The 72,089-nt window shown below is 41.6% G+C and overlaps 1 protein-coding gene across 2 annotated transcripts; it reads left to right on the top strand.

Moving 5' to 3' along the window:
* The first annotated feature begins 26,701 nt into the window (after positions 1 to 26,701).
* LOC110877314 (2-oxoglutarate dehydrogenase, mitochondrial) lies at positions 26,702 to 42,664 on the top strand. Of its 2 annotated transcripts, none has more exons than XM_022125464.2 (9): positions 26,702 to 26,859; positions 28,648 to 30,240; positions 30,948 to 31,174; positions 32,087 to 32,419; positions 39,276 to 39,522; positions 40,226 to 40,354; positions 41,226 to 41,441; positions 41,531 to 41,654; positions 42,189 to 42,664. In XM_022125464.2, the coding sequence occupies exons 2-9, from the start codon at positions 28,696 to 28,698 to the stop codon at positions 42,431 to 42,433; spliced, it is 3,066 nt and encodes a 1,021-aa protein (XP_021981156.1). In that variant the 5' UTR covers positions 26,702 to 26,859; positions 28,648 to 28,695; the 3' UTR covers positions 42,434 to 42,664. The 2 variants fall into 2 exon arrangements, with proteins under 2 accessions (XP_021981156.1, XP_021981157.1); XM_022125465.2 differs by having other exon boundaries at positions 26,729 to 26,864.
* The last annotated feature ends 29,425 nt before the right edge of the window (positions 42,665 to 72,089 follow it).

Genomic DNA, 72,089 nt, shown 5'->3' with positions numbered 1-72,089 from the left:
CCATCAGCTGTTAGATAACCACTGTCAAGGGGAGAGATTAGAGTAAACTGCTGCTTATTAAGTGTCCACTGATGGGATCCGGTTTTGGCTTTACATTATTTGTTCCTCTGTTAGGGTTCAATCCCAACAGAAACAGCCCCCCAATGTTCAGAAGGGCATATTCCAAGTATCCCGGATTTTTAGCATAATATCCCGGATTTTTAGCATAGTTAGTTATTTCCTTTTACTATATAAAGGAATGTACGAATCATAGGAAGACACAACTTTCACACACAATTTCTCAAACACTCTTGCTCTCTACTAGCTGCAATCACTCACAAACACTCACATTTGTACCGAAATCACATTGTAACACTTAGTTGATCCGCATCATATCCTGCACTGTATCCTGGTTATTCAAGCAATAAGAAGAACAAGGCAGCCGACGATTGTCAGCTCCTGAGGTTTTATGTCGGAGTTCTAGATTGATCAAGGGCTTTCCTCGTATATCTCGTGTCAACCTTTACATTTTTGCTCATTGTTTGATCGTAGATACAGCTCGATATCCTGAGCCGTATCCTGAAAACTGTTTTTGCAAACGACTTAATTATCATATTTTCAACACACATTCTTAACACACTACCTCACTAAACTGTTTTGATCACTTAATCCGATCGGACGGCAATCTGATCGGGTGGCCGGTCGATCGAGTGACAATCCGCTCGGACGGTCATTCGATCGGGTGACCTTTCGAGTGGATTGTTACTTCGTTTGGGAAGATGTGTTTGTGTATGATGGCTTGTCTTTTGAAGTTTCGTTGTAGCATTTTGAAAACAAAGAAGTATCTCTATCTTTCAGGTCGATCGATCGAACGACCGTTTGATCGGGCGACACTCCGATTGGTTGGACACTTTAGTGAAAACAAGTTCACAACAGTTTGTCACTCGATCGGATTGTAGTCCGATCGCGTGACATTCCGTACGGAACATGTTAAAAATTGTTTAAGTATTGAAGTTCCAATACATCACATAATCGGATGGTCGGTCGATCGGGTGGCAACCCGGTCGGGCGGCAATCCGTTCGATGTTCAAAACTCTTGAAATTTGAAATAAAGTTTAAGTGTGGGACCCAAGGTGCAAGCCGATCGGGTGGCAACCCAGTCGGGTGGAAATCCGATCGGACGGCAGTCCGTCCTGGTCAACCTGATCGTCTTCTTCACTTGGTTGTTTTGGTAGTTTTGTAGTTTTATCGACACGGTGTGACAACGTGCTAATCAACAGAACCCCATTTTGACCCAAGTGACCCGATCGAACAGGAATCACCCTAGTTCCACTGGTTAACCTGTTCAAGACGGTTGTTCATGCTTAGCCCGAAATCGGTGGTCTCGTGGACAGAATTTAGATCTTGATCTAACACAACACTAAGAACGAGTAGAGGTCAGAACGAGATCCGATTCCATCGGTTTTAAGTGCATTGAGTGTAAAAGAGTTGAAAGAAAGTTAGAAACCATCTTTCAATCCCTTTTCACCATGAATATGTTCAGATCTATGCAAGATCTTTGTTTATTCGTGTGGAAATCATTCAGATCTAAGTTGTTCTTGGTGGATTGAAGCCAAAACATGAAGTTCGTAAGAACACCATGATGACATCATCCTAGAACGCCTCAAATCTAGTGATTTCGCGGTTAAAAGTTAAGATTCAAAAGATAGAAAAGTGTAGGAGTGCGTGTAGATCAAGAAAGTACAAGATTTAGGTTGGAAACATACAAGAATCGCGAGAAGTCTGAAGAAAAGTGGGCAAGAAGCGTTGGTCGGATGAGAGAGTGCAAAGGTGAAGTTGTGATGTTGACAGGAGGTATTTATGGTGTTTCCATAAAAGTACTCCACATAATACAACTAACGTAAGCAGTTAAATAAACTAACTATAAGTCAAAGAAGTCAAAAAAGGATTAGAGCAAGGAGTGCCAGATCGCAATTAACAATCTTTTCTTTGACTTCAATATTGACTTTGACTTTGACTTTCGAAACACGGGGTGTTACAGCCTCCCCCAGTTAAGGGAATTTCGTCCCGAAATTAGGTTTCAGTTGTAACAAACAACTGAGGGTACTTCGCCTTCATGTCGCTTTCGAGTTCCCAAGTGAACTCTACGCCTCGCTTGCCTGCCCAGCGAACCTTCACAATGGGAATGCGTGAGCGCCTGAGCTGCTTGGTTTGTCGGTCCAAGATCTTGACAGGCTTCTCCACGAACTGTAGTGTTTCGTTTATTTGAAGATCCTCAAGAGGAACTTGGATATCATGCTCAGCAAGGCATTTTTGAGATTAGACACATGGAAAGTCGGGTGAACGTTGCTAAGTTCCTCCGGTAGTTCGAGTCTGTAGGCCACTTTTCCGATCCTTTACAGAATCTTAAAGGGTCCAACAAATTGAGGCGCGAGCTTTCCTTTCTTGCCGAATCTGACCACACCCTTCCAAGGTGATACCTTTAGGAGTACATGGTCGCCAACGTCAAATTCAAGGGGCTTGCGCCATCTATCGGCGTAACTTTTCTGACGACTTCGAGCTTTCAGCAAATTGTCTCTTATTTCGAGGATTTTGTCAGTTGTTTCTTGCAATAGCTCGGGAACGATTAATTGCGAGTGACCGATCTCATGCCATACAATTGGCGTTCGACATCTTCTTCCATATAAAGCCTCAAATGGTGCCATTTGAATGCTGGCATGATAACTGATATTATACGAGAATTCGACGAGGGGTAGGTATGCGTCCCAATTACCACTGAAGTCTATGACACAGGAGCGAAGCATGTCTTCCAAAGTACGGATCGTCCTTTCAGTCTGACCGTCGGTTTGTGGATGGAATGCGGTACTTAGATTAAGCTCAGTACCAAGTGCAGCTTGAAATGTTTCCCACGGACGCGAGGTAAACCGTCCATCGACAGATAACTTCGTTTTGCATACCGTGTCGACAGATAACTTCGTTTATGTAGATTCGGGCTAATCTTTCTACCTTGTAGTCTTCTCGTATTGGCGTGAAATGAGCAGATTTGGTCAAACGGTCGACGATACCCCAGATGCTATCGTGACCTGCGGTTGTACGTGGGAGTTTCGTTATGAAGTCCATGGCTATGCTTTCCCATTTCCACATCAGGATCACGGGTCGCTCAAGCAAGCTAGAGGTTCTTTGATGCTCGGCCTTAACTTTCGAGCAAGTCAGGCACTTTCCAACATAGAGGGCGATATCCCTCTTCATGCCCGGCCACCAGTACTTGTAGCGAAGGTCCTGGTACATCTTATCGGCACCGGGATGAATAGAATATCGGGACTTATGGGCTTCGTCCATCAAAATCTGTCGCACATCGTTCTGCTTAGGGATCCAAATTCGGTCCAGATAATGGAATATCCCATTCGATTTATTCACTAGCTGGGCTCCATCATGGTGAATCCTTTCCTTCTTCAAAGTACGCTCGGTAAAACATGCATGCTGGGCTTCGCAAATGAGAGACTCGAGATGATGCTGGGCTGGAATGTTACGAGCGCTATGCAAATAGCTTCGTCTGCTGAGGGCGTCGGCAACGAAATGCTTTGCCAGGATGATAACGAATCTCACAGTCATAATCGTTGAGAAGTTCTACCCATCGGCGTTGACGCATATTCAGTTCTTTCTGGTTGAAGATGTGTTGTAGGCTCCTATGGTCGGTGAAGATCGTACACTTTGTACCATAAAGGTAGTGTCGCCAAATTTTCAACGCAAAGACAACTGCGCCTAGCTTGAGGTCATGGGTTGTATAGTTCTTCTCGTGGATCTTGAGCTGATGAGACGCGTAAGCGATAACCTTGTCCCGTTGCATAAGAACACAACCAAGACCAAGGTTCGAGGCATCGCAATAGACAATGAAGTCATCGTTTCCATCAGGTAAAGCAAGAACAGGAGCATTGCAAACCATGTGCTTGAGAGTTCGAAAGGCAGTCTCTTGTTCAGTTCCCCAAACAAAAGGCTTTTCTTTATGCGTGAGAGAGGTAAGCGGCACGACGATCTTAGAGAATCCTTTGATAAATCGACGATAATAGCCCGCTAGTCCGAGAAAAGAACAGACTTCAGACGGGTTCTTAGGCGTAACCCAACTCTTAACTGCTTCAATATTCGGGGGATCGACATAAATACCTTGACTAGTGACAATGTGACCGAGGAATTGAACCTCCTCTAGCCAGAATTCACACTTGGATAACTTGGCGTAGAGTCGATTTCCTTGGAGTAGCTCGAGAACCAAACGTAGATGTTGCGCGTGTTCGGTTTTCGACTTGGAATAGATCAGGATATCATGGATGAACACAATGATGAAGCGATCAAGAAATGGTTTACACACGCGATTCATCAGATCCTTGAAAACCGCGGGTGCGTTGGTTAAACCAAAAGGCATAAGAACGAACTCATAATGGCCGTAACGGGTGCGAAAAGCGGTTTTGGGTATATCCTCCTCTTGGATGCGAAGTTGGTGATAGCCTGAGCGTAGATCGATCTTCGAGAAACATGAGGCACCTTGCAATTGATCAAATAAATCATCGATTCGAGGCAGGGGATAGTGATTCTTGATTGTTAGCTTATTCAATTCCTTGTAGTCGATGCACATCCTGAACGACCCATCCTTCTTCTTGACGAAAAGGACTGGCGCGCCCGACGGAGAGGTGCTAGGGCGAATGAAGCCTTTATCAAGTAATTCCTGGAGCTGACTTGAGAGTTCACGCATTTCAGAAGGAGCGAGCCGATAAGGCGCTTTAGCAAAAGGATTTGCTCTAGGAAAGAGGTCGATACGAAATTCGATATCATGACTCGGAGGAAGACCAGGAAGATCATCAGGGAATATATTCGGAAATTCACACAACGGGGACATCCTTAACTCCCGGATTACCTTTCTTTTCCTTCTCCGCTACTACAATGTTGGCAAAGAAAGCTCTGTATTCCTTGCGGAGATACTTGCTAGCTTGGACACGCGACATGAGCTTAAGACCTTTCGACGCAGTTTCACCATAAACACACAATAAATCACCATTAGCGAGCGAGAAGCGAATCATCTTATCGAAACACACAACTTCAGCACAATTTTCACGAAGAAAGTCCATGCCTACTATGATATCAAAACTTCCGAGTTGCATCGGAATAAGATCGGTTGGGAAGATGTGATTGTTGAGCTCGAGAGTACAATCACGGAGAACAGAATTGACGGCGACGGTTCTTCCGGTGGCGACTTCGACATCGAACGACGAGGGTAGGTAGGCGCGCTTACGATTAAGGAGCTTTTCGAATTCCAACGATACAAAACAGTTATCGACTCCAGTATCAAATAAACACGATGCATAAATACCATTCACAAGGAACGTACCATTGACCACATTGTTGTCAACTTGAGCTTGGCGGACATTGATGTTGAAGGTGCGTCCGCGTGGTGCTTGCCGTTGTTGTTGCTGTTGTTGCTGAGGCTGTTGTTGCTGCTGCTACTGCTCCTGCTTAACCACCCTGTTTGGGCACATGTTGGCGAAATGGTTAGGATCGCCACATGCGAAGCAGACTCGAGCATGGACCGCGGGTGTCGGAGCTTGCTGTTGATCCTGAGGGGTCGTAAGAAGAGCTTGTTGAGCAGTGGCAGGAGCTGCTGCGTTGCAGGGACCGGTTCGACAATTGGCGGTGAAATGGCCATACATGTTGCAGTGCACGCAATATCTGCAGGCAATACCCACCGGGTGATGATAAGTGCAGGTCCTGCAGGCAGGGTGAGGACCAGTATACGCGCGCTTTGCGGGCGGCGCATAGGTTACAGGTGCAGCTTGGCGGTGTTGTTGTTGGTGTTGCGGCGGTTGCTGAGTTGGGATCGCTTGGAGTGGAGCGGCGGTGGTGACAACACAGTTCTTGTTGGCATTCTTCCTCTTACGACGAGAGGACTTTGATGACTGAGGAGCAGTGGTGGCGGTTTCAACAGTGGTGGCAGTGGTAGCTTGGTGCAGAGATTTCGAGACTTTGTCCCAGACACAAGCCTTAACACGCTTGTCATTGATTTCAACGGCAAGCAGATAGGTCTCCTCGATTGTTGTCGGCTTTGCAGCTTGCAAAAAATCTGCAACACAATCTGGCAGAGCTCGGATATACTTATTGATTGTCATGTCTAGGGTCTTGACTTGAACAGGACAGATGATACTAGGCTGCTTGAAACGAGCAGTCAGAGATGCGTTCTCTCTGTCCTTCTGCTTGATATGCCAGAATTCGTCCTCCAGCTTTTGGCGTTCATGGGGAAGGCAGAATTCGTCCATCATAATGGCTTTCAACTCTTCCCACGTCAGCTCATAGGCTGCGTCATTTCCGCGTTTGTTCCTCTCGGCCGTCCACCAGTCTAATGCGCGGGACTGGAAGACGCCGGTAGCGTTCAGAGTACGGAGATTCTCAGGACATCCACTCTGGCGCAGAGTGACTTCAATAGAGTCAAACCGTTGGAACATAGCCGTAGGGCCATCTTCTCCAGTAAACTCTTTTGGGTCACAAGCCTTGAACTGCTTGAAGCTAAAAGCAGTCTTCGGTGCATCTGTTCGAGATTCTACAGACGATTTGCTGCCATTTTCGTTTAGCTTACTGACGATCTGGGGTATCATTTTAACGATTTGAGAGGCGACGAGAGAGGTGAGTCGCTTGTCAGCTAGCTTTCGTTTCATGGCGTGAGAGTGAAGGGATCCAGTAGACGACATTGTCTGCAACAAACATCGTCACAGGACTCAGACACAATAAAATCGAATCACACCTCACACGCCTAGTAGTACTAAAGCTCAGGAACACGATCACATAACACATAATCACGTAAGCACAGAAGCACATAAGCACATAACACGAAAGGCACATAGGGCACGTAGAACACATATAAGCACATAGAGGCAGTCAGAATACACAAACCTATCATTCAAAGTCGCGCGCATTCGAGAATAGCGATTGCGATTACATAGCGAGTCGTATAGCGAAAGCGAGCAGCGTGTCGAGATAGATGTGTATGCGGTTTGTGTGTGTCGATCGAAGCGAGAGGTGAAAAGCGAATGAAATACAAAAAATTGAAACATATAAGTAATAAAAAACGTAAAACACACATAAAATCGGCAAATATCAGAGTGAGCAGTTGCGGACTCAGAATCGAAATACGTAAAAATCGGCGAAAATGCGAGATCGAAATCGATTATAGATTGTCTAAGGCTAGATAGACGTCGACTGTCCAAAGCGATTTGACTATTCACAAGGTCTTTTGGTACATACTTTGTCTTTCGGGACTATGCTCTCGCCTCGAATTTGGGCGAATGGCACACATCCCTTTGAATATAGATAACGTATGTAACATCCAAAAGTGCGAAAGCAAAAAGGGTTCGAGTATACTCACAGCGATGATGGATTGAAGGGAGCACTAGAGTGAGATTAGCCTGATCAGAACGGTAGCATAACGATAAGCGATACGTAAATGGTGAGAGGTGTCAATGGATCGGGTGGCCGGTCGATTGAGTGACAATCCGCTCGGACGGTCATCCGATCGGGTGACCTTTCGAGTGGATTGTTACTTCATTTAGGAAGATGTGTTTGTGTATGATGGCTTGTCTTTTGAAGTTTTCGTTGTAGCATTTTGAAAACATAAAAGTATCTCTACCTTTCAGGTCGATCGATTAAACGACAGTTCGATCGGGCGACACTCCGATTGGTTGGACACTTTAGTGAGAACAAGTTCACAACAGTTTGTCACTCGATCGGATTGTAGTCCGATCGGGTGACCTTCCATACGGAACATGTTGAAAACTGTTTAAGTATTGAAGTTCCGAAACATCATATAATCGGATGGTCAGTCAATCGGGTGGCAACCCGGTCGGGCGGCAATCCGTTCGATGTTCAAAACTCTTGAAATTTGAAATAAAGTTTAAGTGTGGGACCCAAGGTGCAAGCCGATCGGGTGGCAACCCGGTCGGGTGGCAATCCGATCGGACGACAGTCCGATCGAACGGCAGTCCGTCCTGGTCAACCTGATAATCTTCTTCACTTGGTTGTTTTGGTAGTTTTGTAGTTTTATCGAGACGATGTGACAACATGCTAATAAACAAAACCCCATTTTGACCCAAGTGACCCGATCGAACAGGAATCACCCTAGTTCCACCGGTTAACCTGTTCAAGATGGTTTTCATGCTTAGCCCGAAATCGGTGGTCTCGTGGATAGAATTTAGATCTTGAGCTAACACAACACTAAGAACGAGTAGCGGTCAGAACGAGATCCGATTCCATCGGTTTTGAGTAAATTGAGTGTAAAAGAGTTGAAAGAAAGTTAGAAACCATCTTTCAATCCCTTTTCACCATGAATATGTTCAAATCTATGCAAGATCTTTGTTTATTCATGTGGAAATTGTTCAGATCTAAGTTGTTCTTGGTGGATTGAAGCCAAAACATGAAGTTCATAAGAACACCATGATGACATCATCCTAGAACACCTCAAATCTAGTGATTTCATGGTTAAAAGTTAAGATTCAAAAGATAGAAAAGTGTAGGAGTGCGTGTAGATCAAGAAAGTACAAGATTTAGGTTGGAAACTTACAAGAATCGCGAGAAATCTGAAGAAAAGTGGGCAAGAAGCGCTGATCAGACGAGAGAGTGCAAAAGGTGAAGTTGTGATGTTGACAGGAGGTATTTATAGTGTTTCCATAAAAGGAAAGTGAGAGACGGGGCTGGTCGATCGGGTGGCAGCCGCCCGATCGGCTGACCACTCGGGTGGAATGTTCGGCGCGACGAGTTTTGCAATTTCGATTCGCGTGTTGAGCGTTGCGATGCGATGGGATTTCCTATTCAAATTACTTTCAATCCCGACTATTATATCAACATGCAATCATCCTAACTTTACTTACGTTTAGCGTTTGCGATTCGATTGCGATAGCGTTTCGTTTGCGTTTTGATTAATCACCACATTATAAACATAAATAAACATGCACAAGTAACACATATAGAACGCACACACGTAAAACAATATCCGGAACACATAATTCGAGTTGCGAGTGCGATTGCGATAAGCGAATAAGTGATAAAACCGGCGATCAACATGCGATACATAGCGATAAAACCTCGATTATTAACAAGTACTCCACATAATACAACTAACGTAAGCAGTTAAATAGACTAACTATAAGTCAAAGAAGTCAAAACAGGATTAGAGCAAGGAGTGACAGATCGGAATTAGCAATCTTTTCTTCCTTTGACTTCAATCTTGACTTTGACTTTGACTTTCGAAACACGGGGTGTTACAAAAACCACTAATAAGCCAGAACAGCAGGCCCTCTCTCTGAAAACAGTGTTCACATCCTCTGACTTATCCACCCATGTCTTAGTTCAAAGAAAAATACAGAAGCAGATGGATGAGGAAGATGCAAAGAGAGAAGCTGATATCATGAAAGAGTCTATCAAGAACCTATTCATGTATGGCTTGGATGATGCCTCATTAAAGCTTCAAGCTCAACTTGTTGTAACAGTTCAAAGGCTGACAAGCAGGCCTCCTTCGCCAAACTCATCACAAATAAAGTATCTCCCCAGAAACCCATTGGACTCAAAAATACTAAAGTGGAAGTCTGATAGAAAGACCCATGTATTGACTTTGCTCAAGTCCAATGGTAGATTTGAACACATTTCAAAGGAGGATGCATTAGGCCAGGATGCAGTTGATCTCCTATATCTTTTAGAACTTCAACTTCACAGGGATGAGGATGATGAAGACTCCATGAACTTTGAATTACAATTCAGAGGGAAAATCAACGAGAGATTGTTGAGAGAATAAAGATCATGAATAAGGAAGTGTTTTGACATCATTTGTTCTAGGGGGTTTGTTGGCCCATGTAATCAAACCTAGAAGAACAGATGATACTGAAAGCCAAAATTGGATCTCAATAGTTGATCATCAATACGCAATGTATGTCCTAAGTTCCCTTCAATGGCAGTGCTTCTATCAGTTGATGACTCTAAGTACTGATCTCCTCAACAACTGCTTAACAACAACTGCTGATCATAAAGACTGAAGACCTAACAACTGCTGATTGTCAAAGGCCTGATCAACTATTAAAGAAAGCACTGATATGCAACATCAGTGCTTAGGCAACAACAGTGGAAAGCAACATCAGTGTTTATGTATCAGTTGTTTAATGTAACAGTGCTTTGTATAGATCAGTGTTTAGAGGTTGTTAGTCTATTAGATATCACTGTCTAGGTGACGTCAGCATTCGATGCTCAATGGTTAGGATTGTACTATAAATAGAATAGTACCTGTACTGTTTTATTAGCTCTTTTGCACACACTCATCTTGTACGAACTAACTGTGAGCTCAGGCTGAGGGGGAGTTTAGTATTGCATGCATGCATGCATCGTTATGAAGTCCATGGCTATGCTTTCCCATTTCCACATCAGGATCACGGGTTGCTCAAGCAAGCTAGAGGGTCTTTGATGCTCGGCCTTAACTTTCGAACAAGTCAAGCACTTTCCAACATAGAGGGCGATATCCCTCTTCATGCCCGGCCACCAGTACTTGTAGCGAAGGTCCTGGTACATCTTATCGGCACCGGGATGAATAGAATATCGGGACTTATGGGCTTCGTCCATCAAAATCTGTCGCACATCGTTCTGCTTAGGGATCCAAATTCGGTCCAGATAATGGAATATCCCATTCGATTTATTCACTAGCTGGGCTCCATCATGGTGAATCCTTTCCTTCCTCAAAGTACGCTCGGTAAAACATGCATGCTGGGCTTCGCAAATGAGAGACTCGAGATGATGCTGGGCTGAAATGTTACGAGCACTATGCAAATAGCTTCGTCTGCTGAGGGCGTCACCAACGACATGCTTTGCCAGGATGATAACGAATCTCACAGTCATAATCGTTGACAAGTTCCACCCATCGGCGTTGACGCATATTCAGTTCTTTCTGGTTGAAGATGTGTTGTAGGCTCTTATGGTCGGTGAAGATCGTACACTTTGTACCATAAAGGTAGTGTCGCCAAATTTTCAACGCAAAGACAACTGCGCCTAGCTTGAGGTCATGGGTTGTATAGTTCTTCTCGTGGATCTTGAGCTGATGAGACGCGTAAGCGATAACCTTGTCCCGTTGCATAAGAACACAACCAAGACCAAGGTTCGAGGCATCGCAATAGACAATGAAGTCATCGTTTCCATCGGGTAAAGCAAGAAAAGGAGCATTGCAAAGCATGTGCTTGAGAGTTCGAAAGGCAGTCTCTTGTTCAGTTCCCCAAACAAAAGGCCTGTCTTTATGCGTGAGAGAGGTAAGCGGCACGGCGATCTTAGAGAATCCTTCGATAAATCGACGATAATAGCCCACTAGTCCGAGAAAAGAACAGACTTCAGACGGGTTCATAGGCGTAACCCAACTCTTAACTGCTTCAATATTCGGGGGATCGATATAAATACTATGACTAGTGACAATGTGACCGAGGAATTGAACCTCCTCTAGCCAGAATTCACACTTGGATAACTTGGCGTAGAGTCGATTTCCTTGGAGTAGCTCGAGAACCAAACGTAGATGTTGCGCGTGTTCGGTTTTCGACTTGGAATAGATCAGGATATCATCGATGAACACAATGATGAAGCGATCAAGAAATGGTTTACACACGCGATTCATCAGATCCATGAAAACCGCGGGTGCGTTGGTTAAACCAAAAGGCATAAGAACGAACTCATAATGGCCGTAACGGGTGCGAAAAGCGGTTTTGGGTATATCCTCCTCTTAGATGCGAAGTTGGTGATAGCCTGAGCGTAGATCGATCTTCGAGAAACATGAGGCACCTTGCAATTGATCAAATAAATCATCGATTCGAGGCAGGGGATAGTGATTCTTGATTGTTAGCTTATTCAATTCCTTGTAGTCGATGCACATCCTGAACGACCCATCGTTCTTCTTGACGAAAAGGACTGGCGCGCCCGACGGAGAGGTGCTAGGGCGAATGAAGCCTTTATCAAGTAATTCCTGAAGCTGAATTGAGAGTTCACGCATTTCAGAAGGAGCGAGCCGATAAGGCGCTTTAGCAAAAGGATTTGCTCTAGGAAAGAGGTCGATACGAAATTCGATATCATGACTCGGAGGAAGACCAGGAAGATCATCAGGGAATATATTCGGAAATTCACACAACGGGGACATCCTTAACTCCCGGATTACCTTTCTTTTCCTTCTCCGCTACTACAATGTTGGCAAAGAAAGCTCTGTATTCCTTGCGAAGATACTTGCTAGCTTGGCACGCGACATGAGCTTAAGACCTTTCGACGCAGTTTCACCATAAACACATAATAAATCACCATTAGCGAGCGAGAAGCGAATCATCTTATCGAAACACACAACTTCAGCACAATTTTCACGAAGAAAGTCCATGCCTACTATGATATCAAAACTTCCGAGTTGCATCGAAATAAGATCGGTTGGGAAGATGTGATTGTTGAGCTCGAGAGTACAATCACGGAGAACAGAATTGACGGCGACGGTTCTTCCGGTGGTGACTTCGACATCGAACGACGAGGGTAGGTAGGCGCGCTTACGATTAAGGAGCTTTTCGAATTCCAACGATACAAAACAGTTATCGACTCCAGTATCAAATAAACACGATGCATAAATACCATTCACAAGGAACGTACCATTGACCACATTGTTGTCAACTTGAGCTTGGCGGACATTGATGTTGAAGGTGCGTCCGCGTGGTGCTTGCCGTTGTTGTTGCTGTTGTTGCTGAGGCTGTTGTTGCTGCTGCTACTGCTCCTGCTTAACCACCCTGTTTGGGCACATGTTGGCGAAATGGTTAGGATCGCCACATGCGAAGCAGACTCGAGCATGGACCGTGGGTGTCGGAGCTTGCTGTTGATCCTCAGGGGTCGTAAGAAGAGCTTGTTGAGCAGTGGCAGGAGCTGCTGCGTTGCAGGGACCGGTTCGAAAATTGGCGGTGAAATGGCAATACATGTTGAAGTGCACGCAATATCTGCAGGCAATACCCACCGGGTGATGATAAGTGCAGGTCCTGCAGGCAGGGTGAGGACCAGTATACGCGCGCTTTGCGGGCGGCGCGTAGGTTACAGGTGCAGCTTGGCGGTGTTGTTGCTGGTGTTGCGGCGGTTGCTGAGTTGGGATCGCTTGGAGTGGAGCGGCGGTGGTGACAACACAGTTCTTGTTGGCATTCTTCCTCTTACGACGAGAGGACTTTGATGACTGAGGAGCAGTGGTGGCGGTTTCAGCAGTGGTGGCAGTGGTAGCTTGGTGCAGAGATTTCGAGACTTTGTCCCAGACACAAGCCTTAACACGCTTGTCATTGATTTCAACGGCAAGCAGATAGGTCTCCTCGATTGTTGTCGGCTTTGCAGCTTGCACAAAATCTACAACACAATCTGGCAGAGCTCGGATATACTTATTGATTGTCATGTCTAGGGTTTTGACTTGATCAGGACAGATGATACTGGGCTGCTTGAAACGAGCAGTCAGAGATGCGTTCTCTCTGTCCTTCTGCTTGATATGCCAGAATTCGTCCTCCAGCTTTTGGCGTTCATGGGGAAGGCAGAATTCGTCCATCATAATGGCTTTCAACTCTTCCCACGTCAGCTCATAGGCTGCGTCATTTCCGCGTTTGTTCCTCTCGGCCGTCCACCAGTCTAATGCGCGGGACTGGAAGACGGCGGTAGCGTTCAGAGTACGGAGATTCTCAGGACATCCACTCTGGCGCAGAGTGACTTCAATAGAGTCAAACCGTTGGAACATAGCTGTAGGGCCATCTTCTCCAGTAAACTCTTTTGGGTCACAAGCCTTGAACTGCTTGAAGCTAAAAGCAGTCTTCGGTGCATCTGTTCGAGATTCTACAGACGATTTGCTGCCATTTTCGTTTAGCTTACTGACGATCTGGGGTATCATTTTAACGATTTGAGAGGCGACGAGAGAGGTGAGTCGCTTGTCAGCTAGCTTTCGTTTCATGGCGTGAGAGTGAAGGGATCCAGTAGACGACATTGTCTGCAACAAACATCGTCACAGGACTCAGACACAATAAAATCGAATCTCACCTCACACGCCTAGTAGTACTAAAGCTCAGGAACACGATCACATAACACATAATCACGTAAGCACAGAAGCACATAAGCACATAACACGAAAGGCACATAGGGCACGTAGAACACATATAAGCACATAGAGGCAGTCAGAATACACAAACCTATCATTCAAAGTCGCGCGCATTCGAGAATAGCGATTGCGATTACATAGCGAGTCGTATAGCAAAAGCGAGCAGCGTGTCGAGATAGATGTGTATGCGGTTTGTGTGTGTCGATCGAAGCGAGAGGTGAAAAGCGAATGAAATACAAAAAATTGAAACATATAAGTAATAAAAAACGTAAAACACACATAAAATCGGCAAATATCAGAGTGAGCAATTGCGGACTCAGAATCGAAATACGTAAAAATCGGCGAAAATGCGAGATCGAAATCGATTATAGATTGTCTAAGGCTAGATAGACGTCGACTGTCCAAAGCGATTTGACTATTCACAAGGTCTTTTGGTACATACTTTGTCTTTCGGGACTATGCTCTCGCCTCGAATTTGGGCGAATGGCACACATCCCTCGAGTTACAGTGGTACTTCGAGTCGTTGGAGTCCACCGAAACTTTGGTGAGAGTTTTGTAAAACCATAATAGAGGCGGAACAAGTCGTCAAGGTTCGGGTTTCAACCCTGACTTAACAACTTAATTCCTGTTTTGATAAAATAGAGAAGAAAACTCGCGTTTGAAGTACGGATTTCACTCCTGATTCAACGCAATTCTCATGCTTTATAGCTAAAATGAGGGTCGAACAAGCGATTTAGTCGAGAGTTTGCGGTTCTCACACCTAATCTCAACCCAAATCACTTGTTCATAATAGTGCAGTGCGACTGCCTTAGGAAAGACAGTTGTGATAGTGTAGCGTGAAAGGCGAGCGAGAAATAGCAGGTAAGCTCATGCAGAACCCCTCCAGGGTTTGCACAAGTTGGTCTGTTGGTACTTAAACTATAGACTAGGTCATTTCTAAGACATTGACCCGGAATAGGTCGAGTCTGTCCTAATTCCCTATAGTTATGGCTCTGATACCAATCTTTCACACCCCAACCAATGGCGGAATCATCGGGGTGCGACACTGAGCGAAACAGATTGTTCAAAGAAATTCCATAACGACTAAATTACCGAATAGTTTAAAATATCATGTCCCATACCATGACCCATAAGATAATCAAGTTATTACAGACAGAGATATTCTTCAAACAATAAAACATGTTTCGACAACTCAGATTTAAACAATTAAAAATAAATTGTCTTTGTTTCTACACTCTTTCCTAGCCTCGATTTCACAGCAATCCAAGGAAATAAACATCTTAAGCACCTGCCACATACGTTAAAGTAAAAGTCAATACACATGGTGTAAAGGTGAGCATACAAGTTTGATATAGCATAATAGAGTTTGAAATCGTTTACGCGTAACCATCACGTACACAGTGTGAAATGAAGCATGTAAGTTATCGACATGATCCTATCAATACCAATGACTGCGGGTTGACTGCCCAAGGCAGTTCGTAATGCATGATCACCACTGTGACTAATGTGATTAATTGTCCTTAACAACCCCTGAGTGAACGGGTGTTGAGTCCAAATTATAGTACTATCGTTGCTAAGGCAGGTAGACAACAATCCATGTGTAAACATAACAAACAAGCATTCATTGAGTCACATATAACATGTAGTAACGGTTAGCATGTAAATAGTGTTTGCGTTGTGTGATTGATGTGATTTGAATATAGATAACGTATGTAACATCCAAAAGTGCGAAAGCAAAAAGGGTTCGAGTATACTCACAGCGATGATGGATTGAAGGGAGCACTAGAGTGAGATTAGCCTGATCAGAACGGTAGCATAACGATAAGCGATACGTAAATGGTGAGAGGTGTCAATGGATCGGGTGGCCGGTCGATTGAGTGACAATCCGCTCGGACGGTCATCCGATCGGGTGACCTTTCGAGTGGATTGTTACTTCATTTAGGAAGATGTGTTTGTGTATGATGGCTTGTCTTTTGAAGTTTTCGTTGTAGCATTTTGAAAACATAAAAGTATCTCTACCTTTCAGGTCGATCGATTAAACGACCGTTCGATCGGGCGACACTCCGATTGGTTGGACACTTTAGTGAGAACAAGTTCACAACAGTTTGTCACTCGATCGGATTGTAGTCCGATCGGGTGACCTTCCATACGGAACATGTTGAAAACTGTTTAAGTATTGAAGTTCCGAAACATCATATAATCGGATGGTCAGTCAATCGGGTGGCAACCCGGTCGGGCGGCAATCCGTTCGATGTTCAAAACTCTTGAAATTTGAAATAAAGTTTAAGTGTGGGACCCAAGGTGCAAGCCGATCGGGTGGCAACCCGGTCGGGTGGCAATCCGATCGGACGACAGTCCGATCGAACGGCAGTCCGTCCTGGTCAACCTGATAATCTTCTTCACTTGGTTGTTTTGGTAGTTTTGTAGTTTTATCGAGACGATGTGACAACATGCTAATAAACAAAACCCCATTTTGACCCAAGTGACCCGATCGAACAGGAATCACCCTAGTTCCACCGGTTAACCTGTTCAAGATGGTTTTCATGCTTAGCCCGAAATCGGTGGTCTCGTGGATAGAATTTAGATCTTGAGCTAACACAACACTAAGAACGAGTAGCGGTCAGAACGAGATCCGATTCTATCGGTTTTGAGTAAATTGAGTGTAAAAGAGTTGAAAGAAAGTTAGAAACCATCTTTCAATCCCTTTTCACCATGAATATGTTCAAATCTATGCAAGATCTTTGTTTATTCATGTGGAAATTGTTCAGATCTAAGTTGTTCTTGGTGGATTGAAGCCAAAACATGAAGTTCATAAGAACACCATGATGACATCATCCTAGAACACCTCAAATCTAGTGATTTCACGGTTAAAAGTTAAGATTCAAAAGATAGAAAAGTGTAGGAGTGCGTGTAGATCAAGAAAGTACAAGATTTAGGTTGGAAACTTACAAGAATCGCGAGAAATCTGAAGAAAAGTGGGCAAGAAGCGCTGATCAGACGAGAGAGTGCAAAAGGTGAAGTTGTGATGTTGACAGGAGGTATTTATAGTGTTTCCATAAAAGGAAAGTGAGAGACGGGGCTGGTCGATCGGGTGGCAGCCGCCCGATCGGCTGACCACTCGTGTGGAATGTTCGGCGCGACGAGTTTTGCAATTTCAATTCGCGTGTTGAGCGTTGCGATGCGATGGGATTTCCTATTCAAATTACTTTCAATCCCGACTATTATATCAACATGCAATCATCCTAACTTTACTTACGTTTAGCGTTTGCGATTCGATTGCGATAGCGTTTCGTTTGCGTTTTGATTAATCACCACATTATAAACATAAATAAACATGCACAAGTAACACATATAGAACGCACACACGTAAAACAATATCCGGAACACATAATTCGAGTTGCGAGTGCGATTGCGATAAGCGAATAAGTGATAAAACCGGCGATCAACATGCGATACATAGCGATAAAACCTCGATTATTAACAAGTACTCCACATAATACAACTAACGTAAGCAGTTAAATAGACTAACTATAAGTCAAAGAAGTCAAAACAGGATTAGAGCAAGGAGTGACAGATCGGAATTAGCAATCTTTTCTTCCTTTGACTTCAATCTTGACTTTGACTTTGACTTTCGAAACACGGGGTGTTACAAAAACCACTAATAAGCCAGAACAGCAGGCCCTCTCTCTGAAAACACTGTTCACATCCTCTGACTTATCCACCCATGTCTTAGATCAAAGAAAAATACAGAAGCAGATGGATGAGGAAGATGCAAAGAGAGAAGCTGATATCATGAAAGAGTCTATCAAGAACCTATTCATGTATGGCTTGGATGATGCCTCATTAAAGCTTCAAGCTCAACTTGCTGTAACAGTTCAAAGGCTGACAAGCAGGCCTCCTTCGCCAAACTCATCACAAATAAAGTATCTCCCCAGAAACCCATTGGACTCAAAAATACTAAAGTGGAAGTCTGATAGAAAGACCCATGTATTGACTTTGCTCAAGTCCAATGGTAGAGTTGAACACATTTCTAGGGAGGATGCATTAGGCCAGGATGCAGTTGATCTCCTATATCTTTTAGAACTTCAACTTCACAGGGATGAGGATGATGAAGACTCCATGAACTTTGAATTACAATTCAGAGGGAAAATCAACGAGAGATTGTTGAGAGAATAAAGATCATGAATAAGGAAGTGTTTTGACATCATTTGTTCTAGGGGGTTTGTTGGCCCATGTAATCAAACCTAGAAGAACAGATGATACTGAAAGCCAAAATTGGATCTCAATAGTTGATCATCAATACGCAATGTATGTCCTAAGTTCCCTTCAATGGCAGTGCTTCTATCAGTTGATGACTCTAAGTACTGATCTCCTCAACAACTGCTTAACAACAACTGCTGATCATAAAGACTGAAGACCTAACAACTGCTGATTGTCAAAGGCCTGATCAACTATTAAAGAAAGCACTGATATGCAACATCAGTGCTTAGGCAACAACAGTGGAAAACAACATCAGTGTTTATGTATCAGTTGTTTAATGTAACAGTGCTTTGTATAGATCAGTGTTTAGAGGTTGTTAGTCTATTAGATATCACTGTCTAGGTGACGTCAGCATTCGATGCTCAATGGTTAGGATTGTACTATAAATAGAATAGTACCTGTACTGTTTTATTAGCTCTTTTGCACACACTCATCTTGTACAAACTAACTGTGAGCTCAGGCTGAGGGGGAGTTTAGTATTGCATGCATGCATGCATCGTTATGAAGTCCATGGCTATGCTTTCCCATTTCCACATCAGGATCACGGGTTGCTCAAGCAAGCTAGAGGGTCTTTGATGCTCGGCCTTAACTTTCGAGCAAGTCAAGCACTTTCCAACATAGAGGGCGATATCCCTCTTCATGCCCGGCCACCAGTACTTGTAGCGAAGGTCCTGGTACATCTTATCGGCACCGGGATGAATAGAATATCGGGACTTATGGGCTTCGTCCAACAAAATCTGTCGCACATCGTTCTGCTTAGGGATCCAAATTCGGTCCAGATAATGGAATATCCCATTCGATTTATTCACTAGCTGGGCTCCATCATGGTGAATCCTTTCCTTCTTCAAAGTACGCTCGGTAAAACATGCATGCTGGGCTTCGCAAATGAGAGACTCGAGATGATGCTGGGCTGAAATGTTACGAGCGCTATGCAAATAGCTTCGTCTGCTGAGGGCGTCGGCAACGACATGCTTTGCCAGGATGATAACGAATCTCACAGTCATAATCGTTGACAAGTTCCACCCATCGGCGTTGACGCATATTCAGTTCTTTCTGGTTGAAGATGTGTTGTAGGCTCTTATGGTCGGTGAAGATCGTACACTTTGTACCATAAAGGTAGTGTCGCCAAATTTTCAACGCAAAGACAACTGCGCCTAGCTTGAGGTCAAAGGTTGTATAGTTCTTCTCGTGGATCTTGAGCTGATGAGACGCGTAAGCGATAACCTTGTCCCGTTGCATAAGAACACAACCAAGACCAAGGTTCGAGGCATCGCAATAGACAATGAAGTCATCGTTTCCATCGGGTAAAGAAAGAACAGGAGCATTGCAAAGCATGTGCTTGAGAGTTTGAAAGGCAGTCTCTTGTTCAGTTCCCCAAACAAAAGGCCTGTCTTTATGCGTGAGAGAGGTAAGCGGCACGGCGATCTTAGAGAATCCTTCGATAAATCGACGATAATAGCCCGCTAGTCCAAGAAAAGAACAGACTTCAGACGGGTTCATAGGCGTAACCCAACTCTTAACTGCTTCAATCTTCGGGGGGATCGACATAAATACCTTGACTAGTGACAATGTGACCGAGGAATTGAACCTCCTCTAGCCAGAATTCACACTTGGATAACTTGGCGTAGAGTCGATTTCCTTGGAGTAGCTCGAGAACCAAACATAGATGTTGCGCGTGTTCGGTTTTCGACTTGGAATAGATCAGGATATCATCGATGAACACAATGATGAAGCGATCAAGAAATGGTTTACACACGCGATTCATCAGATCCATGAAAACCGCGGGTGCGTTGGTTAAACCAAAAGGCATAAGAACGAACTCACAATGGCCGTAACGGGTGCGAAAAGCGGTTTTGGGTATATCCTCCTCTTGGATGCGAAGTTGGTGATAGCCTGAGCGTAGATCGATCTTCGAGAAACATGAGGCACCTTGCAATTGATCAAATAAATCATCGATTCGAGGCAGGGGATAGTGATTCTTGATTGTTAGCTTATTCAATTCCTTGTAGTCGATGCACATCCTGAACGACCCATCCTTCTTTTTGACGAAAAGGACTGGCGCGCCCGACAGAGACGTGCTAGGGCGAATGAAGCCTTTATCAAGTAATTCCTGGAGCTGACTTGAGAGTTCACGCATTTCAGAAGGAGCAAGCCGATAAGGCGCTTTAGCAACAGGATTTGCTCCAGGAATGAGGTCGATACGAAAGTCGATATCACAACTCGGAGGAAGACCAGGAAGATCATCAGGGAATATATTCGGAAATTCACACAACGGGGACATCCTTAATTCCCGGATTACCTTTATTTTCCTTCTCCGCTACTACAATGTTGGCAAAGAAAGCTCTGTATTCCTTGCGGAGATACTTGCTAGCTTGGACACGCGACATGAGCTTAAGAGCTTTCGACGCAGTTTCACCATAAACACACAATAAATCACCATTAGCGAGCGAGAAGCGAATCATCTTATCGAAACACACAACTTCAGCACAATTTTCACGAAGAAAGTCCATGCCTACTATGATATCAAAACTTCCGAGTTGCATCGGAATAAGATCGGTTGGGAAGATGTGATTGTTGAGCTCGAGAGTACAATCACGGAGAACAAAATTGACGGCGACGGTTCTTCCGGTGGCGACTTCGACATCGAACGACGAGGGTAGGTAGGCGCGCTTACGATTAAGGAGCTTTTCGAATTCCAACGATATAAAACAGTTATCGACTCCAGTATCAAATAAACACGATGCATTAATACCATTCACAAGGAACGTACCATTGACCACATTGTTGTCAACTTGAGCTTGGCGGACATTGATGTTGAAGGTGCGTCCGCGTGGTGCTTGTTGTTGTTGTTGCTGTTGTTGCTGAGGCTGCTGTTGCTGCTGCTACTGCTCCTGCTTAACCACCCTGTTTGGGCACATGTTGGCGAAATGGTTAGGATCGCCACATGCGAAGCAGACTCGAGCATAGACCGCGGGTGTCGGAGCTTGCTGTTGATCCTGAGGGGTCGTAAGAAGAGCTTGTTGAGCAGTGGCAGGAGCTGCTGCGTTGCAGGGACCGGTTCGACAATTGGCGGTGAAATGGCCATACATGTTGAAGTGCACGCAATATCTGCAGGCAATACCCACCGGGTGATGATAAGTGCAGGTCCTGCAGGCAAGGTGAGGACCAGTATACGCGCGCTTTGCGGGCGGCGCATAGGTTACAGGTGCAGCTTGGCGGTGTTGTTGCTGGTGTTGCGGCGGTTGCTGAGTTGGGATCGCTTGGAGTGGAGCGGCGGTGGTGACAACACAGTTCTTGTTGGCATTCTTCCTCTTACGACGAGAGGACTTTGATGACTGAGGAGCAGTGGTGGCGGTTTCAGCAGTGGTGGCAGTGGTAGCTTGGTGCAGAGATTTCGAGACTTTGTCCCAGACACAAGCCTTAAAACGCTTGTCATTGATTTCAACGGCAAGCAGATAGGTCTCCTCGATTGTTGTCGGCTTTGCAGCTTGCACAAAATCTGCAACACAATCTGGCAGAGCTCGGATATACTTATTGATTGTCATGTCTAAGGTCTTGACTTGATCAGGACAGATGATACTGGGCTGCTTGAAACGAGCAGTCAGAGATGCGTTCTCTCTGTCCTTCTGCTTGATATGCCAGAATTCGTCCTCCAGCTTTTGGCGTTCATGGGGAAGGCAGAATTCGTCCATCATAATGGCTTTCAACTCTTCCCACGTCAGCTCATAGGCAATTTCAGAAATGATTAAAGTGTTGACCCACTATGAACGGGTCAAACTAATTTATGTTTTGTAAGGATGTACAAAAAGTATAATATGTAAATAAGATAATTAGATGATTATCATGTTTGATTGAAGTTAGTATATTATGTTTCATGGATTTGATAAATAATCTTCTCGTTGTGATTTAGATAAATCTTTACTTTAGGTGTACTCGCGAGCTTGGAACGAACACACACACGCTCTTCGCCCTCAATGCGCTTCTGGACTAAGTTATGCGAACGACTCAAAACTTTTGGTTGTAAATTTAGTTAAAAGTTGTGTTTTCCTTATTGTAAGTATGTTAGACTAGTGTTTTAAATTGTAAGTAATATTAGCTAGTCGAGACAACTATGTTTTAGACTTCGGTTTGCCAGCTTGGAAAACTTTCATGATTTTAAGTACGGTATAAAAATGAAAAATTATTAGTTGGTTTTCAAGTTGTTGTGTTTAAAATAATCATTTTTGCATTAGTATGAGTGGGGCGTTTCAAGTTGGTATCAGAGCCTAGGTTTGAGGGATTCAAGCACTAGTAGAAGTGCTTGGACTCAAACCAAAAGCTCGCGCAAAGGGTGTGTTCACTCCAAGATGCAAAAGAGGTAAAGATTTGATAAATTCAGTAATTATAAGTTGATGGGTAATGTTGCGGGGAAAGTGTTGGAAGTGGAGTAATATGGAAAATACGAATGGAAATATTTCAGGAAATTACGAGGCATGTTTTGGTCGAAACGGGGCTCGAAAACAGGTCGAAAAGGCTGAAATAAGCAAAGGAAGGGCCAGACAAGGCGTCGCCGACGCGAAAGTAGGTCGTCGCCGACGCTATGCCTCGGCCGACGCCTTATGTCAGTGCCTACGTGACAGTAACAGCGACGCAGGATTGCAGGTCGCGTCGCCGACACGGCTTAAGGCCGTCGCCGACGAGATGTTGGGGGAAGTTGGGACAACCACTTGCCATTGGTGGAATTTTCGTACAACAATAGCTATCACAATAGCATTCAAATGGCTCCTTACGAGATGTTGTACGGAAGAAAATGCAGGACTCCCGTATGTTAGGGGAGGTGGGACAAAGGGAGATTGCACCTAAGGATGTAGTGGTCAAGACTAACGAGAACATTGATCTCGTACGGGCCTGACTAAAAGCGGCTCAAGACCTACAAAAGCTTATGCAGATAGAAGAAGACGTTCCATCAAGTTTCAAGTAGGAGACCACGTGTTGTTGAAGGTCTCCCCATAGAAAGGTATAATTTGATTCCGTAAACGATGAAAGTTGGGTCCTCGGTACATTGGGCCATTCAAGATTTTAGCCCGAATTGGGAAACCCGCGTACGGTGGAATTGCCACCTGCATTGGATGGGATTCACGATACTTTCCACGTACCACAAGTACGAAAGTGTCTTGCGGATGAAGTGGCATACGTGCCTCTTGAATACATCGAAGTGAAAACGGCTTTAGGTCATCGTTGATGCCACCTGCAATACCAGAATTGTTGTTTTGTTTTCTTTTTTCGTATCTCGAGCCTCGTACCTCCTAGAACCTGTTCCATAGCCCCGATATACTTCCGAAAGGTAGTATAACCTGTTAGAAGTCATAAGAATCTAATCGTGATACACTAGGATGTATCGGAAACAAAGTTGTTCAAGTCGAAAATTATGAATGCGGGTGGATAATGAGTCCTCCAACTTTATAATAGAAACATGCGTGTGTCGCAACCCATAAGGGTCCCAATATGATGAGAATGATAATTATGAAGCATGAAATAGTATGTTGGGATAAGATGTGATGAAATGAAAATGCAATTATCTAATATAAACATGATTGTGTAGATGGTTGAGGAAAGAAAGTAAACGATAATGATCTAGCAAGGTGAGAAGAAATGAATGAGATAATTGAGGAGCCAACCTTCCTCAACTAGCCCAAGAACTGGAAAGTCACGTGTTAGAAGCAATAGAGACTATGATGGCAAGTAAGATAGAGGAATTAAAGGAATTGATTGGTGAAGTGCAAGGAAAGAAGGGGATTCGTAGGTGCACGTATAGGGACTTCATGGCATGTAACCCCCCATCATATGGGGAGATTGATTTGATAGTGTGTCAAAGATAGATCTCCAATATGGAGGAGGTGTTTGTACGAAGCCGATGTGAAAAAAAGGACCAAGTTATGTTTGCAACGGGCCAACTCCAACTCCAAGCTAAGGATTAATGGGACGGCCATTGCAAAGAGTTGGGTAAAGATAAACTTTAGACATTGACTCTAACACACCAAAAATTATATGTATGTATATGTGTTAAAAATAAATAAATAAGTATAATAGTTTGTTTATTTTATGAAAATGGTAACTAGGAATACAAACCTAGTTAGAATGTGTTATCCTTTCAAAGGTCTTTGTAAACGTGGAAAACCAACTTCGAGGTGCATGCCTTAAGGCGTAAAGAGACTTATTGAGTCAATAAACAACATTCACCTCTTACTGGTGAAGACTTGACGGTGGCGTCATATAGACACCTATTATGCAAGTCACCATAAAGAAATGCTTTTTGAATTTCGAGTTAATGTGCAACCTAATTTCTTGCAACAATGAGGCCCAGGAGGTAGCGACAGGTTGTGAGATTCTCTATAGGACAACTTGTTTCTTTTTATTAAATGCATTCCATGTGGGTTTAAATCATTGTCAACGAAACAAGTTTTCTATGCTTGGACGACCATCCCAGCTATATTTTATCTTGTAAATTCAATGACAACCAGTAAGTTTATGACATAAATGAAGTAAGAATAAGTCCAAGTGTTATTATGTGTTAATAATTGTAATTCTACAACCATTGATAACTGCCAATGGAGATGGGAAACAACCTTTTCATAAGAGAGAGGTTGTGTTTTGGCTAAGAAGGCACAATGAGTAGGTCACAAGAGAAACAAGACAATGAAAATTACATAAAAAGATAATGACACCTCATTGCAAGAACCCACGCACGAGGCTGAGTAATTAGCTTAGGAAGTCATGAAGTAGGTATTGTGCCAATAAGGATGGTGTTAATCATGATTAGAATGGAGTAGAGAAGTTAGTTCAAGACTGTCATATGTTATGTTATAACAGTTGTATCTAGAAGAAAGGGACATGGGAAGTAATTGAGTTAGAAGAGATATGTGACGATGAAGAGACTATATAAAAGGTTTTGTGATGAAGCAAGAAGGTCGGAGGTGGAAGTGCCGAATGATTGAGAAGATAAGGTAGAAACACAAAGGCAAGTTGGTAAGAAAGCGAAAATTGTTATACTTAACTAATATATAAGCTTATAGATACATGATTAACCAACGTTAACATTAGGAACATATGCACCACTAGTATATCAAGGGATACTAATTTTAGTATCTTGTCCTTAGCAAATGACAAAATCTAAGTATTAAGAGATACTACTTTTAGCATCTTGTCCTTAACAAAAGACAAAATCTGAGAGCATTCATATCCAGTTCCCGATATATAGACCGTTCTTGTAATTTGAGGAAAACTTTTAAGGCATTCCTAAAATATTTATTACATTTCCTCGTATTAATAGATTCACTACTGATTTCCTGTATTCATTCCTTATAGATTCACTAATGATTGTTTTTCTCATGAGATAGAGATAATGTTTATCTACATCTCACTCCACCCTACAACTTAGATATTACTAAGTAACTTTGTTTATAATTTTGTGCGTGTTTGCAATTGTAAGAAAGATATGAAGTATGTAATGCACGAGATAAAAATAAGATTCATAACTTTTTTAATAGATAAAAAAAATTTAGATAAAGATGACAAAGGCCTTGAAATCCAATATCAATGCTTTAACATATCAAAATATACCATATATTTTAACTTTCATAGTAATAATTTAGAATTATAAGACAAAAGTTTTTTTTTCTATTTAGAGTAAACTGTCAAAATGGTTACTAAGGTTTGATCATTTTTGCCACATTAGTCCAAAACTCAAACCCTTTGAATCTGAGTCAATGTAGTTTCAAATTTGTTGCCATTTTCATCCAAAATTAAAACTTGATCAGATTTTTCAGTTAACATCTAGCTTTTATGTCTTTTTTCTCCCTTTTATTGAAGGGCAAAATGGTCTTTTAACTTTCTATTATAACAAATTAAAAAATATGATTATTTTGCCCTTCATTAAAGGGAGAAAAAAATTGGATGTTAACTGAAAAATCTGACTAAATTTTGCTTTTGGATGAAAATAGCAACAAAACTGAAGCCATAAAGATCTTGATTCAAAAGATTTGAGTTTTGAATTAAAGTGACAAAAGTTACCAAATCTATGACTATTTTAGCAGTTTAGGGGCTGTTTGGTAGCCTCTGAATCTTCTTAATGGAACCATTAAGAATTTTACCAATGAGAAGATAGAAGAATGTGATATGTGATGATTTACCATTCAGAGGTTACCTCTTAACCATTCAGACTTGAGGTTACCTCCTATTCATTCAGAGATTTTAAACCATTAAGAGGTAGTATCAGAAAATTATTGTAAGTTATTGTGAGGACGGTTATACATTAAATGAAAACCCTAGGGGCCTCAATAAACATTTATCACGCACTTTTCTCTAGAAGGAAGAACATAACCGAAACTTCTTCATATATTCAAGCAGCCTCTAGGTTGTCCTCACAAGGACCGGAGCCTTTCAACGCACTGATTCCTCATAACAATCTCCGGTTTCTTGCTCTGCAAGTCATCGATTCAAGCACACAAGTATCGTTAGATTCTTCATTTCTAATACTCTCACTGTTCATCATTTTACTCTTCGATTTACACCTTTTTCTGGTTTATTTCTGGTTTATAAACGTAATAATGCTAATGTTAGGGTTTACTGTTCCTATAACATCACTTGTTATTGCGTTGTTTCAGCGGTTTCTTAATCTGCAAGTCATTAATTGAAGTAATGTTTACTGTTGTTCTTGCTTTTGCTCTTTGATTTACGATTTTTCTGGTGTATGAACGTGAATGCTAATGTTAGGGTTTATTGTTCTTATGATATCACTTGTTATTGTTGTGTTTCAATGATTTCTTGCTCTGCAAGTCATCAATTGAAGGATTATTGTTGATTTTTTCAGATGTTTACTGTTGTTCGTGCTTTTGCTCTTTGATTTACGGTTTTTTCTGGTTTATTACTGGTGTATGAATGTTAATGATAGTTATAGGGTTTATTGTTCTTCGAATATCACCTGTTATTGTTGTGCTTCAATGGTTTCTTGCTCTGCAAGTCATTGATTGAAGGATTCAAGGTATTGTTTGAGTGCTCACTTCTCGAATGTTCAGTGTCGTCCGTGCTTTAGCTCGTTGATTTACGGTTTTTGTGGTGTATGAACGTGAATGCTAATGTTAGGGTTTGTTGTTGTTCTGATATCACCTGTTATTGTTGTGTTTCAACGGTTCCTTGCTCTGGAAGTCATCAATTGAAGGATTATTGTTGATTTTTTCAATTTTTACTGTTGTTCGTGCTTTTGCTCTTTGATTTACGGTTTTTCTGGTTTATTATTGGTGTATGAACGTGAATGCTGATGTTAGGGTTTGTTGTTGTTCTGATATCACTTGTTATTGTTGTGTTTCAATGGTTCCTTGCTTTGCAAGTCATTGTTTGAAGGATTCAAGGTATTGTTTGAGTTTTCATTTCTCAAATGTTTACTGTTGTTTGGGTTTTTTGCTCTTTGATTTACGCTTTATCTGGTTTATTACTGGTTTTTGAACGTGAATGATAATGTTAGGGTTTATTGTTCTGCAAGTCATCGATTGAAGGAGTCAAGGTATTGTTTGGGTGTTCATTTCTCGAATGTTTAGTGGTTCATTTCTCGAATGTTTAGTGTTCTTCATGCTTTTTTCTATCCGATTTACGGTTTTTCTGGTTCATTTCTCGAATGTTTAATGTTAGGGCTTATTGTTGTTCTTCTGATATCACTAGTTATTGTTGTGTTTTAATGGTTTCTGGTACATGAATTCGATGTTTCTACCAAGTCTTAGCGTGTCTGTTGTGTACTGATTCTATGTATGGATCTAGGTTTTGATTTGTGTATATGTGTTCGTTTTCGTGTTTTGTTTTACTTGTTTAAAGCTTTTAATACAATGCGCTCTTCGAGAATGTGATTTTGTAGAAATCTAGAACGAGGAAGTTATAATGTAGAAATTGAATTTACCTGTTTCATTTTTATTATTTATCCTTTGGATGGCTAAATCTAAATCGATGTGATTAGCTAACAAGAAACATAATTAAAACATATAGACATTTACATTATGATGTTTGTTTTTGCTAGTATCATTGCTTTGCATCTTAAAGTGTCTACACTGTGAATAATTTATTCTTTGGATGGCCAAATAATCTTAATCGACGTGATTAGCTATCGATAAACATGATTAAAACATGACTAGTCATTTACATTGTGCCATTGTGATGTCAAGTTTTGCTATTATCATTGCATCTTAAAGCGTGCACTTTCTATCACTGTTTATTTCATCGCTTATATATATGAAAATTCTCTTCTGCAGGCTTTGAAATTGGTCACGGAACAGAGAACTTGAAGCTTGTACAACAAAATGACTTGGTTTAGAGCTGGATCCAGTGTAGCAAAACATGCGATAAGGAGAACACTATCGCAAGGCGTCTCAAACGCAGCAAGAACACGTGCTCTTCCTTCAGGAAACCGACACTTTCACACAACAATTTCAAAGTCAAAAGCACAATCTGCACCCGTCCCGCGTGCGGTCCCACTTTCACGTTTAACCGACAGTTTCCTAGACGGGACCAGTAGTGTCTACTTAGAAGAGCTTCAAAGAGCATGGGAAGCTGACCCAAACAGTGTTGACGAGTCATGGGACAATTTCTTTAGAAACTTCGTGGGCCAGGCTGCCACGACACCTGGCATATCAGGCCAAACGATACAAGAAAGCATGCGGTTGCTATTGCTTGTGAGAGCCTACCAAGTTTATGGTCACTTGAAAGCAAACTTGGATCCTTTAGGTCTAGAACCGAGGGAGATTCCCGATGATTTAGATCCCGCGTTGTATGGTTTCACTGAAGCTGACTTAGATCGCGAATTTTTCCTCGGGGTATGGAGAATGTCCGGTTTTCTATCCGAAAACCGCCCCGTGCAAACGCTAAGAGCAATTTTAACCAGACTTGAACAGGCATATTGTGGAAGCATTGGGTTCGAATATATGCACATTGCTGACCGTGAACAATGTAATTGGTTACGGGATCGAATCGAGACCCCGATTCCAATGGCGTATAACCGTCAAAGAAAAGAGGTCATTCTCGATAGACTCATTTGGAGTACTCAGTTTGAGAACTTCTTAGCGACGAAGTGGACCGCTGCAAAACGGTTTGGGCTCGAAGGCGGTGAGACGTTAATCCCGGGAATGAAAGAGATGTTTGACCGGTCAGCTGACCTCGGGGTCGAAAGCATTGTGATCGGAATGTCTCACAGAGGAAGATTAAATGTTTTAGGTAATGTCGTTCGGAAACCGCTACGACAAATTTTTAACGAATTTAGCGGCGGCATTAAGCCGGCGGAAGGGCTTTATACTGGAACCGGTGATGTAAAATATCATCTCGGGACTTCTTATGACCGGCCGACACGTGGCGGAAAGAGAATTCATTTGTCGTTAGTTGCAAACCCGAGTCATTTAGAAGCCGTGGACTCTGTTGTGGTCGGTAAAACTAGGGCTAAACAATATTATTCAAACGATGTTGATAGAACAAAAAACATGGGTATTTTAATTCATGGGGACGGAAGCTTTGCGGGTCAAGGTGTCGTATACGAGACGTTGCATCTTAGCGCGCTTCCGAATTACACAACGGGCGGGACCATTCATATCGTTGTGAATAACCAAGTTGCTTTTACTACCGATCCGAAATCCGGAAGATCTTCACAGTATTGTACTGACGTCGCTAAAGCTTTGAATGCTCCTATTTTTCATGTTAATGGTGATGACGTGGAAGCAGTTGTTCATGCGTGTGAGCTGGCTGCTGAGTGGCGCCAGACGTTCCATACAGACGTTGTGGTCGATATTGTCTGTTATCGTCGATTTGGGCATAATGAAATCGATGAACCATCCTTTACACAACCTAAAATGTATAAGGTAGCTCTCTTGTTTGATGATTCATGGGTGTTTGGATTCGTGTTTTGGTACTAACTTTGAAATCTGTTTAACAACCTATTCTAGTTTTGATTATTCATTATCACATTCACTTTTAAAACACACATCTAGGGGTCTGAAACTCTGAATTTCTAACACTACCCGAAAACACGGAACAAACCTAACATGAAATTCGCGGTTTTGGGTTTAGTCTAAACAGGTTTGGGTCAGTTTCAGGTTGAACCCGTGAACCCGTTAACCTAAATGGGTCGGGTTCGGGTCAGCCTAGTCGGGTTGACCCGTTTAACCCATTTATATTATAGTATATTTTTTACAATATGTTTTATGTCATAATATAAATTGGATGTGTATTTTATGCCGTAATTATAACTTAAAAAGAGAAGTTGACATAAGATTTTATAATTTAAATGTAATTGTAGTATATACATTTGTGTTTTTTCACTTTTTGTAGCAAATTTGAATTTTAGTATATTAATTTGCAAAAAATAAAAAAAATTCGGGTTGAACGGGTCATGTTTGGGTTCATATGTATGCCACGATTTTCAGGTTCGGGTTGTGTTGTTCGGGTTCTTCTAAAATTTTCGGCTTCTGGTCGGGCTGACCCGCAAGCACAACCCGTTTAGCACCCCTACACACATCCAAACAACACTATAGTTTCTAATGCTTATGAGTGGTACTTTTTTCTATAGGTTATACGAAACCACCCTTCAGCGCTCGAAATTTACCAAAAGAAACTTCTAGAAACCGGTCAAGTGACGAAAGAAGATATTGATAAGATTCATAATAAGGTTACGTTGATCTTGAATGAAGAGTTTCTTGCCAGCAAGGATTATGTCCCTCAAAAAGGGGACTGGCTTTCTGCTTTCTGGTCTGGATTCAAATCCCCTGAACAGCTTTCACGGATTCGCAACACTGGGTAAGTTTAAGTTTTGAATATGCCGTTTACAGTGACCCTACCATTGTTTTGACGATAGGTCAAAACTGGACGGGCTACGTTAGGTTGATCCAAACACACTTTAGTGTGTTAATTATGACTGGCACAGCAAAAACATACAATACTAATATCATTTTTGGCACAAAGCGATTTAGAAGGTTGTATTCTGGGCGACTATCAACCCGTTCTGTTTTCTTTCAACTTGTTTTTTCTTTTTCTTTTTTTTTTATTTGGCCAATTTTACCTGTTTGAGATAAAACATAACCAAAATCGACAAGTACAAAATAAATCGGTTGCATTTGCGATGACTACCAAGAAGTTTAAGCTGTTTTGCAGGTTGGGTAACGGGTCAAAAAGGGTCAGTCTGCGTCTGATTCAATATTAAACACTTTTTGTCCAATTTTTATCACAAATAGTGGATTAAGTACAGTTGCTAAACCAATGTTTTCACGATCGGACCAGAAGTCGAACCGGTTTCATTACTGGTCCACCGGTGGGGCCGGTTGAACCGGATTTAAGAACCAGACAATGTCATAAATATTATAGATATAAATGTAAAATATAGAAAAATGCAACCAGTATTTTTATTTTTCTTCTTTTAGATCACCAACACGCACTCTATTTAAATTGAACAAATTAATTATTCAAATTGCTAGATTCCCTAATATTTACGTTGTCATCAGTTTAATATTTTTAACAAAAAAACTATGGTGCTGCAACATTAATATTATTTTTAACAAAAAAACTACACGGCGAATTTTGACACATTTAGTTCAAGTTTAACTGTTTTTTTTTGTTCTGGTTTTTACCCGTTTGAGATAAGAACATACACATATCAACCATACATAAAGAAATGGGTCGAAATTGCTACTCCTGAGCTTACTCTTTTTGCAGTGTCAAACCTGAGATATTGAAGAACGTTGGGAAAGCAATTGCAACCCTTCCGGAAAACTTTAAGCCTCACAGAGCAGTTAAAAAGATATTTGCAGATAGGTTAAAAATGATCGAAACTGGGGAGGGTGTTGACTGGGCTGTTGGTGAAGCTCTTGCGTTTGCAACATTATTGGTGGAAGGCAATCATGTGAGGTTAAGTGGACAAGATGTTGAAAGAGGTACTTTCAGTCATCGGCATTCTGTAGTCCATGATCAAGAAACGGGAGAGCGCTATTGCCCGTTGGGCCATGTTGTTATGAACCAGAATGAAGAAATGTTCACCGTAAGCAACAGGTTAGTTGCTATGATGGCTTTAATTTAGGTTTGTTATGTAAAAAGTCATTTTGTTTTCACTATACTCTTTAACCTGATCGTGTTTATCTACAATTTCCTAGAAGGTCAAAGGTGGCAAGATGGGCAGGTTGGATAGCGGGTTAAGAAGGGTTGGGTGAAAATATGTCATAATTACTACAGGTCGAAACGGGCCTGGTGAGCTATGCAGTTAATATCGGTGATATATCGGTTATCGGATCTGATGGGAATCTGCTATGAGAGGGAATTATAGGTATTCTTAAGGGGCTAAAGTGTAATATGGGGGTAGTATAAGTAATAGAGAATAAGGCGTGTTAGGGATAGGATTGAGTTTGTTCGTTCGTTCATTAGGACTCCTGCTTGTGCAGTGAGAGAGGGCTAGGCCCTGGATTATCTCTGTAATTGTTCCTTTACGTATTCAGCAATACAATCGGTTCTGTCCTTGGTTTCTATAATCTTCTCTATATTCAATTTATCACAATTATTTCATATCCGATCTCTATCATTGGTCCGACCTGCCTGTGACCTGCCGCTTTCTTCTGTTTATCATGGAAACCCTAGTTCATAATTTTCGATTAGATGCTCAGGAACAACGGATTAAACAACTTCAAGGTGATGTTGCTGAAATCAAAACCACTTTGAAGGCATTAGAAGAGCATCGCGCTGAATCCCGTGAGTTTAGAAAGGTGTTTCTCGCTTGGATTCAACATCAGGAGACGAGGTCTGATGATAGTTTGTGAGGATCTGGATCTCCGTCGTTTTTTCCAAATCCGTCTTCAGATCTGCAACTTGACTGTGTGGTGGATCGTCACTCTGATTCTCTTCCTAATCCTCCACCTTCTTCTCTCTTAGAGCAATTGGAGTCTATCATCGCCAGATCTGAAGAACGCCTGGGGAAATCGCGGCTGCACAATGGATGTGGCTCCAAATCTAGGCCAGATAGTGTTAATTGGGCCTTATCAGCTGCTGAAAACGCGTTTGTACATGACCAATTTGAAGAAGTTTCAGACAATCATGGCAATCCGCTGATGAATATTCATTCGGTTTCAACTTTTTCCGGCGGTTCTGCAGATCCTTTGATCCAATCCATAGTTATCGATAGCGAATAGCGACAAATAGCGACAAGTCACCTATATGCTACGTAGCGATAGCAATAGAATAGCATAGCGCCCGCTATTCTGTAAATAGCGATAAGGTAGTAGAAAATTTCAAAAATATTTCATATCAAGCATTAAAATATTGTAGCAACTATAATCCAAAAAAAAACCTTCCCATAGTACCAAAATAGCTAATAATACTATGACTAATAAGCTAAATCATCTAAATCTTCATATTCCGGCTCATCATCATCGTTAACAACGGCATCCAATGTCGGCACAAATTGTTTATAAGGCGCAACATCATTTTCTTCGACTTCCACATCATATTCATCTTCATCTATTAAAGTTCTTCTCTTAGGCTTAGGCCTTGAGCTTGACGTCGATGTTGACGTTCCCTCACCCCTTTTACTAGTATTTGCACTTCTTCTAGTATAATGCAATGGCTCTCTCGCCCCGACAGCCGTTGCAACATCACCGTATGTCAAATCTTCACCCTCATGAACAAGTGCATTTTCTTCATCCTCTTCTAACCCCTCTAAAGCTCCCTTCAACCACTCATTTGGATCTTGTACATTTCCATCATCTAAGATAATCGGGTCAATCGTATCACGCATATCATATCTTCTTCGTAAAGCCCGATTATACTTAATGTACACAAGATCATTAAGCTTGCTTTGCTCAAGTCGGTTTCTCTTTTTGGAATGAAGCTACATAAATTAAATTTAATAAGTAAATAACTATTACGAAATGTTAAATACTAAACAAATAGCTTCTTACATGTTCAAATACGCTCCAATTGCGTTCACACCCCGACGAGCTACACGTCAAACTAAGCACCTTGATTGCAAACTTTTTTAGAGCCGGTGCCGTTGCTCCATATTGCATCCACCACTCCGCTAATTTAATAGCAAAATAAACAAAAAGTAAGTTAAACTTTCGTTTAAGTTATATTTTATAAAAGATATACCTGGCGCAAGCTTTGCTCGCATTTTCTTTGCCATTGGATATCCGAAAATCCCATCAGCACGTCGATATAGCGGGAGCTCAGTGTTAATCTGTATCTGCTCATCTTCGTTTAATATCAACTTCATAATGCATGCTTGTAACCCACTTATCACCTCAGTATCATCCTCCACCTCTGGATTGTTGTAATACAAACCAGGATTCAAATAATATCCCGCTGCATGCAAAGGTTGATGTAACTGACAATCCCACATTTTATCAATTATTTTGAAAATGTCTCTATACTTTGCTTCTTTATTTTTGAAAGAGGCAGCAATCAACTCCTTTGCCTTTTTCATAGCATTATAAATATAACCCATAGGAGGCTTTTTCTCTCCATCAACTAAACGAAGCACTCCTAACAACGGATACCCAATTTTCACCGCAAAGTTTACGTGGTTCCAAAAGGTTGGCAACAATATAATATTCGCTATACGTGCACCTCCAGTCTCCATTGCGAACTTGCTTGTGCTCCACTTTTCGGAGGTGAACATTTCTTTTAGGTTTTGTTTGTTTACCTTGAAACAATTTAGAGTGATAAAAGCGGTCGCAAATCTGGTCTTCGCGGGCCTAACCATATCTTTCTGCCCGGTGAACTCTCTCATCATGTTGAGTAGCAATGTGCGGTTACATATGTATGTGTTCACCGCAATTGCCCTTTCAAGACAACCCTTTAAGTCGGGTAACTTGAAGATGTCTTCAAACATCAAATCAATGCAATGGGCCGCACATGGAGTCCAATATATGTGCGGGTATTTTTCTTCCACAAGTTTACCCGCAGCTACATTGTTACTTGCGCTATCAGTCACAAGTTGAATAATATCCTTTGGCCCAACCTCCTGAATTAATCGGTCAAACAACTTGAACATGTTGTTACCGGTGTGAGAATAGCTAGAAGCATCGACTGATTCAACGAACATACTCCCTCGAGGAGTGTTCACTAGGAAGTTGATTAACGCCCTTCCTTTCCGATCCCTCCAACCATCAGCCATCAACGAACACCCATAGGTTGACTTTTCAACCTCATTATCACGCAAAAGTTTTTTGGTGTGTTCCATCTCTAACTTCAGCATAGGAACACGTACCTCGTGATAGGTAGGGGGTTTCATACCGCACCCATATCTACCAATCGCTTCAATTGCGGGCCCCAAACCATCGTACGTCACCGCATTGAAAGAAAGCCCCGCATCATACATCCAACGAGAAAACTTTTGAACTGCATCAAGTCTTAGTTTCTTTTGTGTTTCATTGTGCTCTACGCTTCCTACCAAGTTTCCCCCTTTCTTCCCCGATGTAAGCGATGGCTTAAACATTGCATACAAAGGGCCTTTTGCTTTTTTATTAGCATCACTAGCACCGGCTGATGAAGCCACTCTCTTTCCCTTTGATTGAGATTGAGCCGCTTCTTCATCTTCATCATTTTCTTCTAACTCGACCACTTCATCAAAATGTGGTATGCTGTTTGCCGTCTCTTTTACACGTTTCTTCTACTCAAAAAGTTCTATGAATAGCTTTTTCACGTCATCGGGAACCTTGGGACATCTCGCCACATCGGGGGAATCCCAAGCAAGGTGATGTTTATGCCTTGTTATCCCGCCAGTTGAGACAAAACCACAAAATTGCACTTTACTGAGGTCTTGCTTCCTTCTACCAGCGTCCCTTAAGTCCAACCAGGATCAGCTGACCTTTTACTACCCATTCTGTTGTGCAGATTGGATATATATACATCAGAGTATCAGACTAACAGATTCAATAATTGATATATACACATCATATTAACAAACTAAACAGTGAATGCAGATTCAATATATATACAATATATATTAGACTAACATATTCAATAATCGATATATACACATCAGATTAACATCAGAATTCATATATATACAATATATATATTGGACTAACAGATTCAATATATATTAACCTGATAAGTGATTTGATACAATTATACATCAGAATTCATATATATACAATATACTTATATGTTATATACATCAGAATTCAGATCAGATATCAGAAGTCCTCAAGCAAGTAATACATCACAATAAATAAGTGTAATAAATAACATTCAATATTGTGGACTTGTGGTTTAAAAAATTCATGCATGATATTTATACTATACTGCTGATAGTAAATTACTATTACTGATCATTGAAAATTTTAAAGAAATAACTAAGAAGCTTGCTGAAGAAAGAAGAAAGAATCAACAATCAAAGGAAAATCGAGATTAAAGATCATACCTTTAAAGCTGAAACTTAATTGAGACTTGAAAGAAAGAATCGGCAGCAGATCAGCAGTTGAAGAGAAGAGACGGTGTTTGTATTACGTGAATAGTTGAATGGCGATTGGCGAATATAAATATACAATTAAACCTAATACGTATATAAGGTAACAAATAAAAAAAAAATCCTATACCTATGTTGTCAAAAGCGCAAAAAGCGCGCGCCTAGGCGCTCGGGCGCAGCGAGGCGCACCAATAGCGCCTGGTGGTAGGCTAGGCGCAAAACTGGGCTTTTTTCAAAAAAACGGCATCCAGGCGCGCGCTTGGTGTTAGGCGCAGGCTACTCCAGGCGCTCTTCTGGCAAAATTTTGGCCAAAAAAAGTTTTCGGCTACCTTCCAGCCAAATTCCGGCCAAAAGTAAGCCTGAACTCGCCGGAATTGTTTCAGATACATGAAGAGAGAAGAAGGGTAGAAAAGAGATGAGGTTAAAAGAAAGATGCTTGCTTTTGTATTTAATTGAGATGAAACGTGATTTAGCACTCTTTATAAACAGTGAACAGTGAAACATGACCTTGACTTGACTGAAGAGAGTTACTGACAATGTAGAGTTTGACCCTAAAAGTGGACCAAGAAGTCTAGAAGTGCAGAATCCATCTAACATCTTACCTAAAAGTATAAAAAGTTAAGTAATATTTAGTTTTTAAAATTGTTTATGGTTAGATTATGAGGTGTTTATTATTAAAACTTATATTATTAATTTTTTTTACGTCTATTATATATATATATTTTTTATTTTTTCTATTTATGCGTCTTGCTTATCTTAGCCCCTAGCTACATGATCTTAAATGACATATATAATAGTTTTTTTTTTTTTTATTTTATATGTGGAATCTTATTTATTTTCAAAGCATAACATATTTTTTATATTTTTTTCTCTATGTGCGCTTTTTTTCAAAAAACCCACGCTTTTTTTGCGCCTTGCGCCTAGGCTCCGGGCGAGGCCGATGCGCCTCGCCTGCGCCTTGCGTCTTTGACAACATAGTCCTATACTGTCGCTATTTTCCATCTTGACAGCCGCTACAGCAACTTAGCGATAAGCATCCTATACGCATCGCTATTCGCAATTGCGGGCGCTATGAGCGCAATTGATAACTATGATCCAATCTCCGTCATCTCTCTCTAATTCTCCGTCAATATTAGCTCCAGGTAAGGCTATGCTTTCTAGATCTGAAGAAAACTCAATTGGCCTTGGTTGTTTGTTGTCGCATAGCTCTAATGGGGTCATGACGAGTGACTTAGAAGGGATATTGGGCTCCGGCACAGTGGTGGGCCATGGTGAGGAGCAGAAACTTATTGTGGGCCCGGACTCTCCAGATTTGGGCCTGTTATGTGAGAAAACTCCTCCAGCCAGATTTGGCTCCAATATGGCTGGGTTGCAATGGAATTCAAAATCACTTGTGGGCGGGCCCACCCAATCTGCTGGTCGACTCGGGAGTTCTGAGGATTTCCTACTCACTGTACTTCTGTTTCAGCGACCTCCACCATTGGAAAAACAGCTTCTGATGGCAATGGTGGTGTCTACGTTCAAAATTGGCGATAAACGCCTTGGTTGGAAAGGCGGTACAATACGTTTGTTTTTTTGTCCATATGTCACACTTCACAATTCCGTTATTGAGTTACTTGTTGACTCCTATCATTTCTGGGTGGTGCATGGGCAGGGTCGGCCACCAGACGTCGTAGCCGATCACAGTCTTGAGGACAAGACTGTTTTGAAGGGGGGAGTAATGATGGGAATCTGCTATGAGAGGGAATTATAGGTATTCTTAAGGGGCTAAAGTGTAATATGGGGGTAGTATAAGTAATAGAGAATAAGGCGTGTTAGGGATAGGACTGAGTTTGTTCGTTCGTTCATTAGGGCTCCTGCTTGTGCAGTGAGAGAGGGCTAGGCCCTGGATTATCTCTGTAATTGTTCCTTTACGTATTCAGCAATACAATCGGTTCTGTCCTTGGTTTCTATAATCTTCTCTATATTCAATTTATCACAATTATTTCATATCCGATCTCTATCAGGATCCCATGTAAAATATCGGTCAGAATATTGGTACCGATATTATCAGCGATATCGACTGATATTTCACTGATTTTCCTGATATTAGCACCTTTCTTCTTAGTTCTACCATTCGTCTATCTTCTTATTGCTGCTATTAGTGTTTTAAGTCTTAATTGTTGGTTGTTAGTGTTAAATGTTGGTGTTTTAACTCTTTAATAAGTTCCTACTTGCTACAAATTGTTAGTGTTTTGCTAGTTGTAGAAGGTTAATTTGTTAATGGTTAGAGATTATACTGAATTGTTGGTGTTAAGTTGCTATATATATAAATTCTGCATTATTTTAAAATTACCGATATACCACCGCGATAACGTATATCTCAAACATCAGTCCTTGACTGATATCCGATATTTCACGGTATCAACTGCATAGTTGAATTCTGACATCTGTTGATGCTCAATACAGTTCTCTTTCAGAGTTTGCCGTTCTTGGATTTGAGTTGGGTTATTCAATGGAAAACCCGAATTCACTAGTGATATGGGAAGCCCAATTTGGTGATTTTGCTAATGGAGCTCAGGTGATATTTGATCAGTTTTTGAGCAGTGGGGAGTCCAAATGGTTACGTCAAATAGGGTTAGTTGTGTTGTTACCTCATGGTTATGATGGTCAGGGACCCGAACATTCTAGTGCACGACTCGAACGCTTCCTTCAGGTATATATTACTCCTTTTCAAAGTTTATTATCTTGTTAGTGAGACTTTAAGTCATTTTGATCATTTAAACAAACTACGTAACTCTATATAAGAATCTAATCGCCCCTTTAAACAAACTTTATATACGAATGTCCGTTTTAGTCATTTTATCTAGAGTAAACTACATGGATGGTCCCTGTGGTTTAGCAAAATTTTGGATTTGGTCCCTAGCTTTCCAAAAGTACACAAATGGTCCTTGTGGTATGCACTTTGTAACGCATCTAGTCCCCAACTTTTTCCCAAACTACATGGATGGTCCCTGTGGTTTGCACTTTGTAGCGCATTTAGTCTCTAACTTGGACATGCTAAAACCTTTAGATTTGTTGGCTGGGACTCAATGTGTTACAAAGTGCAAACCACATGGACCATCAATGTACTCTTAGAAAGCTAGGGACCAAATCCAAAAATTTGGTAAACCACAGGGACAACCCATGTACTTTATTTACTCTTCTATCTACAAGTTCACCGAATAATCTGATTTTGTTGAACACTGTGATTATTGGAATTTCAAACAACAAAAGCACATCCAAACACCATCTTCTACACCGCATTTTGATTACGGCTTGATTATCTAATTGTAATTAGTTAATATCACATAATCAACATACTCCGATAACTCGAGTTCTTGCAACGTAAGTAAACGTTGTGTTGAATATTATTGCAGATGAGTGATGACAATCCATTTGTTATACCCGAAATGGAACCAACGCTACGCGATCAGATTCAAAAATGCAATTGGCAGGTTGTCAACGTTACAACTCCAGCAAACTATTTCCATGTTCTTCGTAGGCAGGTGAGTTGTTATTGTTATTATTATTGTTGTTGTTGTTGTTGTTATTATTATTATTACTAGTTTAAAACCCCGTGTATTACACGGGTTGCATAAATATAATTTTATATAATAAATAATAAAAAGATATATTTAAAAAAAAACTCATATATTGCACGTGGTGAATAAAATATAATGTCATACGTTAATACAAACAATCATCAAGATTATCTTTTAAAAATGAACATTAATGTACTATTTACTTATTATAACATTTTACTTTGTTTTTTTTTTAATTTTGCATAAACGTAATTTTATATAGTAGATGATAAAAAAATATATCTTTAAAAAAACTCGTATATTGCACGTGTTTAATAAAATATAATATCATATGTTAACACGTACAGTCGTCAAGATTTATCTTTTAAATAAGGAACTTTAATGTACTATTTACTTATTATAACATTTTAGTTTGTTAAAAAAGTATTCTTACTTAATTTTTTGTTTAAAATGATTATTGTTATTTATATGATCATAATAAAAATAAACGTTTATATTCTTATCTAATTTATTATTATTATTATTATTATTATTATTATTATTATTATTTAATATGATCATAATAAAGACAAGTATATATCCTTGTATAAATATTTATTCTTATCTAATATTTTTTTAAAATTATTATTATTATTATTATTATTTAATATGAGAGATAAATAGGAAATTAAGGTGAGAAAGCACCAGAGAATGACACGTGTCCAAAAAAGATTTTCATTTATTAGTATAGGAAGATTATTATCTGTGTAGGTTCATCAAAAGTAAGAGAGAGCAGTTTTTAACTGTGGTTCATACATCACTTCTGTCTTTAACATGTTTTATTGTCATATTACAGATTCATAGGGAATTCCGTAAGCCACTTATTGTAATGGCTCCGAAGAACTTGCTTCGTCACAAAGACTGCAAGTCAAATCTATCCGAGTTCGATGACGTACAAGGTCACCCTGGTTTTGATAAACAAGGGACCAGATTCAAACGCCTGATCAAGGACCAGAGTGGACACTCGGATCTCGAAGAGGGCATTAGACGTCTAGTTCTATGCTCTGGAAAGGTTTGTAATACAAGCAACTGAAAAACAAAATATCTAATAGTTTGTAATAAAAAAAAAGTTATATAGGATACTCAATACTGTATTTGCAGGTTTATTATGAACTTGATGAAAAGAGGAAGTCAACCGAAAGCAAGGACGTAGCAATCTGTCGTGTGGAGCAGCTTTGCCCATTCCCTTACGACCTCATCCAGCGTGAACTAAAGCGTTATCCAAGTAAGAATTAAGTATTAAGATATTAATAAACATATATAATCTACAGTTTGCAATTTTGCATACTATTTGTTGTATCATTATATTATAATTTAAAACCAAACACTAAAACGGGCAAAACAAGTGGGTCCAGCGGGCTGGTTCACAAACACGTTATATTGAATTTTTAACAAGTAAATAGAAACTCATTGAAAAGGCTGTACGGGATTTTCGTAACTTACCTTTTAATATATCCGGTAAGGTAATCTGAAACTGAAAAGGGTGCTGACGTGGCACCGGTTTACCCATGCGGATTTAATAAAATTAGTTTTTGTATTTTATGGTTGTTAGTAATCAATTATCAATTATACCTAAACGCATCCGTTTGTGGTAAGACGGTGGGATCTTACATTTAACTTATATGAAAAAATTGACGTGGCACGTGGCTCAGATTTAGTGACCCGTCAGCATGTCTGCCACATCAGCACAAGAATTCATGTTTTATAACTTTATGATTCAAGTTATCCTCCATATGTTGATGCCATGTTACTTTTTCAGATGCTGAGATTGTTTGGTGTCAAGAAGAGCCGATGAACATGGGGGCATACAATTACATCGCTCCTCGCCTTGCAACCGCCATGAAAGCACTGGACAGGGGTAATTTAGACAATATCAAATACGTAGGTCGCGGTCCATCTGCTGCCACTGCAACCGGTTTCTACACGGTTCACGTGAAAGAACAGGCAGCACTCGTTGAGAAAGCCATAACCTCTGATTCCATCACCAATCCGACACTCGCCTGAAACAGAACAGTAAGGTATTTTTTTCATGATACTGGTCAAGTGTACACATATTGTGGGCTCGTTTATGAATTGTCAACCTTTAACTGAGACGGTTTTGTACCCCCACCCCCTCGGCTTGTTAAGGGGGGTGTAATAATCACATCTAACGAGTGCCCGCTTTTGAGGCTCCTATAGAGAATTGATCTTAGCCACACCACATGCGCGTTAAAGGTGCATTTTGTTCTCTATGCTTATGCGTTGAATTGTTGGTGTTAACATTAGTCTTTATTTTAGGGATTGTTTGGATGTGAGTTTTAAAACGACGCTTTAGTATATATCAAATTTAAGAAGTAACATTTAAAACCCCCTAGTTAAATAATTGCAAGTTTCTGCACTGAATAAAAGCATTGATCCCCAATTTGCGTGAGTTTATTTTAGCGGGTGTTTGGACATATTATAATATATAATATGATTATTTAGATTTTTTTTTCCAAATAGGTGTGTTGTGGAAAAAAAAAATAACCAAAATGGATGTTTTGGAAAGTATTTAACTATTTACTAAGGCTATAAAGTGGTGATAGTCCTAATCACAAGCACTTCACGTTATCGCCGCATCATTCCATCCTCCACCAACCTAGTGTTGTGATGGTCCATCACCAATCACGTCTCAAAATCATCAAAGGAGGCCTGTGGAGAATGTGGGGGAATTCACGATGGCCGTGCATGGGGTTGAAGGGGGCGGTGTTCCACGGGCACCATGTCCATCGTGACAGGGCCATTGTGACACCCGTGAAAACGCTTTTGATGCACGCTAAAATTCTGGGACGAAATTTCTGTCAACTTGGGGATGATGGTGACAATCCGCAAGTTCCGTTTGGCACCGATCCTATATTCGATGTAATTTCGTAAATTAATGAGTGTTATATAAAGATATAAATATTATTTGAGTATTGCATATTACCAACGACTCGCACACCAACCGTTTAGTCGCACGCTAGCTAGAACTCGTACACTTCCCAAATAGAACCATGAGGCCACACTTCACCTTCAAATTGAACCTCTCCACCTAACACACCCCTGATTTCCCTTTCGGCCCAATGCAAACCCATTTGTTACCCTAAAACTTGTTGCACAGTAGGGATGGTAGGATGGTATAAAAGAATCACAGCCGTCACCTGAAATCATTCTAATCATTTTCATGATACATCAATCCCTAGAATAACTCCTCCCACACACTCTCTCCCTCTCTCTCACTAACCTCTCTCTCTAGAGCCTGCAAATCCCCTTACATTCCTGCAACTTCTCTCCTACCATATCGAAGATTCATCATCGGCGGCCAGTCGAAGGCTCCAAACAACCCGACCCATCCTTCTTCTTCATCGTGCACTCCTCGCTGAAACTCCACTAACAGGTTAGTATACACACACGATTTACGTCTTGTGCTTCCTCTCAGATGTGTGAACGTACAAAAGGTTCTTGATGTGTAAATCCCACTGTTCGATGTATGTATGTCACGAGAACATGGTCGCATGATTCTTTTTGATAAATAGCGATTCTTGTGCAAAATCTAGGACTCAAACAAAATGGTTTTGTTTTAAAAGTTGCTGACTGATCGTATATTGTAGAACACGATATTGTCAATCATGCACTAACCTCCTCATTAGATCATACACACTGCTTCTTGTTTGTGGGCCTCACCTTGGATGGACTACACAAGCCCATTTGAGTGGGCTGCACATTGAGAACCCATGCCATTGTGGGGCTAGTACAAATAGTTGGACCATGTTTTTTTTTGATTTCCTTTCAACCGCACACTTAATAACTGGCCCCCCACCACTAGTGTTGGTTGCACAATGGATTATAATCGCACACTTGAATTAGAGAAGATGGTTTATTCTGTTTGAACACCACAGATTGGGCTACATAAACCCCAATTGGGCCGCGCAATTTTAAAAGTCCACATTCTTAGAAACTGGCCGCTCATTAAATGAAACATGTTCCTACTTTAGTCGCACACTTAGTTGTCGGGCCATACAGTTCATAAGAACCGCATCATGCGACTTATATTATTTGGAAATCCTACTTGTTTGAACTGCATGATAACTTGATTTAATGCGTGTATAAATACGTGATTATTCATATACAATTCTAATAAATGATAACCTTAATAGGGCAAGGTTAAACGATACTCTATCTAACCGAGCAAACCTAAGGTGAGTTCACACTACATCATCCAACAGTGAACTGGTCGCATACTTCACACGCTGACCAGCACTACAGTCTACAGTTACCAGTAACCATCACAGCTTCCATTCTCTCAATCCAGCGCACTACCCTAAGTGGACCTTCTGTTCCCACGAATGATCGTGGTTGACAAGCTTGAAAAGTCTTGTAGGAACAACCTTAGTTTTGTTTTCCTAATTTCGAAATTGTGTAAATTGATCAGGTTAACAAATCGACAAATTTCAAGATCAGTAGATCGGAATAATATGGTAACCTAACTTCACTAGCACTGTAAGAGATATATTACCGTGAGTCCCGTGAGTCTGGTCAACAACATTAATACCGAGAGATCAACACAGCTAGATCCTTAGAAGTGGTGGGGAGAGCGTTACTACTACTACTACCCTCAACGGTGCGTGATTTGGGAGGCATAGTTTTCTTTCTAAGACAAAAATCACAATTAGATGAGATAATTTGCGCAATATTAATGTCAACCAAGTATGTATGAATAGTAAATTAAACATGACCATCAACACAATTTATCAATCACAAAAGCATCACAGCCACACATGATAAATAAAACATAAACCATAATATTAAATTGGGAGTAATATCACTTGTTACATTGTTTCAAAAATAAAATACCAAAATGGGTGAAACTAAAAGTTTTTACCATTACATGTGTTCCCAAACAAAATATTGATCTAGTTCCAATACATGATGAAGCTAACGTGTGAATCTGGTGAGGGCTCCCATCTGCACGGTCATAGAGGCAAGTAGGATGCATATGACAGCTAGAGCAACAGTGGACTCGATGCGCTGTTCGAGCGCGTCCACTCGTTGTAATGCAACTACCTCCCTATCTATTGAGCCATGAATCATCTCGTAGGCCATATCCATCTGCTGGCTCATCACTTGAGCTCTAAGATCAGAATCTTCCATGCGTTTCTTCATGTCAGCCATCTCTGCCTTCAGCTCTGTAATCTGGGACTGCATAGCCTCTCCAACTTCTTCCTCAGTCGTTCGTCTCTTCTTGACTGCATCCACCCGATCATCCAAAAAATCGAACCTGCGACCAACTACTCTGACTCGACCCTGCAAAGAGTTAAGACATGTCTCGTGACGGGCACAACGTGCCGCTAGTAATGGTACTGTTCGCTCCACGGTCTGCCCCGTGAGAGGCAAGACTCGTGAGGCCGTGGACGAGTCGCCATCCTCGAAGGCTGGACGTACTCCCTCCTCGTCAGTCCATCTCTGAACCTATCCGCTAACCAACCCCATCGACTAGCTACATGACTTCGAGTACCTTTGGCAGGCTGCTCGACTAGCTTCCCAACGACCTTTGGTGGAGGACTCGAACCTCTTGCGGCCAACTTTCTTTTCCTTGGAGGTCCAACTGTCTTGCGTCATGTAAATATCACATGGGCTCTTCCAAAATGTGGGTATGTGGGTCGGAATGAGGGGCGGGGCTAGACCTCCACTCGCTCCTCGTCACTGGATGGCTCAACCATCGGCTCCTTCCCAGCGTGTCTCTCAACGTCAGAGGTCTCTTTGACGGGAGTCTCGACAGTAGGGGTATCTATGACAAGAGTCTCTACAACAGGAATCTCAACAACCCACTCAGTCTCACTAGGGTCCTCATCTTCAGATTCCTCTATCCATCCAGCGCCTTCCACGGGAGTATAAACTTTTGCGAATCCAGAATGCAAAGGTGGTGGTGGAGAGGTGAGTGAGGCGGAGGCGAACTCCAACTCATCATCTTAGGGAATAGTGACATCGTGCGACTCGGACGACATCTGTAACATCATTTTATCCGTACTATGTAAATAATTTGTGTAAAAGTAAACACGTATGCATATAAAGTGGACATCTCATAAGACTCTCATAAATCAAACATGACATACTCATTTGTTTACTAAGGGCTTCGTGAGTTTGAAAGTGTTTTAACTTTCTTGAGTTATAGTCTAGATTTTTCATGTTCCCTTTTTATAAAATTATTTTGAAAACCTCTAGTTCACTATAACCATTGGCTCTGATACCTTCTGTGACACCCTTATAATTATTGGTTGCCAATCTCTGCACCACCATGCTTGTCTTCCACTGCGATTTTCGGGGTGTGACAGTAGTTGGTATCAGAGCCAATGGTTATAGCGAACTAGAGGTTTTTCAAATACTTTTATAAAAAGGGAATATGAAAAATCTAGACTATAACCCAAGAAAATTAGAACACTTTCAAACTCACGAAGCCCTTAGTAAATAAATGAGTATGCCATGTTTGATTTATGAGAATCTTATGAAATGTCCACTTTATATGCATACATGTTTACTTTTATGCAAGCTATTTATATAGTACGGATAATATGATGTTACAGATGTCCTCCGAGTCGCACGGTATCATTATTTCCTCAGATGATGTGTTGGAGTTCGCCTCCGCCTCACTCACTTCTCCACCACCACTTTCACATTCTGGACCCGCAAGAGTTTGTACTCCCGTGGAAGGCGCTAGATGGCTAGAGGAATCTGAAGATGAGGACCCTAGTGAGACTGAGCCGGTTGCTGAGATTCCCGTTATAGAGACTCTTGTCATAGAGACTCCTGCTGTCGAGACTCCCGTCAAAGTGACCTCTGACGTAAAGAGACACACTGGGAAGAAGCCAATGGTTGAGCCATCCAGTGACGAGGAGCGAGTGGAGGTCGAGCCCCGCCTCTCATTCCGACCCACATTTTGAAGGAACACATGTGATCTTTACGCGACGCAAGACAGTTGGACCTCCCAGGAAGAGGAAGTTGGCCGCAAGAGATTCGAGTCCTCCACCAAGGGTCATTGGGAAGCTAGTCGAGCAGCCTGCCAAAGGTACTCGAAGCTATGTAGCTAGTCGATGGGGTTGGTTAGCGGATCAGGTTCAGATGGACTGACGAGGAGGGATTACGTCCAGCCTTCGAGGATGGCGAGTCGTCCACCGCCTCACGAGCCTTGCCTCTCACGGGGCAGACCATGGAGCGAACAGTACCATTACTAGCGGCACATTGTGCCCGTCACGAGACATGTCTTAACTCTTTACAGGGTCGAGTCAGAGTAGTTGGTCACAGGTTTGATTTTTTGGATGATCGTGTGGATGCAGTCGAGAAGAGACGAGCGACCGAGGAAGAAGCTGGAGAGGCTATGCAGTCCCAGATTACAGGATTGAAGGCAGAGATGGCTGACATGAAGAAACGCATGGAATATGCTGATCTTAGAGCTGAAGTGATGAGCTAGCAGATGGATATGGCCTAGGAGATGATTCATGGCTCGATAGATAGGGAGGTAGTTGCATTACAACGAGTGGACGCGCTCGAACAGTGCATTGAGTCCACTGTTGCTCTAGCTGTCATATGCATTCTACTTGCCTCTACGGCCTTGCAGATGGAGCCCTCACTATATTCACACGTTAGCTTCATCTTGTATTGGAACTAGATCAATGTTTTGTTTGGGAACACATGTATTGGTGAAAACTTTTAGTTTCACCCATTTTGGTATTTTATTTTTGAAAGAATGTAATAAGTGATATTACTCTCAATTTAATATTATGTTTTATTTATCATGTGTGTCTGTGATGCTTTTGTGATTGATAAATTGTGTTGATGGTCATGTTTAATTTACTATTCATACATACTTGGTTGACATTAATATTGCGCAAATTATCTCATCTAATTGTGATGTTTGTCTTAAAAAGAAAACTATGCCTCCCAAATCACGTACCGTTGAGGTTAGTAGTAATGCTCTCCCCGCTACTTCTAAGGAACTACCTGTGTTGATCTCTCAGCATGTGAATGCCTCCTTAGCCCAATGTGAAGCTATTAATGTTGTTAACTAGACTCATGGTAATATATCACTTACAGTGCTAGTGAGGTTAAGTTACCATATTATTCTGATCTACTGATCTTGAAATTTGTCGATTGTTAACTTGATCAATTTACACAATTTCAAAATTAGAAAATCAAGACCAAAGTTGTTCATACAAGACTTTTCAAGCTTGTTAACCACGATCATTCGTGGGAACTGAAGGTCCACTTGGGGTAGTGCGCTGGATTGAGAGAATGGAAGATGTGATGGTTACTAGTAACTGTAGTGCTGATCAGCGTGTGAAGTATGCGACCCGTTCATTGTTGGATGATGCTCTGACATGGTGGAACACTCAAGTCCAGGCATTAGGAGAAGATGCTGCTTATGGTCTTTCCTGTAATGATTTCAAGGATATGTTGATGAGAGAGTACTGTTCGCGAAGCTAACTGCAAAAGGTAGAAGTTGATTTCTGGAATTTGAAAATAGAAGGTGCTGAAGTTCGCGAGTATAATTCCACTTTCAAGGACATGGCCAAACTGGTACCTTACTTGGTCACGCTAGAGTACAAGTGCATTGAACGGTATATTTGGGGCCTAGCACCCGAAATTCATGGTATGGTCACCTTAGCGAACCCCACAACCATCAATGAGGCCATGCGATTAGCCTGTTCGTTAACTGATGATACAGTGCGTAAGGGTGATCTGTCTAAGAAAGGAAGCAGTGAAAGGAAGTGTGTGGTGGCAGATAAGAAATTGGTTGAGACTGAGCAAAAACCAGCCGAATCAAAGAAAGATGGTCTAGAAGTTCTGGAAGTCGTTCGGGCAACAAGAGAGGCAGAGATCAAGGCTCAAGTCGAATGTATGCTGCTAATGCAAGTAACCCAAAGAAGAGTTCGAGTTCATCCTTGAAATGCATCACTTGTGAGAATGCTCATTCTGGAGAATGTAAGAAGTGTGGAAAGTGCAACAAATTCGGGCACCTGGCCTAAGATTGTCGTGCCCAGGTCCCAGGCAATGATGGAAACGGCAATTGTGATTGTTATGAATGTGGTGATGAAGAACATTTCAAAAAGAATTGCCCCAAGTTGAAGAATGCAAAAGGTAGGGCATTTGAGATGAACGCAGGAAAAGACCGCAAGGACCCCTCTGTATTCACGGGTACGTTTCTCGTATACAACCATTTTGTCTTGGTACTATTTGATACTGGAGCCGATTTAAGTTTTGTTTCTAAAATCTTTGAACCTTTTCTTGGCTTGAAGTCAAGCAAACTTGATAGTCAGTATTCGATAGAATTAGCTAATGGTAAAGTTATAGAAACCAAAGAGGTTATTTGAGGGTGCACACTTCAGTTGAAGGAACACAAATTCAACATTGACCTTCTACCTGCCGAGTTAGGTAGTTTCGATATCGTTGTAGGAATGGACTGGTTGTCCAAGAATCACACCAAGATTTTCTGCCCTGAAAAACTCGTGCGTCTACAACTCCCTAATGGAGAAATCTTAGAAGTTCAAGGCAATAAGAAAGAACTGGATCTTAGGATCATCAAGGTCATGAAGACGCATAAGTATCTGTGTAAAGGATACCCAACCTTTTTGGTGAATGTAGTAGATTCCAAGTGTTTTGGTCAAAAATTACCGAAGCAATTAAGTGATCAAATTTAGTTTGTGAGGTAGTGTGCTATAGAGATTTGCAAAAATGTATCAAGTTGATTATGAATGAAAACAGTTTCAGGATATAGTTCCGAGATATCAAACTATATGAATTAACAAGTATTAAACAGTAAAAGTAAAGATTGACACAAGATGTACGAGGAAAGCCCAAGATCAATCTAGATCGCCGTCACAAAACCTCGGGAGCTGATAACTGCCAGCTGCCTTTGTTCTTCTTATTGATTGAAATATCAGGATACAGCTTCAAGATAGTGCACGGATCAGCTCTAAGTGTTACAATGATTTGTGAAGTGTGAGTGAATGAGTGAATGATTGCGAAAATAGCAAGTAATAAATGTGAGTACGAGATTGTGTTTGTTTTCTAGTGATCTGGCACCCCTTTATATAGTTTTTACAATATAACTAACTATCCTATAAATCCGTGATACGGAGAATATCCCCTTGTGAACATTGTTGTAACACCCTAACACGTAATAACTTAAAAACGACGCAGCGGAAAAAGAGCCTTAAAAATTTCTTTCACAATTAGACACATTACTTACATAAAAGCTCAATTACGAAATGTCAAGCATTATCTAAAGGAAATATAAAACATTTTCTTCCAATTAACACTTTAATACGTTGCATAAATAAAGCTAAGTGATCGTTTTTTCCGTACAATCCTGGCTCTCGACTCGATCTATGCTTGCTTCTCTTCGTTAGTGGTAGAAGAAATCCGTGTAATACCTGTGGACATCATATACAACATAACCATTAGTCATTAACAATATCATACGGCATGATTCTCATATAGTCTAATAATGAATGACATTTAACAATAGGAACTTTGATTCATTCAACTATCCTCTCGTATTTTCTTGTTCCGAGTTCGACTTTGATACCTCATGAACCCGGTGTTCTTATACCTGCATTACATTTCAACCATAAAGCACACCATTAGCAATCGTTAATGCCCAAACATAAGTAAACCATTCCTTCATACATTTATGACATCTCGCATTCACAAACGTACCCAAACATAAGGAAACCATTCCTTCATACATTTATGACATCTCGCATTCACAAACGTATACATTCCTAATTCCTACGTGCATTCATAGCAACCCACCTTCGTACATACATACGTTACAACATACGACCATACAATCTTATTTACCTATATGAGTGCATATACGGTTGCAGGCTCCTACTTACTGCTTTTTCACAGATACTCTTACGTTATCATGTCAAAATTTTAACTTTACTTAATATAGGCATTGTACATATCGACACACACCCTCACTTGTTTCTAGATACATTTACTTATAAATTTTCCTTCACTTACACGAGGGTAATTCCATACTTTTACTATCCGGAGAACAATAACATTCATTTATAACAAAACCACTATTTAAGGTATTCATTTGCAATCATATACGCGTTTACAATCGAGTCCAGGTGCTGAAACGAACTAGAAAAACAAGTTTTGCCAGCTTACTGGCACTCGCGGAGCGCGATAGATACAACCCCGGGCGGTCGCGGGACGCGAGAGTGGTCACGTTGCGCGATGGTAAAGCTGGTTTGATGTCGCGTAGCGCGACAGCCCCTTTTCGACATAACCATTCCTTTTGGTGCTGCACGTTTTGCCTAGATATGCATTCTAACCAATTCTGAACTTAAAACTTACATAACTTATGACCTAGACGTCCGTTTGAGTAATTCTTGTTTCTACGCGTCCGTAATTTAGTTACGGATCTGTTTACCATCCTAACTGACATCAAAAGCTGAATTATAAGAAAAAGACTTATAGATCCTTCATGCCATTATTCGACCCGTTTAATTTCATCATTTTAGTTCCGACGTAACTAACTACTTTCAACCCCATTAATCTTTCCTACCTTGGTAATTCCAATCATTACTTAATCAAACAAGATTTCCTCGCATTCATAATTATTAAATAATCCCCTACACATACTAATAAGTGAGTCGAAAGTCACTTACCTCGTGCGTCCAAGTTTGTGCATAGCTTCATTATTTACCCTTGACCCATTGCCCTTCCATGCTCGTATCCATGTTGACATGGCTCCTACACTTTCATGTTATCATCAACACTTTCTAGTTAGCACACATACCATTTGTACTTGATTATGAGCATACCATTTGCATAATTCACATTTGACTTGCATTAATCAATCCTAACAAGTATACGACATGTACCCGATTTCACACCCTTTTAAACCCATATAATCCATCGTGTCATTCCATTATTACATATATATATATATATATATATATATATATATATATATATATATATATATATATATATACCATGTACCATCCGATTATCTATAATCTTATAATCACAACGACAAGTCTAGCCATATTCCTTGTGCGTAGTTGACTTTCAAAAGTCAGCGATTTATCATTTTAACTTTCGGCTTAATCTCATATACTCATGACATCATAATAGGCTGTTTTGGGGCGTCCGTTTACTGTACTTACAAGCTTATAAAAATTACAATCTTTTTATGTGACGTGCCCCTCGGGGGGGGGGGGGGGGTTATCCTTGTGTTAAATTTTTAGAGTCTAACTCTCTACCAAAAATTTATAAAAATTCATTTACTAAGCTGCAATCAGATTCGTCACTTCTGACTGCAGCTTACGGATAAATTCATTTAAAATTCCTTGTTTATCCGATTGACGAAATTCCAGTTGGAGATTTTTGGAATCACCTGAAGCTACCTACAGTAAAAATTTGAGATCATAACTCAATTCCTAAATTGAGTTATGACATTCGTAATGGGCTACAAATTCTGCCAGAAAACGCAGCCTAAACCTTCGATACGGAAAAATTCATAAAACGTTCATTTTTTGTTGAAAAAATGCAATTCCGGTTGAAGATTTTTGGAATCACCTGAAGCTACCTACAGTAAAATTTGAGATCATAACTCAATTCCTAAATTGAGTTATGACATTCGTAATGGGCTGCAAATTCTGCCAGAAATCGCCGCCTGAACCTTCGATACGGAAAAAAAAATCATAAAACGTTCATTTTTCGTTGAAAAAATACAATTCCAGTTGGGTTTAAAGGGTTTTTCCTGGGAGTTCATCACAAACTCAATAAACATCAGTTTTTGACAAGATTTGACCCAGTTACAGCCGATTACATTCGGTTGTAACTTTCTGGACAAATTTAGTTTTCATCAAATCTTCTCTAAATATCTCTCATTCAACTTCACCTAGTCATTTCATCATACATCTTGTGTCCATACCACCAATAAAGCACATGATACAAGTATTTTATGCATAATATTACTAGTTCATATCAAGATCATTAAATTCCACTAGAATCATGTAATTTTCATACTATACCCAAATTAACTAACAATTACTCATTACATACAACATCATACATCAATTTTACACAACTATTGAACATGTATGAATGTCCATATCATCATCTTCACTACTACAAGTGGGTTTCATCCAAAATCATCAAATTACTTAGAATCTTGCATAGTTCATGTTCTACGTGGTGATTCTAACACATATACATGATCAATTTCATACAAATTCATGGATTGATCATAACCCACTTCATAGCAAGACCATCAAATCATAAATTGCAACTTACCCCATGTTTGCTAGGGCTAGATCATCAAGAAAACGAGTTCATGCATCGGATTTGAGCCTAATTTCCTTGTCAATTTAAAGCTTTCTTGTGAACTAGGGTTTACACCCTTTCCCTCTTCCTCCTGATCGATCTCACGCACACACACACCTAGTGTGTGTGAGATTTTTGTTTTAGTTAAATCCAGATTCAAATTTGGCAATCTTAGTCCCTCATGTTCTTTCTTATTCATTTGACCCCCCATAGATTTCCACTCTTAATTAATAGCCAATTTTATCTAACCAAGTTAGATAACTTGGTTATTAGTGAAATATCCCACTTAGCCAATAAATCATAATCTTATTCCAACCTAATAAAATGTCCAAATAAAATATTTAGAGCCGAGTTTTGGGGCGTTACAGTTGTAGACCTCTTCTTCCGGCATCAACATTCTCTTTTCAACCACTTTGAGCGATTCTTCAGGAAGACTTGGTCCTTGTGAACGTTGGTCCCTTGTAGCTGAAGTATACAAACAAACTGTTAGTAACGAACAAGATACTTCCGCAGGATGTTACCAATATCCTTGTTCGGTATCCTGGTCACAGATTAGAAACATAAAGTCAAGATATATCATCAGGATTTGGGTTCAAAATTTCACCCATAACACTAAGGCCAAAGAACGAAAGCTCGAAGATATTCCGATTGTACGTGATTTCCTGTAAGTTTTCCCTGAAGACTTACCTGGTCTACCACCCTCCCCTCGAGGAAGATAGAATTCAGAATTGACCTTGTGCCCGAAGCAGTGCCAATAACACGATCTTCGTATCGTCTAGCTCCGTCGGAAATGCAAGAGTTATCCCAACAACTTCAAGGGTTGTTAGATAAGGGATTTATAAGACCAAGTTTCTCGCCCTGGGGAGCGCCAATTCTGTTCGTAAAGAAGAAAGACGGATCATTCAAGATGTGTATTGATTACCGGGAACTAAACAAACTAACTATCAAAAATCGGTACCCATTACCAAGGATTGATGATTTGTTTGATCAGTTGCAAGGATCTAGCTTTTATTCGAAGATTGATCTTCGTTCCGGTTACCATCAACTAAGGATAGCTGAAGAAGACGTTCCCAAATCTTGAACAATGCACCTCTGTATCCAGCAATTCAACTCCCAAATCTTAAACAAAGTCCTTTAACCAGATTGACTCTTTTACCCCTTCTGTCAAAGCTACGAATTCTGCTTCTGTAGTGGACAATGCAACCACACGCTGCAGCTGAGACTTCCAACTAACTGCTTTCCGTAACACCATGAACACATAACCAGTAATGGATCTTCCATTATCTTTATCTTTTGCAAAATCTACATCCACATATCCTGTGACCATTTTGACCTTGCATCCCTCAACTGCTTTATACACCAATACAACATCCTGAGTGCCTTTTGTGACAACTCGAGTTTCTGACTTTTGCTTTCGCATTAAATGCGCGTTGACTTTGACTGTTTAGTAGTTGACTTGTTGGACTTGTTATTGTACGCGTTGTGTTTTAATGAAACGTGTTGTCATTGTGCATACATGTAACTACTTGTGGTTGTAAAAGATAATATTAGAATTATTATTTAATACACTTAGTCTAGATCGAAGCATATCCTTCGATTCGAAGGATCAACTTTCGGTTCGAAGGATCTCGAAACATATCCTTCGACCAAGGACTTTATCCTTCGACATCCTTCGGCCACGAAACATATCCTTCGACTGGAATTCAGATCCTTCGGCCCAGTCTTTCAGATGGGCTTGGCCCATTTCTGTAATATGTATATATACGGGAAAGCACGTAATCGGCTGTCATTTTTCAACCCTAGAGCTATTTCACTGTGACGGCAAACTAGATACCACCGGAAACTTTTGCGTGACCAAACCCTCATCTCGGTTAGTTACTTCTAGCACTTACTTGTCTATGAATCGCTTAGGAATACCGTGATAATCTGCGATTTACACAACTTGTATGATTAGGGTTATCAATTTATGATTAATGTTATGATCTTACTGACTTGCTTGATGTGTTATCGGAATGGTTGTTATTGTCAAATCGATTAGGGTGTTATTGGTGAGATCTGAATGTTCATGGCATGTTAATAGGGTTCGATAATGTGACATACTATGTTAATCGGCTTGGTGTACACATAAACTAGGGATCACAATGGGTATTAGTATTATGATGATTTCATGATGATTAGATGATGATCCTATGATTACTGCATGATTGTTGTTTGATCGATAATGTTGATTGACGGCTGTTAGCATGCTTAGGGTTTCTGGAATTGTAACTGTTGTTAACGTAACTGATTGTATCGAACGATACTTGTCTACTCGAAACATAGTTATTGTCGAAAGATACTTATTGTCGAAACATAGATGTGACCGAAAGATGCTTGACCTTCGAACCATAGTAGTGTTGACCGAAGGATAGCATTGACCGAAACATAATTACCGAAAGATGCCTTTAGGTCGAAAGATGGCATGTGTCTCGAAACATAACATTCGGTCCGAAAGATAACTGTGATAACTGATATGTCGAAAGATAACTAATAGGTCGAAAGATAAGGGTGGATTCGAAAGATATGTGGTTATAAACATACTTTGAATGATTTAATGTGAAGTAATACGTGTTGTGCCGATATGCAAACTGACTGTTATGTGAACATTAAATAGCATGCGTATCATTGTGAACATGAACTGATTTGTTATACGTGCATACAATAGGACTTGACTAATTACTTGTGAGTGCATAACCTAGCATACCGAGCAAACCAAGGTGAGTTCACACTCTTACCAAGGCATGGGATTCCCGGGGTGTTGGGAATGGGATTGAAAGGATAAGGTTGATTAGATACATTATTGACACTATGACTAGACTACCACATTACTATCCTCGGTTGTGAAGGATACTTATACTGATCACTATCCTCGGTTGTGAAGGATACTTATACTGATCACTATCCTCGGTTGTGAAGGATACCTATACTGATCACTATCCTCGGTTGTGAAGGATACCTATAGTTGCGAGTAGTCTAGTGGTTATACAACGTGGAACACCACCACCAGTAACGTGGAACACCACCACCAGTAACGTGGAACACCACCACCATTAGAACATACAATCGGCCCAGTAGAGCCACTTGTTACAAACGAACTTACTATTACGCATTTACTTTCTGTGAACTCGCTCAACTAGTTTGTTGATCATTCTGTTACATGCCTTGCAGATCGTTAGGTACTTGGAGCTTGCACACGGAGGAGCTGGTCGTTGTGGGGCTTGGATCGTGATCACCTTGTTAAACACTTTTGATGTTTAATACTTATTTGCTATGGGTTTTACAATAATACGCTTCCGCTAAACAATGTTATCTTACTTATTGTTTTGGTAACACCTTTCATATGGAAATGGTTTGGATTATAATGTGTTTACTTTTACTTTATACAATGTTCTGTATGATTGGTGGCTTGATCCTGGTCAGTCACGCTCCCAAGCGGTGATACTCCGCAGGTGGAATTTGGGGGTGTGACAGATTGGTATCAGAGCCATTGGTTATAGAGAACTTGGTTTTAATATGGAAAAACGTTTTTATTAAAACCAGACTATAACCAGAACAGTGCTCTCAACGATCCACAACGACGCTTCGCTCCACGTGCAAGACTCAACTTCCTAGGTAATAAGGTTTATGTTTATTGCCTACATGCTAGAATTTGCATAGAACTTTGCTCGTAGTATGCTTACATTACCTTGCTCACAATTTGTCATTGCATGAGAATACTTATGTGCTTACACTCTTCTGTCATCGCACTATTCGCGAACCTTTCTCACTTATGTTGCCTTTGATGTGAAGATCAATGGCCGCACGAATTACCATGACTCAAGCCCAGCTAGAGGCTCTCGTTGCTGCGGCAGTTGCAGCCGCCCAAGCAGGTAGTATACCCTGCAGTATAGACACTAGGATCTTTAGATCCTACATTAATTCTCGTACTTAACTTTGCCCTATTCGTACACAATAGGTCAACCCGCTCAGCAACAGCCTGGGTGCACCTTCAAGAATTTCATGGAATGTCGTCCTAGTTCGTTCAGTGGCACGGAGGGAGCAGTTGGACTCCTCCACTGGTTTGAGAAGCTCGAGTCGGTTTTCGAAATGTGTGAATGCCCTGAGGCTCGCAGGGTGAAGTTCGCCACTGGCACACTGGAAGGGATTGCGCTCACTTGGTGGAACGCACAAGTGCAGATCTTAGGGTTGGCAGCTGCAAACGCCACACCCTGGAATGATTTCAAAGAATTGATCAAGAGGGAATACTGCACTAGAGAAGACATTCACAAGTTGGAGGATGAGTTGTATAACTTGAAAATGGTTGGTTCGGAAATCGAAGCTTACACCAAGAGATCGAATGAGTTGGCTGTGTTATGTCCAACTATGGTGGACCCTCCATACAAGCGTATTGAGTTGTATCTCAAAGGGTTGGCACCAGAAATACAGAGCCACGTTACCTCGGCTAACCTCAACAACATCCAGGAAATCCAGCGTCTCGCTCACCGCATCACCGATCAGGCAGTGGATCAGAATAAACTGCCTAAGCGTATCAGTGCTACCGCTACCACTACTGTTTCCACTACACTTGCTACTCCCAGTGAAAGTAAGAGAAAATGGGATGGGGATTCTAGCAAGGGATCAGCTTCAGTGCAGTCACAAGCTCAACAGCGAAAGACAGACAGTTACCAGAGTCCAAGTCAGCACTCCTCAGGCAGCCACAGACAGGGAAGGTATCGAGGAAATCTTCCAAAGTGTAACACCTGCAACAAGCATCATCGTGGCCAGTGTAACCAGGTTCGTTGTCAAAGATGCCTCAAGGCGGGTCATGAGGCCAAAGATTGTAGAAGCCCTCAACCTGCAAACCAGAATCAGCAGCAACCGCAAGCACAGCAGAATCAGCAGCAGGGTAACAAAGGGTGTTTTCATTGCGGTGCAGAGGGTCACTTCAAAAGGCATTGCCCTCAGCTGAACAGAAACCAGAACAACAACCATAACAACAATCAGGGTAATGGTAACAACAACAACGGGGGAAACAACAACAACAACGGCAATGAAGCTCGTGGTCGTGCTTTTGTGTTGGGTCGAGGAGATGCAGTAAATGATCCCAATGTGGTTATGGGTAAGTTTCTTCTCGACGATATTTATGTTACTGTCTTGTTTGATTCGGGTGCTGATACAAGTTATATGTCCTTGAAAATGGGTAAATTATTAAAACGTACACCAACACCTCTAGACACCAAACACGTTGTAGAACTAGCCAATGGTAAAAGTGTAGAAGCCACACAGGTAGTCAAGGGTTGTAGTATTGTCCTAGCGGGTCAGGCCTTCTCGATTGATCTCATACCCATAGTTTTGGGTAGTTTCGACGTCGTCATCGGTATGGATTGGTTATCCCAACATCACGCGGAGATCTTATGCAAGGAAAAAGTTATTCGTATTCCTCGCTCCAGTCAGAAACCTCTCGAAGTACAAGGTGACAAGAGTGGTGCTGTGGTTGGCATCATCTCTTACTTAAAGGCGCAGAAATGTTTACGAAAGGGACATACTGCCATTTTGGCACTTGTCACTGACGCATCAACAAAGGAAAAGAAGCTGGAGGATATATCAGTTGTGCGTGACTTTCCTCAAGTGTTTCCTGAAGATTTACCTGGTTTACCTCCTCATCGTCAAGTTGAGTTTCAGATTGAGTTAGCTCCTGGAGCAGCACCAATAGCCCGCGCACCGTATCGTTTAGCTCCAACCGAACTGGAAGAACTGTCAAAGCAGCTACAAGAGCTCTTGGAAAAGGGCTTTATTCGTCCAAGCTCTTCGCCTTGGGGAGCTCCAGTGTTATTTGTGAAGAAGAAAGACGGTACGTTCAGGATGTGCATCGACTACCGTGAACTCAACAAGGTGACGGTGAAGAACCGTTATCCTCTTCCGCGCATAGATGACCTATTCGACCAGTTGCAAGGGTCGTGTTACTATTCCAAGATTGATTTAAGGTCAGGGTATCATCAGCTGAGAGTCCGGGATGAGGACGTCTCCAAAACCGCTTTCAGAACTCGCTACGGTCATTACGAGTTTCTTGTCATGCCATTCGGGCTTACAAACGCGCCTGCAGTATTTATGGATCTTATGAACAGGGTGTGCAAACCCTATCTCGACAAGTTCGTCATTGTTTTCATCGACGACATCCTGATTTACTCCAAGAGTCAGGAGGAGCACGAGCAGCACTTACGTCTCATCTTGGAACTTCTTCGAAAAGAGCAATTGTATGCAAAGTTTTCAAAATGCGACTTCTGGCTTCGTGAAGTCCACTTCTTAGGCCATGTGGTGAACAAGGATGGGATTCATGTTGATCCATCCAAGGTTGATTCGATCAGAAACTGGCCAGCACCACGTACACCAACAGAAATACGCCAATTCTTGGGTTTGGCGGGTTACTACAGGCGATTTATTAAAGACTTCTCAAAGATCGCGCAGCCGCTCACTATGTTAACACAGAAAGGTGTCGTTTACAGATGGGGTAATACGCAAGAGACCGCTTTTCAGTACTTAAAGGATAGGCTTTGCAGCGCACCTATTCTCTCATTGCCAGAGGGCACAGATGATTTCGTGGTTTATTGTGACGCATCGATACAGGGGCTTGGCTGCGTATTGATGCAGCGGGATAAAGTTATTGCATACGCCTCTCGGCAACTCAAGGTTCATGAACGGAATTATACGACGCACGATTTAGAGCTGGGAGCTGTTGTTTTCGCGCTTAAGATATGGCGACACTACCTGTACGGTACCAGGTGCACGATTTACACCGATCACAGGAGTCTCGAGCATATTCTTAAGCAAAAGGATTTGAATATGCGTCAACGGAGATGGGTTGAACTTCTGAACGACTACGAATGCGCCATCAAGTATCATCCAGGCAAGGCCAATGTTGTGGCTGATGCCCTCAGTCGGAAAGACACTCTACCTAAGCGCGTGCGAGCGCTACAGCTTACTATTCAGTCCAGTCTTCCTGCACAGATACGAGCTGCTCAGTTAGAAGCACTGAAACCCGAAAACGTCAAAGCTGAAGCCTTACGCGGCTCAAGGCAACGCATGGAACAAAAGGAAGACGGCGCCTACTATGTAACGGGGCGTATTTGGGTCCCACTTTATGGCGGTTTACGCGAGCTTGTAATGGATGAAGCTCACAAGTCTCGCTATTCGGTACATCCAGGGTCGGATAAAATGTACCACGACATCAGTACTACTTATTGGTGGCCTAGTATGAAGGCCCACATCGCCACCTATGTTGGCAAATGCTTAACCTGTGCGAGAGTCAAGGTTGAATATCAGAAACCAGCTGGTCTACTTCAGCAGCCCAAGATACCGCAGTGGAAATGGGAAGAAATTTCCATGGATTTCGTTACGGGCTTACCTAGATCCCAGCGTGGGAATGACACTATTTGGGTGATCGTTGATCGACTCACAAAGTCTGCTCACTTCTTGGCTATCAAAGAAACGGATAAGTTTTCTACTTTAGCAGACATTTACTTGAAAGAAGTTGTTTCGAGGCACGGGGTGCCCATCTCTATTATTTCGGATCGCGATGCACGATTCACGTCAGAGCTTTGGCAAGCGATGCACAAATCTTTCGGCTCACGATTAGACATGAGCACAGCATATCACCCTCAGACGGATGGGCAGTCTGAGCGCACAATTCAAACTCTAGAAGACATGCTTCGAGCGTGTGTTATCGATTTCGGCAACGGCTGGGAAAAGCACCTCCCTTTAGTGGAGTTTTCATACAATAACAGTTATCATACCAGCATTCAAGCCGCTCCATTCGAGGCATTGTACGGACGTAAATGCCGGTCACCTCTCTGTTGGGCAGAGGTGGGGGATAGTCAAATTACGGGTCCAGACATTGTAGTGGACGCCACAGAAAAGATTGCACAGATACGACAACGCATGGCGGCAGCACGCGACCGTCAGAAAGCCTACGCGGACAAGCGTAGAAAGCCTTTGGAATTTGAGGTCGGGGACCGGGTTTTATTGAAAGTTTCACCCTGGAAGGGTGTGGTTCGATTTGGTAAACGAGGCAAACTGAATCCGCGGTACGTCGGACCATTCGAAATCTTAGCAAAGATTGGCAAAGTAGCCTACAGATTAAAACTACCAGCTGAACTCGGTGCAGTTCACAATGTATTTCACGTGTCGAATCTGAAGAAATGCCTATCAGACGAGACCCTTATAGTTCCTTTTAAGGAACTCACTATCGACGAGCGGTTGCAGTTCGTCGAGGAACCTGTTGAAATCACGGACCGGGATGTTAAGGTCCTCAAACACAAGAGAATCCCTCTTGTTCGAGTTCGTTGGAACTCCCAGCGTGGTCCAGAGTATACCTGGGAACGCGAAGACCAGATGAAAGAAAAGTACCCCCAGCTATTCGAAACCAATGCATCCACTTCTGAGGCTGAAGCTACTACTACTGAATTTCGGGACGAAATTCCAAATCAACGGGGGGATGATGTGACACCCCAGGAAAACCAGTGAACGATGTAACTTACCTAGCTTCCTCAGTGAGTGCGTACCAAATTTCGGGACGAAATTTCTTTTAAGTTGGGGATAATGTGACAACTCGAGTTTCTGACTTTTGCTTTCGCATTAAATGCGCGTTGACTTTGACTGTTTAGTAGTTGACTTGTTGGACTTGTTATTGTACGCGTTGTGTTTTAATGAAACGTGTTGTCATTGTGCATACATGTAACTACTTGTGGTTGTAAAAGATAATATTAGAATTATTATTTAATACACTTAGTCTAGATCGAAGCATATCCTTCGATTCGAAGGATCAACTTTCGGTTCGAAGGATCTCGAAACATATCCTTCGACCAAGGACTTTATCCTTCGACATCCTTCGGCCACGAAACATATCCTTCGACTGGAATTCAGATCCTTCGGCCCAGTCTTTCAGATGGGCTTGGCCCATTTCTGTAATATGTATATATACGGGAAAGCACGTAATCGGCTGTCATTTTTCAACCCTAGAGCTATTTCACTGTGACGGCAAACTAGATACCACCGGAAACTTTTGCGTGACCAAACCCTCATCTCGGTTAGTTACTTCTAGCACTTACTTGTCTATGAATCGCTTAGGAATACCGTGATAATCTGCGATTTACACAACTTGTATGATTAGGGTTATCAATTTATGATTAATGTTATGATCTTACTGACTTGCTTGATGTGTTATCGGAATGGTTGTTATTGTCAAATCGATTAGGGTGTTATTGGTGAGATCTGAATGTTCATGGCATGTTAATAGGGTTCGATAATGTGACATACTATGTTAATCGGCTTGGTGTACACATAAACTAGGGATCACAATGGGTATTAGTATTATGATGATTTCATGATGATTAGATGATGATCCTATGATTACTGCATGATTGTTGTTTGATCGATAATGTTGATTGACGGCTGTTAGCATGCTTAGGGTTTCTGGAATTGTAACTGTTGTTAACGTAACTGATTGTATCGAACGATACTTGTCTACTCGAAACATAGTTATTGTCGAAAGATACTTATTGTCGAAACATAGATGTGACCGAAAGATGCTTGACCTTCGAACCATAGTAGTGTTGACCGAAGGATAGCATTGACCGAAACATAATTACCGAAAGATGCCTTTAGGTCGAAAGATGGCATGTGTCTCGAAACATAACATTCGGTCCGAAAGATAACTGTGATAACTGATATGTCGAAAGATAACTAATAGGTCGAAAGATAAGGGTGGATTCGAAAGATATGTGGTTATAAACATACTTTGAATGATTTAATGTGAAGTAATACGTGTTGTGCCGATATGCAAACTGACTGTTATGTGAACATTAAATAGCATGCGTATCATTGTGAACATGAACTGATTTGTTATACGTGCATACAATAGGACTTGACTAATTACTTGTGAGTGCATAACCTAGCATACCGAGCAAACCAAGGTGAGTTCACACTCTTACCAAGGCATGGGATTCCCGGGGTGTTGGGAATGGGATTGAAAGGATAAGGTTGATTAGATACATTATTGACACTATGACTAGACTACCACATTACTATCCTCGGTTGTGAAGGATACTTATACTGATCACTATCCTCGGTTGTGAAGGATACTTATACTGATCACTATCCTCGGTTGTGAAGGATACCTATACTGATCACTATCCTCGGTTGTGAAGGATACCTATAGTTACGAGTAGTCTAGTGGTTATACAACGTGGAACACCACCACCAGTAACGTGGAACACCACCACCAGTAACGTGGAACACCACCACCATTAGAACATACAATCGGCCCAGTAGAGCCACTTGTTACAAACGAACTTACTATTACGCATTTACTTTCTGTGAACTCGCTCAACTAGTTTGTTGATCATTCTGTTACATGCCTTGCAGATCGTTAGGTACTTGGAGCTTGCACACGGAGGAGCTGGTCGTTGTGGGGCTTGGATCGTGATCACCTTGTTAAACACTTTTGATGTTTAATACTTATTTGCTATGGGTTTTACAATAATACGCTTCCGCTAAACAATGTTATCTTACTTATTGTTTTGGTAACACCTTTCATATGGAAATGGTTTGGATTATAATGTGTTTACTTTTACTTTATACAATGTTCTGTATGATTGGTGGCTTGATCCTGGTCAGTCACGCTCCCAAGCGGTGATACTCCGCAGGTGGAATTTGGGGGTGTGACACCTTTTAAGTACCTTAAAATCTACTTCACAGCTTCCCAATGATTTCTCCCAGGCTGAGATATATATCTACTCACCATACTCATAGCATACCTATGATCAGGTCTTGTATAAACCATCAAATACATAAGACTATCAGTGGCATATTTCACCTTACGAGCCTCGGGTCATTCACACACTCGAAGACCGATTCGAGTTCCTCGAACTAATGGAGGAGTCCAACAGCTCCTTCAGTCTGACTTTCCCTATTGGCTTTGACTGCGGTAAGTAATTCACTCAAACCGATTCCAAGTCTTGTATGTGCGTACAGGTGGCTGAGCGTGTTGACTTGTCGTGTGCGTAAGAGAAATCAAAATTAAGCACAAGTGTTGAGTTACGAGAGTAGGATCTAAAGATCCTAGAGTAAGTGGTGATGGCAGGTTACACCTCCTACCTGGGCAGCTGCGAGTGCTGCAGTAACTTGTTCAGTGATCGAAGCCGCCAACTGGGCTTGAGTTAGGTTAACGCGTCCACTCATGATCTTGACATCAAGGAGAACATGTGGGTGAGAGGTTCGCGAATAGTGCGAAGAGAGTGAGCACACAAGCATTCTCAAACAGTAACATATAGTAGGTTCTGTAATCTAAGTATCATGAATAGTAGTACCTATGATGTTGAGCCTTGCACGTGGAGCGAAGCGTCGTTGTGGATCGTTGAGCACTGTTCTGGTTATAGTCTGGTTTTAACAAAATCGTTTTCCCCTTATTAAAACCGAGTTCTCTATAACCAATGGCTCTGATACCAATCTGTCACACCCCCAAAATCCACACGCGGAGTACCACCGCTTGGAGGCGTGACATGACCAGGATCAAGCCACCAATCATATCGAATATAGCATTTAATAATAAAAATAGATAATGTAATTCATCACGACATGATTGATGTTCAAAACCAAACTCTGTTTAAGTAGCGGAAGCATGTAAATAAACCCAACATAGTTAACAGTTTAAAATGTCATAAGTGTTTAGCAAGCATTCACTAATCCTTGTCCACAACGACCTGCTCCTTCCTTGTGCAAGCTCCGTATGTACCTAAGGTCCTGCAAGGTATGCAGCAGAGAGTCAACAACTAGTTGAGCGAGTTCACAGATAATAGTTCAGTAATAGTATAGTGTGAGTAGTAAGTTCGTTCGTTATAGCATATATCGTAATTCCATCGCGGCCTCCCAGGCAGGAATGCGAAGATGTTAGGGGATGTTCATCCCAAGTATACTAGACTAGGTTTGTTTGTATCGCGGCCTACCAGGCAGGTGTGCGAAGATTAGTAAGTTTAGTTCGCGGCCTTCCTAAGGCAGGTGTGCGAAGACAGTCATAATATCGCGGCCAACCCTTCGCAGGTGTGCGAAGATCAGTTCAGTAAGTGTTACTAGTCTAGTCGTGTCATATCGTTCGGTTCTATCAGCTGAGTATGTACAATAATTCAACCAATCCCATTCCCACCCGGGAACCCCATGCCTTGGCTGTGTGAACTCACCTTGGTTTGCTCGGTATGCTAGCTTATGTGCTCGCAAATAAGTCAATCACGTCCTAGAGTATGCACGTATATAAAATCAGTTTGTGTTCAAGTTGTTCACGTATAAGCAGGTAACACGTAATCATAATCATACTAGTCATGTTTGACATTTAACAGCAGTTAGGTATTCCAGTTATCACTTAACAGAATTAACCCAAGTTACTGTGCTGATTACACCTTTGGCGAACATACATTCGGCGAAACACATACTTTGGCGAAACACAATAGTTGGCGAAACAAAACTCTATTTCGTCGACAGTCCTTGGCGAAACACATTCTATTTCGCCGAGTATTCTGTTTCTTGGACTAGTCAGTTACGTCAACATCAGTTACGTCAAAGACGTACAACAGTTACAATTTCATCACAGAAAACCCTAATCATTACTAACAGCCGTCAAGAATACCATCAAGAATAATCATCATACTATCATCATCAGTCATCGATTAACATCAGCTAGTAGATATAGATCATCAAATATTCGACATATGTTTTAACACCAATAATTACATGATCTAACAGCAGTAACCGCGATTACAACTATCCAGCAACATCACGTGATTGTATCATATTATAATTACATACAATAATATTAGTGACATGCATATATATTATATTAACAAACAATAATGACTTCTCATGTGCATGGGGTGACATACTAGATTCATTCATATATAAGTCTGACACTTTCACATGCCATTCATCAAAATTGGTGGATTGTAATTATGAAAGATGAGCTAACACCCTTTTTCTTTTCTTGACTTCACAAACACATGCACAAAGAATCGGTGGCAGGCAACTATATTCAAATATTAACTTCATACATCATGATCATCATCATAACAAAATCATCAATATTAATTGAGCATAGACAATAGGCATCACATGGCCGACCTTGTGTCAGATTGTAAGGATTCCTAGCATGCAATTAAATTCAATCATGATAGCAGTCAATACAGAAAGCCAACAAACAATTAACCATAAATTAGACACTAACCGAGATGGATAGATAGATGAGTTGGTTGCTAAGGGATTCGATGAAACGCACACAGTTGCCGTCACGCTTGGGATAGGATTTTAGGGTTTTCAGATTGCTAAGCGTGTGAAACTGAACCCGTTTCACGTTTAAATGTGTATTAACGGCTTTGGGCCCATACTGGGCTTCGGCGAGTCAATGGGCCGGTGAAACAAGTTCTGTTTTGTCGAGTTCGTGTTGGCGAAACAGGCTTTGTTTCACCGAGTATATGCTCATGGCGAATCACAACTCTGTTTCGTCGAGTTGTTTGATGGTGAAACACTCTAAGTGTTTTATAATAATCCATGTTATATTTTTACAACAATAAATCACATATGTGCACAATCATAACACGTTTCATTAAAACATAACATGTATGGTTACAAGTTAAACAGTCAAACAACTACACAGTCAAAGTCAACGTGCATTTAATGCGAAAGTGAAAGTCGGAAACTCGAGTTGTCACATTATCCCCAACTTGAAAGAAATTTCGTCCCGAAATTTAGCATGCAGTTACTGAGGAAGCTGGTGGTGTGACGTTGTTTACCTGTATCGTATCGCGGCTCCCCGAGCAGGTTTGCGAAGATTACTGGTTTTCTTGGGGTGTCACATTATCCCCCCGTTGATTTGGAATTTCGTCCCGAAATTCTGTATTGGTAGCTTCATCCTCAGTAGTAGTTGCACTGGTTCTGAATAACTGGGGATATTTGAGTTCCATCTGATCTTCACGCTCCCAGGTGAACTCTGGGCCGCGGCGGGAGTTCCAACGAACTCGTACAAGAGGGATTCTCGTGTTCTTGAGGACCTTAACATCCCGGTCCGTTATTTCAACAGGTTCCTCGACGAAGTGCAACCGCTCGTCGATAGTGAGTTCCTTCAAGGGAACTATGTGGGTCTCATCTGACATACACTTCTTCAGATTCGACACGTGAAAGACGTTGTGAACTGCACTGAGTTCAGCTGGTAAGTTCAATCTGTAGGCTACCCTGCCTATCTTCTCAGTAACTTCGAAAGGTCCGACGTATCGTGGATTGAGTTTGCCGCGTTTGCCAAAACGAACCACACCCTTCCAGGGCGAAACTTTGAGTAGCGCTCGATCCCCAACTTGGAATTCGAGTAGTTTTCTATCTTTATCGGCGTATGCTTTCTGACGGTCACGAGCTGCCGCCATGCGTTGTCGTATTTGAGCAATCTTTTCAGTAGTATCAACTACCATTTCTGGACCTGTGATTTGACTATCTCCCACCTCTGCCCAACAGAGAGGTGACCGGCATTTACGCCCGTACAATGCCTCGAATGGTGCAGCCTTAATGCTGGTGTGGTAGCTGTTGTTGTACGAAAATTCCACAAGTGGCAGATGGTTTTTCCCAACCATTTCCAAAGTCAATTACGCACGCCCTAAGCATGTCTTCTAGAGTTTGAATGGTGCACTCGGACTGCCCATCCGTCTGAGGGTGATAAGCTGTGCTCATGTCTAAACGAGAGCCAAACGATTTGTGCATTGCTTGCCACAGTTCTGAAGTAAAACGTGCGTCACGATCGGAGATAATAGAGGTTGGCACCCCGTGCCTTGAGACCACTACTTTCAAGTAGATGTCTGCTAATGTAGAAAACTTGTCTGTTTCTTTGATAGTCAAGAAGTGAGCAGACTTTGTGAGTCGATCCACGATCACCCAAATAGTATCGTTTCCGCGCTGAGATCTAGGTAAGCCAGTAACAAAATCCATGGAAATTTGTTCCCATTTCCATTGCGGTATCTCAGGTTGTTGAAGTGGACCTGACGGTTTCTGATATTCTGCCTTGACTCTCGCACAAGTCAAGCATTTTCTAACGTATGTGGCTATGTGGGCCTTCATGCTAGGCCACCAGTATGTAGTTTTGATATCGTGGTACATTTTATCCGAACCTGGATGTACCGAGACTTATGAGCTTCATCCATTACCAGCTCGCGTAAGTTACCATAGTGTGGGACCCAGATGCGTCCTGTGACGTAGTAAGCACCATCTTCCTTCTGTTCTAAGCGTTGCCTTGAGCCGCGTAGGGCTTCAGCCCTGACGTTGTCTGGTTTCGATGCTTCTACCTGAGCATTTCGTATCTGGGAAGGAAGACTAGACTGTATAGTGAGTTGTAAAGCTCGCACGCGCTTAGGCGCGGTGTCCTTTCGACTGAGGGCGTCAGCCACAACATTGGCTTTACCTGGGTGGTACCTGATTGAGCATTCATAGTCATTCAACAGTTCGACCCATCGTCGCTGTCGCATATTCAGTTCCTTCTGTTTGAATATATGTTCGAGGCTTCTGTGGTCAGTGTAGATAGCACATTTGGTACCGTACAAGTAGTGTCTCCATATCTTAAGTGCAAAAACAACCGCTCCCAGCTCTAGGTCGTGAGTAGTGTAATTCCGTTCGTGAATCTTAAGTTGGCGCGAAGCATAAGCAATAACTTTATCCCGTTGCATCAACACACATCCAAGACCCTGGATAGATGCATCGCAGTAGACTACAAAATCGTCCGTGCCTTCAGGCAATGAGAGGATAGGTGCCCTACAGAGTCTATCCTTTAAGTGCTGAAACGCTGATTCCTGTGTATCACCCCAACGGTATACAACACCTTTCTGTGTCAGTAGTGTAAGCGGCTGTGCGATCTTCGAGAAGTCTTTAATAAACCTTCTGTAGTATCCCGCCAAACCCAAGAATTGGCGTATTTCGGTCGGTGTGCGAGGTGCAGGCCAGTTCTTGATCGAATCCACCTTGGATGGATCAACATGGATCCCATCCTTGTTTACCACGTGGCCTAGAAAGTGGACTTCACGAAGCCAGAAGTCGCATTTTGAAAACTTCGCGTATAGCTGTTCCGTTCGAAGAAGTTCCAAAATAATTCGTAAGTGCTGCTCGTGTTCCTCCTGACTCTTCGAATAGATCAGGATGTCGTCGATGAAAACAATGACGAACTTGTCAAGATAAGGTTTGCACACCCTGTTCATAAGATCCATAAAACCGCAGGCGCGTTCGTTAACCCGAAAGGCATGACCAGAAACTCGTAGTGGCCGTAGTGTGTTCTGAACGCTGTTTTGGAGACGTCCTCATCCCGGACTCTCAGTTGATGGTAGCCTGATCTCAGATCGATCTTGGAGTAGTAGCTCGACCCTTGCAGTTGGTCGAATAATTCATCAATGCGTGGAAGAGGTTAGCGATTCTTTACTGTCACCTTGTTCAGTTCGCGGTAATCTATGCACATACGAAAGGTACCGTCTTTCTTCTTCACAAACAAGACTGAAGCTCCCCAGGGCGAAGAGCTAGGATGAATAAAACCCTTATCCAAGAGTTCTTGTAACTGCGTAGATAGTTCTTCCAGTTCGGTTGGAGCTAAGCGATAAGGTGCTCGAGCTATAGGTGCTGCTCCTGGAGCGAGCTCGATCTGAAATTCAACCTGACGATGAGGCGGTAACCCAGGCAACTCTTCAGGAAACACTTGAGGAAAATCGCGTACCACCGGGATATCCTCAATCTTTTTCTCTTTCTTCGACGTATCAGTAACGAGTGCTAAAACAGCTGTGTGGCCCTTTCGTAAACACTTCTGAGCCTTCAAGAAAGAAATGATGCCACTCACGACACCACTCTTGTCTCCTTGAACTTCGAGAGGTTCTTTACCAGAACGAGGAATACGAATGGTCTTCTCCTTGCATAGGATCTCTGCTTGTTGTTGGGATAACCAGTCCATACTAATGACGATGTCGAAACTATCGCAACGCTGGGGTCATTCCTAGTATCACCCTGACCAATCACGAACACTCGACCCCTGGCACCATTGACGTCGTTATTACCCCCGTTGTTGTCTTCGCTAGTTCCCGTTTCCTTGGTTGTGGTTCTGATTCTGGTTCTGGTTCAACCGTGGGCAGTGTCTTTTGAAGTGACCTTCAGCACCACACTGACAACATCCCTTGTTACCCTGCTGTTGCTGCTGATTCTATAGATCTTGTGTCTGTTGTTGTTGGTTCTGGCTTGCAGGACGTGAGTTTCTACCATCTTTGGCTCCATGACCAAGCTTGTCGCATCATTGACAATGATTTCGGTTGCACTGCCCGCTGTGGTGCAAGTTACATCGTTTGCACTTAGGGCGGTTTCCCCTGTATCCACCCTGCCCTTGACTACTAAAGGTTGCTGACCAGGACTTTGGTTGTCATCGATCTTCCACTGCTGTGCCTGGGACAGAATCGTAGTCGAACCCTTGCTAGAGGTTCCATCCCACTTTCATTTGTTGTCACTGGGAATAGCAGAAGTAGTAGTGGTAGTACCAATACGTCTAGGCAGCTTGTTCTGTTCCACTGCCTGGTCTGTGAGACGATGAGCAAGATGAGTAACATCTTGAATAGTAGTAAGATTAGCAGTCATCACATGGCTTTGAATTTCTGGTACTAAGTCCTTGAGGTACAGCTCGATGCTCTTGATGGGAGGATCCACCATAGTTGGACACAAAATTGCCAGTTTGTTGGATTGCTTCGTGTACGCTTCTATCTCTGACCCCGTCATCTTCATGTTAAAGGACTCGACTTCCAACTTGTGGATGGCATCATAACTACTGTATTCACGTTTGATCAGTTCCTTAAAATCATTCCATGGGGTGGCATTAGCAGCCGCCAGCCCCAGCATCTGAACTTGCGCGTTCCACCAAGTTAATGCAGTGCCTTCGAGAGTATCAGTGGCATATTTCACCTTACGAGCCTCGGGTCATTCACACACTCGAAGACCGATTCGAGTTCCTCGAACTAATGGAGGAGTCCAACAGCTCCTTCAGTGTCGCTGAAAGTAGTAGGACGACAGTCCATAAAAGTCTTGTATGTGCGTACAGGTGGCTGAGCGTGTTGACTTGTCGTGTGCGTAAGAGAAATCAAAATTAAGCACAAGTGTTGAGTTACGAGAGTAGGATCTAAAGATCCTAGAGTAAGTGGTGATGGCAGGTTACACCTCCTACCTGGGCAGCTGCGAGTGCTGCAGTAACTTGTTCAGTGATCGAAGC

This window comes from Helianthus annuus, chromosome 9 (genome assembly GCF_002127325.2).
Source record: "Helianthus annuus cultivar XRQ/B chromosome 9, HanXRQr2.0-SUNRISE, whole genome shotgun sequence".
Taxonomy (NCBI): domain Eukaryota; kingdom Viridiplantae; phylum Streptophyta; class Magnoliopsida; order Asterales; family Asteraceae; genus Helianthus; species Helianthus annuus.
This window is presented reverse-complemented; position numbering and strand designations above follow the sequence as displayed.

Bases quoted from the DNA above. Each gene is read 5' to 3' on its own strand.
- LOC110877314 (XM_022125464.2), top strand. From the start codon at position 28,696: ATGACTTGGTTTAGAGCTGGATCCAGTGTAGCAAAACATGCGATAAGG. The intron at 40,355-41,225 runs GTGAGTTGTTAT...GTCATATTACAG, and splicing joins TCCATGTTCTTCGTAGGCAG to ATTCATAGGGAATTCCGTAA. The intron at 41,442-41,530 runs GTTTGTAATACA...CTGTATTTGCAG, and splicing joins TAGTTCTATGCTCTGGAAAG to GTTTATTATGAACTTGATGA.